This window comes from Varanus komodoensis, unplaced genomic scaffold, assembly GCF_004798865.1.
Source record: "Varanus komodoensis strain SLA01 unplaced genomic scaffold, ASM479886v1 scaffold9, whole genome shotgun sequence".
Taxonomy (NCBI): domain Eukaryota; kingdom Metazoa; phylum Chordata; class Lepidosauria; order Squamata; family Varanidae; genus Varanus; species Varanus komodoensis.
Window position 1 is genome coordinate 5,103,886 of NW_025336598.1, and position 60,948 is coordinate 5,164,833.

Below are 60,948 nucleotides of genomic sequence, written 5' to 3' on the forward strand. Positions count from 1 at the left end.
TCTCCTTTTTCAGCATCTGCTGTTGAAGCATAGACTTGAATGATGGTTATAGTCAGCTTTGCTTTATAGCCCCTTACTGCCTATGCAGGTAACTAATCCTCAGTATTAGAACCAGTCCATTTCTTCTGAGTTTGTCATTTCTAGAGTAGACGTTTCATTTAGACATTTAGTTCATGTACACGGAGTATGTGATTTTTAAAAATTCCATTTCTTGTGTTACAGTTTCTTGATTCTCATGTTCCATGTTCCAATTGCATGCATTGTATGGCATCAACCTACTTTTCATCTCTTTGCATGTCAGCCACTAGACTTCCTTTCACTGTTGATCTAGCTGTATAATTTATTTATTTATTTAAAACATTTTTATGCCGCCCCCATCGCAACAAAGCCTCAGGGCGGCTTACAACAAAAACAAAGTTATACAAAATTATACAATAAAAATATTAAAACCCAGTGCATCTCGGCTTAAAAACTTTTAAAATCCTACACAATAAATTAACACTTAAAATAAGTTTTAAATAAAAAGGTCTTAGCCTGGCGCCAAAAAATAAATAACGATGGCGCTAGGCGGACCTCTCCGGGGAGTGCATTCCATAGGTGGAGCGCCACTGCAGAAAAGGCTCTCCTCCGGGTACTCACCCTCCTAATATCATTCACAGAGGGTTCCCGGAGAAGGGCAACTGTTGCTGATCTCAAGGGGTGGGAGGCCATATATGGACGCAAGCATTCCTTTAGATACCCAGGACCCAAGCCGTTGAGGGCTTTATAGGTCATAACCAACACCTTGAATTGGGCCCGGACTTCAATCAGGAGCCAGTGGAGCTGACAGAGAACTGGGGTTATATGAGAACAACGCCCAGTCCCCGTCAGCAGCCTGGCAACTCTATTCTGCACCGATTGAAGTATTCAGACCGTCTTCAAGGGTAGTCCCACGTAGAGCACATCGCAGAAATCTAATCAGGAAGTTACCAACGCGTGTGTCACTGTCGCCAAGCAATCGTTCTCCAGGAAGGGATGCAGCTGATGGATCAGCCGAAGCTGAAGGAAAGAGCTCCTCGCCACTGCCGTCACCTGGGCTTCTAAAGACAGCTCAGGGTCGAGAAGCACTCTTAAGCTGCGAACCCTGTCCCTCAGAGGGAGTGCAACCCCATTTAGGACAAGGCCCAAGTCCCCCATCCTGAGGTCCGAAACACCTACCAACAGGACCTCCGTCTTGTCTGGATTGAGCTTCAGTTTATTGGCCCTCATCTAGCCCATTACCTCGGCCAGGCACCAGTTCAGCACAGCCACTGCCTCACCTGGATTGGTGGAAAACAAGAGGTAGAGCTGGGTATCATCAGCGTACTGATGATTCCGCAGCCCACACCTCCTGATGACCTCTCCCAGTGGTTTCATGTAGATGTTGAATAGCAAGGGGGACAAAATGGACCCCTGCGGAACTCCATGGCATAACTGCCATGGCGCAGAGCCATAGTCCCCCAACAACACCTTCTGAAATCAGCCATTGAGATAGGAGCGGAACCACCACCACGTGGTGCCTCCAACTCCCAATCCCACTAGCCTATTCAGAAGGATACCATGGTCGATAGTATCGAAAGCCACTGAGAGGTCCAGGAGAACTAACAGGGACGCACTCCCCCTGTCTCTCTCCCTGCACAGGTCATCGTACAGGGCGACCAAGGCAGATTCAGTGCTGTACCCAGGTCTGAAGCCGGACTGAAATGGGTCCAGATAATCAGTTTCATCCAAGAATGCTTGGAGTTGTCCCACCACCACCCTAGCTCTAGCACCTTGGCCAGGAACGGGATGTTGGCCACCGGTCTATAATTGGTGGCCACCTCTGGATCCAGGGATGCCTTCTTTAGGACTGGTTGGACTACTGCCTCTTTTAAAGAGGACGGTACCCGACCGTCTCTTAAAGAGGCGTTGACCACCTCCAGGATCCAGGTGCCAATCCCATCCTTGGCTTTTTAAGTAGCCAGGATGGGCATGGGTCTAGTAAGCAGGTGGTAGGGCGTACTTGTCCAAGCACCTCGTCCACTTCATCCGGCCGCATCAACTGAAATTCATCCATTAATTGTGGACTCGACAGCGTCGTTGGCATCTCCTCAGTAGAATCTGGTTCAATAGTAGAGTCAAGCTCGTGACGAATCTGAGCAATTTTCTCCCTGAAATGCCTGGCAAAGTCGTCACAGCAGACCTTTGAGGGTGGTATGAGATCTTTCTTTGGGCCTGGATGTATCAGCCCTTGCACCACCCCAAAGAGCTCCGCCGGACGGCATTGTGAGGAGGCAATGGAAGCAGAGAAGAATTTCTTCTTCACCGTTCTCATTGCCACAGCATAGGCCCGATAATGGGCTCTTAAGTGTGTTCGGTCGGATTCACCCCATGATCTCCTCCACCTACGCTATAGACATCTCCCAACTTGCTTCATCGCCCGTAATTCAGGTGTATACCAAGGAGATGAACGGGCTCTGCCAGGTGGGAGAGGATGCTTGGGAGCGATCGTGTCAATAGCCCTGGTCATCTCCCCATTCCACAATTCAACCAGGGCATTGACAGGATCACCAGCCTTGTCAACCGGAAAATCCCCCAGAGCTTTCAGGAATCCATCAGGATCCATCCGGCTCCGGGGGCGGACCAATACAATCTGGTCCGCACCCTTACAGAGGGAAAGGCCACTTTCGAGCTCAAACCTTATGAGAAAGTGATCTGACCATGACAAGGGCATCAAACTTAAATTCCTCACCCTCAGATCACCCTCTTCCTGCCCCGTTGAGAAAACCAGGTGCAGAGTGTGTCCACGTTCATGGGTTGGGCCACTGACATGTTGAGACAGCCCCATGGCCGCCGTGGAGGCCATGAAGTCCTGAGCTGTCCCGGTTAGAACCGTCTCGGCATGGAGATTGAAGTCCCCCAGGACCAACATCCTGGGAGTCCTCAACATCCTGGGAGTCCTCAATGTCAGCTCAGGCAGGGAGTCTGTTGGGCAGAAGGGTGCACGGTACACCAACAGAATCCCCAGTCTGTCTCGGTCGCCCAACACCAAGTGGAGATACTCCAGCCCCGGCCTCGAGAGGACAGGAAGCCCCACAAGGGAAATAGAAGCTCGATAAACCAGAGTGACCCCCCTCCCCTCCCCTCCAGGTGTGGTCGGTGCTGGACCAGGTACCCGGGCGGGCACAGTTGTGAGAGGGAGACATCCCCCCCCCCCCCCCCGCCCATGTCTCTGTGATACAAGCCAGGTTGGCCCTCTCATCCATGATCAAATCATGGATGAGTGTTGCCTTATTTTGGACCGACCTGGCATTAAGCAACAGCACCGACAGGCCCAAGGGGCAGCTGACAAGTCTACCTGGAACCCGCTGGTTGGAGGAATAACCAGAAAGAGAGACAGGTGTTGACCATTTGTCCCTCCTTCTTCTATGCAGACCCGTTAGACCCTCAATGCCATAACATCCATTGCCCATCACCACCCCAATGGCAGCGCCCACGCACTCCCCAAGCGACATCATAGTAAAGCATGAGATGCACCAATTAAAAGCAACCTAAAACCGACAATTAAAATTACTAAAAACATCCTACTTAAAACCACTGCTAACCCACAAACGAAACCAAGGCCAACCACCAGAGCCCCTGGCCAGCCTAGCCCCCTGCTTGGCCCCCGCTCAGCCCCCAAACGGCAGCATCACCACCCTTAGGTCGTCTCCCTTTGGCCGCCAGCCCGAGGCCGCCGGCCCCTGGACGCCGCCGGCGCTTCGTAGGCCGCAGGGCCCCTCCCCATGCCCCACCCCGCCCCGGCACGTCTCTCTCACACGCCCTGGGAAGCGGGCCAGAGCAGGGGCCTGGGCTGGTGGTCCTGGCCTCGGTGCGGCAGCGGCAGCAGCAGGCAGCAGCAGTGGCGGAGCAGTGGTGGGGTCCAGGTGGCGGTGGGCTCCGGTCAGCGTGGATGGAGGTGGGGTCGTCCGACGTGCTGGTTCGCTCCTCTAATAGCTAGTGGTAGCAGCACTATTTGTATTTGCCCTTTATTCTTCCCCAGTAGCTGGTTGATTGCCTTCTGATCTGGGATTCTTTCTTCCTGGCACTATCTTTTGTTTCATTCTGGATTTTTTCATCATAAGTTTTCCAAGGTAAGAAAATTCAGAAGTAGATTACCATTGCCTTCTTCTGTGCAGTACTAGCCAGACTTAGCTTAAGTATCACTGCTGATGTCTGTGAAAGATCCTCCACCAGTGTCCCCTTCAACTATCATCGCTACTCAGAAGATGCCCTTCAGGAGTTTCTGCACCCTTCCCCCCCCACATCTCCATTAAAGATATCCATTCTGCTCTAAGGATGTGATCATTGCTCCTGGAGCAGGAAGATTCATCTTAGTCTGGTGTCTCATCTTGGATCATTATTCTTTGGGTGACCCTGTTAGAAGACCAGACTAATGAGAGAGTCAGATCTCCTGGTGGCGCTCAGCTTCTTTGACGCTCTCAAATCCCCTCACCATGTTAATGGGTGCATCTAAGAGGAGGAACCCTGCTTTACTGTATGATAACACTTTAGGTATTTTAAAAGGGCCATCATACCCTATTAGCAGTCTTTCCTTGTTAAGACATTTTTAGTTCTCTGATGATATTGTCTTTCCCTGAACTCATCCCACTTAGCTGAATCCTTTTGAGACAATGTTGTCCAGAATTGAACATAGTGTTCACAAGATGAGGTTGGACCTGCATACAGCAAAGAGAAAGTACTGCATCCTGTAATTCTGAGGCCATTAAAGCTACCAAAAATTACATTTGTCTTCTCAATCAACTTACACTCTTGACTCATATCCAGCTTGTGACCAAATAGAACTCCAAAATTTGTCTATCCATGCATTTGATTTCTTTTTCCTAAATTAAGAATTTTGCTTTTGTGTTAGCTAAATTTCAACCCCTTATGTTTTGCCCATTTTTTGCCTACCAAGTTCATTTTGAATTCTAAGGAATTAGCTATCCCTTTCTATTTTGCGTCATCTGAAACTTTGTTAAGAGTTATTTTATATCAGAAATAAACAAATATGTTGATGTGAACAGGGCTCATAACTGAGCCCTGTAGCACCCCAAGTGATACCTCCATCCAGTTTGATGAGGAACTATTGATAATCTTTGAATATGGTTCCCCAACCAGCTGTGCATGCATCTAGTAGTAGTGCCAACCAATCCAAACTTAACTTTGCTAATTAGTATGTTGTTGTTGTTGTTTCCTTTCTAGACTGTCTCTTAGCTAAAGCTTTCTAGGTGGTTTACAACAATCCAGTTACAGAACATGGAATCACAGGATCATAAAATCACAGAGTTGGAAGGGGTCAATAATGTTCTCAGGTCCAATCACCTGCTTAGTGCAGTACTCCAAATTACAATGACCAGTGCAAAGAAATAAAAGAGGACAACAAAAGGGAAAATGAGACATCTTCAAGAAGAGCCAAGAAATCAAAGGGAAATTCAAATCTAGATTAGGAATGCTAAAAGACAAACAAAGGAACATATTATCAGACCAGGAGAAATTAAAGAGAAGGTGGAAAGAATACACAGAAGAACTATAAAGGGCAAGTGAAATCCTATGAAGAGGATCCTGCAATATTAGAAAACAAAGTGAAAGTTGCTCTGAAAGAACTTGCAAAGAATAAAGCACTTGATGTAGAAAGGATACCAATATGGGGAAGCCCCTCTTAAGGCCAAATTTAGCCTTCTGTACCTGTTCAGGCTGTGGATTCTAGTAATATTTTGAGAAATGGCTTACATTTCAAGATTTTGCTATGGACCATATCTGGAACTGGAAGTTAGACAGAGTTGGTCTTATGTTGTTCCAGCAAAAATCAGAGAAAAACATAAGCTTAAATAGGAAGTTACTGGTCTTTGGGCTGACTAGCTTAACCTCTATGTTTATTGTAGGTTTGGCAGCTCAAGAGCATTAGTTTGTTTTAGAAATCTCAGGCTGCACAGCAATGTCAGAGGGCCATGCTAGTTTTCATGGCCAGAGTCCTCAGAGTCTGAGGGTGATAACAGAGCATGCTCTGGATGGGGGGGGGGGGGTAATTTCCTCTAAAGAATGCAGTCCTTTCTGTGATAGCATTTTCTCCTCTGGAGCATTTTCTGAGGGTGAGGGGTCAGAACCATCTTAGTATGATGGTTTGGGATTCTAGTCCATTATAGTCTCTGGGATACTTCAGGTAGCTATGCCCCTCCTCCTAAGCCTACCCACTTTCCCTCATCTGGTAGATTCTTGAGTATTGTATGTTTATTTTTCACATTCTAAAACTCTGAATTGCTTCTTCTAAGATTTTTCCATTTTTAGGAGAGTTTCGTGTGCATGTGCACATGTGTGTGCTTGTGTTGACAGGAGGCATTCAATACATGCTTTCCTAACTGCAGTTTGAACTGACACTTCGCTTTGGAATTCTGTCTTCTGCTCCAGGCATTTCTATGCCAGACCTTAAATGAGAGGTGGCTGATATTTTTCAGCCCCAGGGCTGTGATTGCCTCTGGAGGAACATGTCAGGGGCCACACACTAGCAATAGCCAGGTTAAGAGCCCAAAATGACCGTGGGCCATCCTACACTCTCCAGTACAAACAAGTCAATCAACTGGGTATCATGCAAAAGAAATTGCAGAGAGAAGAGGTTTAAATACATGAACCTTCTGTACACACTGGACAGCTAGCTGATTCAGTAAGGCAGCAATGCTACTTTCTGGTAATCCAGTAAGATGGAAATTTGTGCTACTTATCTTTACTCAGCGCCCAGAGAGGAATCCCACAGAGCAACCTTCCTTCCGTTTTCCAGCCACAGCAATGGAAGCCTTTGGGAATGAGCCACTGTTTCACACCCAAGAAAATGGCTACCTTCTCCCTTCTCTGATAGTTGGGGCTTGAAGGAGGACAGAGCTGGACCACAAGTTGTCAATTCGCTATCCCTAAGCAAAGGAATGGTGGCAGATACATCCACTGCATGCTAAATTTCCATCTGCCAAAATAAGATACCTCTGAATAGTACCAGATTTGGAGAAAAGCCAGATAATGCTCTTCTTTTCATGCTTTGCCTTTCAGCTTCCCAGAGCTATCTAATGAGCTGCTGTTACCAGCAAGATAGTGAACTTGACAGGCCTTGGTCTAATCCAGAAGGGCAATTCTGAATTTTCTTTTAGTAGATTCTTAGTGACACTGAATAATTGTGTGTTTATTTGTGATTCACTAATGACATAAGCAATAGGATGAGCTGTTTATATTATAGAGTTCCTGAGAAAGACTAGATTTCTGTTGCAGCATGAGCTGTACAATAAAGTGGTAGATGGGTTTTTGATAAATAGATTATCTGATTGAAGCAAACAAGACCAGAAGAATCTGATCATAAAGCAATAATCTTAGAATATTATTCATCCTTTAAGTTCTTGTTCTCCATCTGGGAGATGGAAAATATCTCACCTGCCTTTTTCCCAGTCAAAACCACATACCAATATTTTTTTAAAAAGAAATAACAAAAAATAATCAGACAGGCCAACTACTTGTGCCAATTTTCCATTTGAGTTCAACTTTCCCAGACAAATTAAAGATCTACATGGCAAAGGTCATAAAATAAGAATGCAGTTAGAAACAGCATGTCATAATATCCTGATTCTGTTTACAGTCAAGATAGTGAAAACAGACCAGCACACTCATAAGCTTATTTAAGTTCCTTTGCTTTTCTCAGGTCTTTCACTTGTTTAACAGTGCAATTACTCAATGACCTAGTGGTATTAGTTTTATAATAATAATATTTTTTTCATTTATATAGTTCATTTTGAAATTTCAAAATACTTTATATGGATTATTTCACGGAGTCATATAACAGTAGTGTTGGAAGAGGCCAGAGGGCCATCAGGTCCAACTTTCTGCTCACTGCAGGACTCCCAGTTAAACCTTCCCTCACAGATGGCTGTCCAGTTGTACCTTGAATGCCTCTAGTGTGGGAGAGCCCAGAACCTCCCTTGCTCATTGGTTCCATTGTCATACTGCTCTAACAATCAGGACATTTTTTCCTGATATATAAATGGAATCTGACTTTCTGTAACTTGAACTAATTATTCTGTCTCCTGAGATGATTGAGAAGAGATCTTGTCCTTTCTCTTTGTGACAGCATTTCAAGTACTTGTAGAGTGCTATCATATCTCCTCCCAGTTTTCTCAAGACTAAGCATGCCTAGTTCTTTCGATCTCTACCCATAGGGCTTTCTTTCCAGTTCCCTGACCATCCCTGTTGTCCTGCTCTGAACTCAATTCAACTTGCCTGCATCTTTCTTCAACTGTGATGTCCACTACTGGACACAGGACTCCAGATGAGGCCTAACCAGTGCCAAGTAAAGTGGAACTTCCTGGTATTTGGAAGTGGTACTTCTATCAATGCAGTCTAAAATAGCATTTGCCCTTTTTGCAGGCACATCCCACTGTTGACTCATATTCAAGCTTGTGATCTACAACAATTCCAAGGTCCTTCTCACTTGCAGTATTCTTGAGTCAAGTATTCGTCATCTTGAAAATATGCATTTGATTTTTTTTCCTTAGGTGCAGAATATGTAACTCTGTCTAATTTCATTCTGTGGTTTTTAGCCCAGCATTCCAACCTATCAAGATCTCCCTGAGTCTTCTTTCTGTCTTCCAGGGTTTTAGCTATTCCACCCAATTTCATGTCATCTGCAGATTTAATAAGCATCTCCTGCACTTTGTCATCATTAATCAAACAGTTGAAAAGCACTGAACCCTGAGGTACCCCACTTGTTACCTCTCCCCAGTATGAAAAGGTGTCACTGATTAGCACCCTATGGAGCCACCTTATTGTTGTTCCATCTAGACCACTTTTTGCTAGTTTGCTAATTAGGATACCATGGGGTACCTTGCTGAAGTGAAAATAGATTATGTCCACAGTGTTCCCACAGTCCCCCGATCAAAAAAAAAAAGAGATCAGATTACTCTGGCAGGATTTGTTCTTGATAACTCCATGTTGGCTTCCAGTAATCACTGCATTGTTTTCAAGGTGTTTGCAGACTGACTGCTTTATACCCTTTATAATCCTGGATTTTCCCAGAAATCAATGTCAGACTGGCTGGTCTTGTTCCCAGGTTCTTCATTTTTCCTTTTCTTGATCATAGGGACTATATTTGCCCTTCTCCGGTCCTCTATAATTTCTCAAAGGTAATACATAGTTCTGAGAATTCTGAGAGTTTTTCTTCCAGATCCTTTATGACTCTAGGATAGAGTTCATCAGGCCGTGGAGATAAGAACTCATTCAACCCAAGTAGATGATCCTGTACCATTTGTCTGTCAATCATGAGCTGTCATCCTGTTCTTTCTGCTTGTACTTAGAATCATAGACTAGTAGTAGAGTTGGAAGGGGCCATGAAGGCCATCGAGTCCAACCCCCTGCTGTTGCAGGACACCATGTTACACCATCCCACTCAGATGGCTGTCCAGTTTCTTTTTGAATGTCTCTAGTGTGGGAGAGCCCACCACCTCTCTAGGCAGCTGACACCACTGTTGTATTGCTTTGACTGTGGAGAAGCTTTTCCTGATGTCCAGCCTGAATCTGGGGTGTTGGAACTTGAAATGATTATTCTGTGTCATACGCACTGTCATCAACAGGAAGAGATCTTGACCTTCCCCTTTGTGACAGTCATTGAGGAACTTACAGAGGGATATCATGTCCTGCCTCAGACTAGACGAGTATAGAGGAACTACTACTACTTGTGATTTGGAAGTTATGTAAATGCATCCCAATAGAGCATTTGCCCTTTTTACACCTGCATTGCACTGTTGACTTATAGTTAGACTGTTGCCCACACTTACTGCAAGGTTTCTCTTTTTCAGTTCTGTTGAACCCTGTTTTCCCCATCTTGTATTGATCCTTTTGTTTTCTTTTTCCTAGGTGGAGGACTTGGCACATGTACTTACTGAATCTCATTCTGTTGCTTTAGACCCAGTGTTCAAGTTTATCAGGATCGCCCTAGATCTTCACTCTGTCTTCTAGGGTATTTGCTATTCAGCCCATTTTTTATTATCTGTGAATTTGTTTATCTTTCCTTGTACTGCATCTAAATCATTCAGAAAGATGTTGAAGAGCACTGGGCCCAGGACTGAACCCTGCGGTACCCCACTAGCTACCTCCATCCAATTTGAGAATGTGCCATTGATAAGCACTCTTTGAGTCCAATTTAGCAGCCAATTTTGGATCCACCTAATCATTTTTCCATTTAGTCCAGCTTTTGCTAATTTGCTTATCAGAATGTCATGTAGCACTATGTCAAAAGCTTTGCTAAAGTCCAGGTGGATTATGTCCATAGTGTTCCCTTTGTCCATTTGGGAGGTTACCCAGCCAAAAAATGAGATTAAATTAGTCTGACAGGATTTATTTTTGATAAATCCATGCTAGCTTCTATTAATCACTGCATTTTCTTCAAGATGCTTGCAGTTGGATTTTTTAAATAATTTGCTCCAGGGACTGATGTCAGACTAACTGGTCTGTAGCTCCCAGGTTCATCTTTTTCCCCTGTTTGAAGACAGGGACAACATTAGCCCTTCTCCAGTCATCTGGCACTTCTCCTGTTTTCCAAGATTTATCTAAGATGATAGCCAGTGGCTCTCAGAGTTCCTTCACTAACATTTTTATGACTCTGAGATGGAGTTCATTGGGCCCTGTAGATTTGAAAGTGTTGATTCCACCTAGGAATTCCTTGACCATTTGTCTGTCAATCTTGGGCTGCCGTCTCTCACTTTCACCTTGTACTTCCTCTTGATGGGAGATTTCCTTGTGAGAGAAGATTGAGGGGAAGTAGGAAGTGAGCACCTCTGCCTTTTCTTTGTCATCTGTTATTACTCTTCTGTCCACTTTAATTAGCTAGACACCCTTCTCTTTCTCACATCTTTTGTTCTGGGTGTGTCTGAAGAAGACTTTCTTGGTATGCTTAGCTTCCCTTGCTATTCTCAGTTCATTTCCTGCTTTAGCCTTCCTGATGCTATTCCTGCAGTTCCTTGCTATTTCTTTATATTCAACTTTCATGGCCTGGCCCTGCTTCCACTTCCTGAACATGTTCTTTTTTTCTTTCATGCTGTCATTTAACCTTTTGTGGAGCAATGTGGGCTTCCTCTGCTGTCTTCTACCCTTTTTTTCTGTCCCCCTGTTCCAGCAAGTTTTCATTTTCCCTTCTCTCAGGGCTCTCTTCTGCTGCATTGGTATGCTGTTGCTTTTCTTCCTTCTGGAGTACACCTGTCTGTTGCAGCTCCTCTGCTCTGTCTAGAAACTCTTCATTTTCTTTTATTGTCTGGAGGGTGGACACTCGCTGCTCCAGTGCTCTCACTTTTTCCTGTAATAGGGGTACTAGTGTACAGCAGTTTCAGTTGTTGCAGGCTGCTACCATGAAGTCTTCTTGGTGCATTCTTCTTGGTGGTACTTCAATAGGAGTAGAGCACTTCTGTATTTTCCTTTGGATGTTGGTCTTAGAGGAGAAGAGGGAGCAGCAGCAGCAGAGCCAGGCAGCATGGAGAAGCTGGTGAGGGCATGCATGAGCAACGAGGGAACCAGGAAGGAGGTAAGGGCTGGGCTGTGGGTCAGGGGAGGCTTAGCAAGCCCAGTGCATGTGGAGAGGTGCAAGGGAGCAGGGTGAGAACGTGGCTGGCTCTGAGGCCTATCTGAGGCCCTGTGTCACTGCTGGTGTCACCAACTGCATGATGCCAATGGGAAATACACAAAGAGTGATGCAACAAGGGTGTTATCTCTTAGCTGTGTCCCAGGCTCTCGAGGGACTGAGATCCCTGGGGCAAATTCTCCTGGGGCATTTTTAAACATTGTTTGTTGTTATTATTTTTTCTGGGAGAACTAAGCAAGTAAAGTCAGGGAAGGACAGTTACGGCGGGGGACAGACAAGGCAGGGAAAAAAGGTAGGGCCTACGAGAGGTGTCCTATGTCAAGCCAGGAGGTGGCCACAGTGGAAATCACAGATGTTGCTGTCCATTGTGACACCTGTGGCACGTTTGCCCTTTGCAAGAGAGGCAGGTCTACACTTGCCCCAGGTGCAAGCTGGTGTCCCTCCTAGAGGAGAGGATGAGGAGTCTGAGGGGCAAGAAAGCTCTCCAGGCCACCTGGGAGCAGCCCCGCTCTGGACAAAAGGTTGAGAAAGAGGCTGAGGGCGAAACAGCCAGGGAGACATGGAGGCATGTCACCCACAGGAGGAGAAGGCCAGCAAGGCCTCCTCCATCTTCCAGCACTGACCTGGACCTGGGAAGCCCATTTTCTCCACTTGGGGAGGCTGGGGCTGACAAGGACTTGGGGGACTAACCTGTTCAGGATCTCCAGCCTGGGGCCTGATGCAGCCAGGGGGCCACTGCAAGAAAAGCGAGGGCCAAGACACAGCCATCTACCACCACTGAGAAGAGACAGCAGCAGGAGATTGTCATCAGGGATTCCCCACTAAGGGGCACTGAGGCAGCGGTGTGCCACCCTGATCTTGAAGCAAAGGAAGTCTGTTGCCTGCTGGGCATAAGCTTCTGGCATATGACAGATAGAGTGGAGCATCTTCTTCCCTGGGGGGTGGGGGGGTCACCAGCTTCTTCTGGTGATCCACGTGGGGACAGATGACACAGCCAGCGAGCAGGTGGGAGGGATCACTAGGGACCTCACAAAGATAGGGAAAATGTCCTTCAAAAATGCTCTAGTGAGCTTTGTCTGGAAAGCTTTCAACTGAGCCAGGGGTAGGGGGCTTGGCTCCCCCAGAAACTTGTCCTGATTGGACAAGTGAGGGGAGGGGCCAGGGTTTGGGGATCAGGGTATTAGAGTTACTGCAGGGGCTGGTGGGATTCCTAGGAAGAATGTGCTTGAAAAATCTGTTTATAAGGAAAAAGCAGATATTATATTTTTTTTAAAAGCATCAAAAGAAAGATGGAGTGAATGAATTAAACTTATACTGGGCAGATGTATACGAAAAATCATGTGGCTCATCAAAATCAAGAGGTGTTGTAATTATTGTAACCAAATGATGTGAATTTAAAACAAAAGCTATAGAAAGAGATCATTTGGGGAGATTTCTTATCATACAAGGTCTGATTTATGGACAAGAGGTGACTTTAGCTAATATATATGCACCTGATATAAATCAAAGAGAGTTTACTGATAAGGTGTATAAAGAAATAGAAGAAATAAAAAGAGGATATGTGATAATGGCAGGTGATTATAATATGGTTATAGAAACAGAGCAAGTCAGAAGGGGTCTCCTGGGCCATCTAGTCTGACCCCTGGCTCCAGCCAGCTCCACTTATGACATGTCCACCATATGCATGCCTAGCCTATCTTTGAACACCCTCATCGATGGGGCCTCAACCACCTCCTGTGGAAGCCCATTCCGTACCCTCGGGGTCCTAACTGTCTGGAAGTGCTTCCTGGCATCTAAATGGAACCTTGTTTCCCTGAGCTTCACTCCATTGGAGCCCATCCTGCCTTTCTCTGCAGAGGAGAAAAGGTCTCTACCCACCTCCATGTGACATCCCCTCACATACTTGTATGTTGTCAACAGATCCCCTCTTCTCCAGGCTGAAGAGACCCAGTTCCCTCATTCTCGCCTCATATGACATCCCCTGCAAACTAGCCACCAACCTTGTGGCTCTACGCTGCACTGACTCTAACCTGGCTATATCCTTCCTGTAACGAGGCGCCCAAAACTGAACACAATACTCCAGTTGCAAGAGCACCAGAGTCATGGAGTGGTAGTAATACCTCTCTCAATCTAGAAGCCACACTTCTGCCTATGCAAGCAAGGGTGGCGTTCGCCCTCTTGACCACCACATCACACTGCTGACTCATGTTTAGCCTGCAATCAACCAGTACCCTGAGGTCCCTTTCACAAGTGCTGCTCTTCAGCCACTTGTCCCCTAACCTGTACTTATGACACCTATTCCTATGCCCCAAGTGCAAGACCTTGCACTTACCCACATTGAACACCATCCTGTTGTCTCCTGCCCACTTCCACAGTCTGTCTGCATCCTTCTGGATCTGGAGTACCTGCTCCTCAATCGTGGCCACTATGAATTTGATCAGCAGAGTGTTCACCCCTTCTTCCATCTCATCCAAGTCTAATTTGATTTTACTGAAATTTGGTTGGAATAACACATATAAGAAACATATTGTGCAATAGTACTATAAATTCCACTGTCATATATAAATACCAAAGGAAGAAAGTCAAGATTAGTGTTAACTGTACAGTATAGGCATTATTGTTTTTTGCTTATTTACTTTTCTTAGGATTTCTTATGTTGTTTAGTAAAAACAGATTCTTGACAGTCATATCCACTTGTACAAAGAATGTAGGAAACCTTCTGAGCATGAGTGAGGGTCTTACTTCCCATGTTGCTAAATCAAATGCCTTTAGGAAGGCCACAGGCAGAGCTTTAGGGCAACAGTCTTCTTCACATCATCATCAGCATCTGATATTCAGAGGTGTATTGCCTCTGGATTTGGAGGGCCCATATAGCTATCATGTCTATAGATTTATTTTCCATGAATTTGACTTATCTCTGTTTAAAGCTACCTGAACCAGTGGTTTATATTACATCCTTTGGCAGAACATTCCATAAATTAAAAAAAAAATAAAACATATGTTTTAATTCTTATCATCAGTTATTCACAATTACACCCTCTTTTTTGTCTGTTTAAATCTTCCTTGCATTTGGAGAACTTTCTTCTTTGCGATACCTTATACTGAGTCATGCTGCTGTCCATGTTCAGGGTTTTAGGCATGATTCTTCCCCGGCCCTTACTGCAGACACTGAGCAATGGATCCCTAATTTAAGGTTGTGTGGAGAACTACTTGTATATACCAGTGTATAAGACAATCCTTGAAACTGAAAATAGCAAAGCAAAATCGGGGGTGTGGGGGGAATTGCCTTATACACCAATTGAAAAATTTCCCTTATTGTATGTAGGTTGTCTTCCATGTCATGTTGCAAGCCTCACACATGGCCACAGGCCCACCTACAGGGCGGCACACTCTTCCTGGCTGGCTGTGGTGGCAGCCAGGAAAGGGAGCATTCCCTACTCTGGGGGAACTCATCCTGCCTTGCACACAGCCACATGCCTGATCCCAAGTCCAGAGCCTGCCTGCCCACCCTCACCACCACACACTGCAGTTTTCAGAGGTACTTCCATTAAAAATAGTAACTTTTAAACATCTGCTGCTCAATTCATTGAGATGGCTTTTGATGGCTTACCATATATACTGGCATATAAGATGTCCCATGAAACTGAAAATAGTGCAGCAAAAATTGGGGGTTCTCTTATATGCCTGACATATAATAAGCACCAGAAAAACAGCCCAAAATACCAACCTTATCTTATATGTGAGTCACTGATATGGTGGGATATACAGTATTTTGTTTTTTACTTCCTGAATCATTGGCTGTTTGATTTTATTGGAAGAACCTACCCTCACCATGCATATTTTTTATAAACACCCATCATGTCCCCTTTTTCTTAACTAAAGAATACAATACCTAAAATTAATCTCAGAAATTGCTAAGCATAAGAATGTCACATTGCTCTTCATTTTAGCTCGCTGCCCATCCAAGAGCCTGGCATCAAGGATAGGCAAATCTAAGCAATTGGCAAGGTTTCACAGGCTCAGAAAATCTTCTTCAGTTTCTAAAATTCTCTGTTCACAACCACAACTACCTGTCCCATAGACAGTCATTTTGGCAGCACAAAGTGGCTACCATGGAGACCCAAATGTCTGGCTCTGATGAGCTACCTCCTCAGAAGCAGGCACTGTTAAGACCGGAGATCATTCCAGGGGATCATCTGGGTTGTGGGCAATCTTCCAGGTCGTTGTTCCTTAGTAGCAGCTCCATGTCTTCTGAAGCAGCTGCACATCCTCTGTTTAGCCAGGGTCGACAGGCTCCTCCTCTGGAGAAGAAATGTGCTGGGAATTTGCACATGGCACTGCTACTGTCCTAGCTTACCTCTCCAGTTTCCATAACATGTGGCTTGAAGACTGACCCTAACTGAATCAAGCATTTGGCAACAGAGTAGAATTGATGTGGGAGAGGGACTAGGGGAAGGGAGGAAGAGGGAACAAACAGGATCTATTTATACTTGCTTACACTGAACCTCATTTCCTGCTTTTCACTTTTTTGTATATTCACCCATTTTGAACAGAACCTTCCAGGGCTCTTTGCAGTTGCTTTAATTTTTCAGAAGTCGACTACTTCCCTGATCACCCTTAACTCCAAATAATTTATGAACAAGTTAATTAGAAGTAATCCTAATAATGATCCTTTGAGCACCCCTGTTATTAATTTCATTCATTCCAATTCCTGTTCTTTAACTGGTTACCCATCTTTAAGAGGATCCGTCTTCTTGTCCCAAGGTTGTAACTTTTATTAAAGAGATTATTTTGCAAGACTTTGTCAAAAGCATTTTTGGTAGTCCAACTGCATAGTATCTGCCAGCTTGTTGATACTCCAAGCCCTGCTGATTCTTCCTAAAGACATGCTTTTCTACATGCTTAATAATATGATCTTTAGTCATACTTTCTAATTGATTTACCCTGAATAAACATTATAGAAATTACACTGTGATTTCCTGAAAATCAGCATTATTTTGGCTACTTTCCCATCTGGTACACAGAAAAGAATCATATCTTTTGCCAGAAGATAAGCAACATCACATTTTACTTCCTTAGGGTGTAATCCAATGGGACTGCCTGTAACCCTGAATTCAGAGTATTATGAGCATCCTATGGAGGGCAGGAGGAGACAGAGGTGAAGGTCACCTTTATGTATTTTAATGTGGGAGAAGTAGGCTGAGATACTGCCAGCATACGTCAAAACTTGGAGGTAGTATTCCCCTCCTGTCACTGGTCCCCAGAACACCTCCAAAAGTCCCTCTGTGAGGTCATTTTTAAGACCTTGGAGAAGCAGCCAGTGCACTTCTTCCTGTGCCTGTTGTGAGAGGAAGAGGAGAAGCTTACTGCAGGTAAAAGTTCGAAGTGATTTTCTAAGCTTGTAGGTGGGAATTGAAAAAAATGCTATGGCCATCTACACTTATTTATTTATATCCCACTGTTTCCCTTTTGAAGAGATCAAAGGCTTTGTCTAAAGGATATAACATTGAGGTGTTAAGAACTCTTGCTTGGATACCAAATGTTTACGTCCTCAATAAGCCCTAGAAACGGGAAAAAATCAATTCAGGCATTTTCTGCAGTGAAGACAGATACACACTAAATTTCTTCTCAGCAATGTATGTTGGGTTCTTGTATAATAATGATGAAAAAGCTGCTTCATTACATGGTCCTTATGGATTTTGCTGGCCTACAAATCAAAAAGCTAAATATTCATTAACAACTAATATTTAGAGGTATCCTGCCTCTCGTACTGCAAATATTCATCATCAAGCAGTTATTTATAACCCAATTCTCCATGAATTTGTCTAATAACTTTTAAAGCCAGTCAAGTTCATGACTATCATATTTTGTGGTGAGCAATTCTGCAAATAAATTACACACTAACACAGCTTTTCCCAGCCTGGTATACTACAGATTTTTTTTAAAAAAATAAAAGATACAAATACAAAAATCATCTCATAAACAAACCCTTAGTGCACCCCTCCATGAGGATCATGACTGCCTAGTTTTGGTTTTTTTCCCCTTTCATTTTTCTACTCTTTCTTAAATAACCTCTTCCATCCAAAATTGTAATACGGCCATTGGAGGCTTAGTACCCTCCCCTTTTATTAATACATGTTCAATAAACCTAAAATCATTCTTCTTTAACAATCCTTTTTTCAGCTTTATTTCACACATCAACTTATCATTAACTGCTATATTCCAAACTTTTTTATACCATTCAGTTTATTGGAGTTCCTGTTTCTCCTTCCAGTCTTGCAGATTTTGTGTGTCTATACCACCTGTTATCCCTAGTCAAGAGTTTTTTAACATATATAATTCATCTCAAATATACACATCTATATCTACCACATCGAGAAGTTCATGATGCTTCAGCTGCATCATTCATTGTTATATGCGCAGTATGGCCAGCAACATAAAAATCAGATCATACCCAAGAATAAAAAGCAATTTATCACCCTTTTCAGTCAGAACTTATTCTCTTCAATAAGAAAGCAAAAAATGTTCTCTTTATCCTTTGGTTTCCTTCTTCCCCCAGTTCTTCACAGTGTGTTGAATAATCCACTTTTGACCTGTACAGTTTTGCATAACAAGTCTGTAATATGGGGATTCCTGTTCTTTCACAATTTCAAGACATCTTTTAGTTTTCCTGTTGATTATAGATGATCCCTAGAATAGAAAGCAAACATGTTATTAGTGACTGCAGCAAGTACTATTAAAAATAGGCTAACTTTAAAAGAAAAAAACAAATTACAATATATAATTCTGGAGTAGAACACATGAAACTTATAGGCAATGTAAGCTCAAATCTAGCTTCTCAAATTTAGAAGCTAAAAACCTTCTCAATCTTACTTTCTGCAATTTTTTATTTTGAACAATCTCTCTTCATCTTCAATGTGCGTCAAGCATTTTCCAAATATTCCCAAATATTTGATATCTGGCATCTTATTTTATTTGCCTGAGGCAAAGCAGCAAATGTCATTCCTCCTAATCAAGTTCATTGCATCCCCTGAACAATCACTGTTGTCTCAGGTTACACAGTACACTCCACACCAGATTGCTTCATAGTGTTCTAGTCGTAGTGTTACACTACCCATAGATTCAATGTTCACAGGTAGCAATATTAGTGACGTTGTCTTCATTTGTCTAATTGGCCACTGTGTGAATGGTATGTTGGATAAGATGGACTCCTGGTCTGATGCAGCATCATTCTTCTTACGTCCTTGTGCAATCACCCTCCATGATGCAGCACTTGAAGAATTATTTACAAAAATGCCAACTTATTGCAGCATAGGCTAATACTGGTTAGAGTGCTGGAATGGACCTCTTCAGTCCTGGATTTGAGTCTCCTTCTGGCCATAAAGTTCACTGCATGCCAGTCACAGGCTCTCAGTCTAACCTACCTTACAGGGTTGTTATAAAAGGAAATGAGCTTGAGAGCCAGTCTTTGTGCCACTGCCCCATGGCCTGGATGTCTGTCTTTGTGGCACTTGGCATGGAACCAGTATTGATAATAACTGAATACACATGCTACAGTGCCAATGGTATATCTCAGTGAACTCCAGATGACTTCTCTTGTATAGATACTGAATAGCAAGGGAGGCAAACCAACTCTTGGGAAACACCATGCTGAAGAATCTATGGAGTAATATTCCCCAAGCATCACTTTTTGGAGATGGCTGTTCGAGTAGGAGCAGAACAGCTGCAGTACACTACCCCTCACTCCCAATTTAGATAGCTGTCCCAGGAGGATAACATGGTTGAGGGTACTGAAAGCCTCCAAAAGGTCCAGAAGTATCAACAGGGTCATGTGTTGCTTATCTCTCTCCCAGCATAGGTCATCATAGAAGGCAACCAAAGCTCCTCCTGTGCCAAAACTTGGTCTGAACCCCAACTGGAATGGATCCAGATAATCAGTCTCATCCTAGAATGCCTGGAATTGGTTTGCTACCACCTGCACAAGAACCTTGCCTGGGAAAGGAACATTTGGTAATAGCTTAACATTATTAAGATCCAAGGCAGATTTCTTCAGAAGTGGTCTCACCGCTGCCTCTTTCAAGCAGCATAGGACCACTACCTCTCATAAGGAGGCATTATTCACCTCCCCAGCCCATCTGGATGTTCCCTTTCTGCTGGTATAATAAATCAAGAGGAACAAGAATCCAGTGCTGAGGTAGTTGCATTAATTGGTCCAAGCACCTTTTCAATGACCTTGAGCTCTGCCACCTGAAACTCATGCAATGCAACTAGGCCAGGCTGTGCTCTGAGTAGCTCACTTGGGTCATGTGCAGTAACTCTGGAGTCTAAGTCTCAATAACTATAAGAGATGTTGTCCTGGAAATGCCTGGCATATTAGAATGTCCTTGGGGCTAGTTTTTAATAGGCCCTGGGTGATAAAGAGAAGATTCAACAGAGGCAATGAGACATTGCTTCTTTGCTGTCCTGGGTATGCCTGACTGCAGACTTGACTGCATCCATTAGAGTTTTTCTTCATCTAAATTTTTTTAATGTTTTTTTCTACCTATTGCTGTGGAAATGATCACCCTCAAATATTTTTGTTTTGATCATACTTACACAGGGTGAGTGAAAGAATCTTCAGAGTAAAACCCCAAAATTCTGGGCACTAGAAAAGTCCCTGGAGCCCTGGTGCATATGCCATAACAGCAACAATATTTACCATTTACTGAATGTGACAGCTGACAAGCAATGGTATTGGGTTATACTAATAGTTGATAATGAAAGCTTATGAATTCTTGAATTTAAAGGCCTACCAGCATCTACAACCTTGATGCTAAACATGTTTAACCTGATATAAACACCTCTGAGTTCAATAGGACCTATTCCCAGATAAGTCTATATAAGATTGCAGCACTTTAATTCCTATTTTGAGGGGAAATTTCTCATGTATACATGCAAATTTAGTTTCAAAATCTGAGTGTTGAAATAATTAAATGCATTCAGCTCTAAATCATGGATAGCAAAGTAGATGTTGATCTCTCTCTCTGATGGTATAATATGTTCCAGTCTCTATGATAGCAATACATTGTCATTTTTTTAGAAAATGCACAAGTAAATTATGTACCATTGCTATGATGTCCAGACATCTATGAGCTTCAGAACCTTTGATTCACAAACCATAAGGCAGTTAAGGAAAAATCTAGCAAATATCTTTCAAGGCAAATGTTGTATGTTCTCTTTTTTCTAAGTTGCTTTTTGAATTGCTAAATTAGAAACTTACTTGTTTGAAATCCCAATGCATATTCAGTTCTTTTGCAATGGCTTCATTACACTGCTCTATAATGGGCAGCTCTCTTTCACCAGAGTCAGTCATGCATCTGTCAACTGTATTTCGTCGAGATCGTAAGCCTCCAACATAGAGCTCTCCAGTACTGAGATAGAACATGTGCTAACAATAGAATATTACAATGCTTTAATTAGACATATTGGTATGTTTGATACTATTTACAAATCATCATTGCTGACTTCAGAGGAGCAAAACCCTTGTCACACTTCCTCCTCAGAATAGCTATAAGCCAGCCAGCATAATATCACAACATCCTCTGGGAGGAGGACAGTGGCAATCTATCAGAAGTGCTCTGGAAGCTCAACATTGGCAGAGCAGACATCTTTGAAACTGGGAGAACAGATTGATGGGAAACTGGCACAGTAAGCATCCTCCAAATATTTCATATTCTACAGTAAGAATCCTCCCATATTTGGCAAACTAAATGCTTCCCCAGTTTGGGAGAACCAGCAGTTTTGGAATGTTGATTTTGATCTGCCTGGAGTACTTCATTGCATTCCTTTCCTCCCATTAAGCATGTGATTGCAAGGTAGAAACCAATTTGGTTTTAGCCAGAGAATGAGCAGTTGCAGGGAATTTGTTCCATTCTGGTTTAACAGGAGATTGATGGATAATCAGGGCCAAGTCATCAGTCAGAGGATCAAGGACTTCTGGATTGCCCCTAAACTTTCTCAGCAAAGCACCAGCAATAGAAGATAAACTAAAAACCCTAATCAAGGAAGAATGTGTTTGAAATATATCACAGTTCCCAAATAACAGCTAGTACATTCAACAGATTTGGATTGTTTGCTTGGTCTGCTCTGTTGGGACCACTCTTCTTCATTGATCCTTCCAAGATCAGTCTGCCTCCTGCTTTCCATGGCTATAACTATCTGTTATCATTTCATTTCTTTTTCATGGCATCGTAGAGGAGGAATTTCTGTTTGAAATGTTCCTTCCCTTAATTAATTAATTAATTAATTAATTAATTGTCTTTCTAGTTTCCAAGTCTGAGAGCATTGAGTATTGCTAAATTTTATTTGCTGTTAGATCATTTTTGCTTGAAAAGCTGGTAAAATATAATCAATAGGAACGTGACTACACTGTTTCCTAGATAGCCATGAGAAATCATCAGCCACTGGTTACCTTTAGGGAATATGTGGATGGGCATTATTCAAAGTAATGATCATGCACATTGCTGTGTGCTTAGCACAAAATTTGCCCTGCCCTGGCCTAAAAGGAAAGGCTCCATAATGCTCTATACAGATACCCTCCTGAGTATGAAACACTATGAACTGCTTACATAGGAACTTAATGGATCATGCCCTGAGACCTGCAGCAGAAATAATTTCTAATGTGAGGCATTCCTTCATTCTATTTTTATAGTGTCCCCATCGCCCATGGGCTCTCTGGGCAGTTTGCAATTATTAAATTCATAAATACCATATATAAAATACTCGTGAAAACAGTATAAACTATATGAAAACAGTATAAACTATATAGCCATAAAGTATAATAAAACATCCACTATAACAACCAATAACCATGGGACAATAATCAGGCACAGAAGCAGTTTAATCTTAAACTTTAATCTTTTATCTTTCCCTTACCTGTGGACTGTATCCATGACAGCTGTACATTATGGGAGTGTTTCCAGGAACTGGGCCTTGATCTATGCAGATGTCCTCACTCAGTTCATTTTTTATCTGGGAGGTAGAAGAGACTTGCTTAATGGCTGGGTTTACAACTCTGAACCCATTAGGATAGGGTAGGGTAAGGTAAGGTAAGGTAAGGTGCTGGTCAACTGATTTTCCTTCTGCCCACTCTGCATGCACAAGAGGGAAGCCTCGGGTGAACAGGAGAGGGAAGAATCGCTGGGTTGTAGTACTCAAGTGGTGGCAGCTCTACTCAGCTAATTCCTGCAGAACTGACTGTCTAGCTGCTGCTTGCCAGAGAGCCATCCCCAACATGGCACCCACCAAAGCATCTTTCTGGCAAGTGGCTGCAAGGGGAAGGTAGCACTTGTCCCCTTACTCACTGCCGCTTGCCAAAAAGGTCTGCTCAACCTGGTGCTTGAGAAGCAAATGCTGGGCTAGGGCTACTTCTCTGGCAAGGGGCATCAAGAAAGTAGGGTAGCAAGGGCATCTGTTGAGGTACACAGCCCCAAACAGCCTCCCTCCAACAAATTCTTGCCTCTTTCACTTCAGCATGAGAGGGGTGGCAGGATACTGCTCCTTTTCCAGCAATGGCTAGCTGATCACCTGCTCCTGTGCATGAAAGTGATGGCAGAGAGGGAATTCACTGAGATGTGTAGCCCCTAATGTACGCCGCTGCCCATCCTGCGTGTGTGCAAGAGAATCATAGGGGAAATCAACTGAGTAATGTTGCACCTTTCCCAGTGCAAACCAGTAGATTACCCACTAAAGGTCTTTAGGACAGGGGTCAGGCAAAGTGAGGACACATTCTGACAGTTGTGCTCTTTCCAAGTGTTGTATGGTGCTGACCTTGGTACTATGATGAGTTGTGTTTTCCCATTCAGATGACAAAACAAGCTATCACAGTACTGAGAAACTATAGAACAGACCATTATTTCTGTTTGTGGTTTCTGAAAACCACAAAAACATACTATGCTGAAATACCCCAGTGGGGTTCATATGACATGATAGACCAATTTACCACCACCCTAAAAGCCACTGTTACTTGTCATGCAGATGTGTGCATTATTTAAACAATATGTGTATGGAATGGTATCCTACTCTGTGCTTGGCTCCAGCTTCAACATCATCATGGCTGTCTGTGGCAGAGTAGTCTCAGGTTTGTCTATTCATTGGAATGGTGAAACAGAGTTTATGCAACAGATGCTAGCATGTGACTGAACCCACCGTTCCATGTCACAAGTATCCAAATGGATACCGCTGACCAAATGGAAACCACTTACGTCCATTCTAGGAAAGACAATGGAAAGACTAAGGGAGCTGGGTCTTAGCCTAGAGAAGAGGAGACTCCGAGGGGATCTGTTGGTGACATATGGGTATGTGCGGGGGTGCCACACAGAGGTGGGTAGAGACCTGTTTTCCCCTGCAAAGGAGGGCAGGATGTGTTCCAGTGGAGCAAAGTTCAGGGAACCAAGGTTCAATTTGGATGCCAGGAAGCACTTTCTGACAGTTAGGACCCCTAGGGTATGAAATGGGATTCCATGGGAGGTGGTTGAAGCCCCATCAGTGAGGGTGTTCAAGGATAGGCAGGACATGCATATGGTAGGCATGTCATGAGTGGAGCCAGCTGGAGTTGAGGGTCAGACTAGATGGCCCAGGAGACCCCTTCTGACTCGCTCAGTTTCTATGTTTCTATGACTGCTCTGAAACTGTCCTTCTTGAAAAATGCAGATGATGGATTAACTGGATTGTGTGTTGTTATCATTACTATGCTATGCTAATTGGATCTCAGCTGAATTCAAAGTGTGGGGCTTGATATTTATTTATTTATTTATTTATTAAAACATTTTTATGCCACCCCATTCGCCAAAGCCTCGGGGCGGCTTACAACAATAAGTTAAAAATAATAATGACTTTAAATTTAAAAAATATATACACATTAAAATTAAAAATACAAAAATAACAATATAAAATAAGCTGCCCTGGCCAGATAAAATCCAATAATATTAACAATTAAAATGCCGCTTAAATAAAAAGGTCTTTGCCTGGCGCCGAAAAACAAATAATGACGGCGCCAGGCGGACCTCTCTGGGGAGCGCATTCCATAACTTAGGCGCCACCGCAGAGAAAGCCCTCCTCCAAGTACCCACCCTCCTAATTTCTTTCATGGAGGGTTCCCGGGGAAGGGCCTCTCCCGCAGATCTCAAGGGGTGGCCGGGCATATATGGATGTAAGCGCTCCTTCAGGTATTTAAAGCTCTTCACAGCATATGACCAGGGTACTTGTCTCTACTTGTGCTCCCCCATACATTAAGATCTCCCTTCCTACCATTAGAGGTGAGGCATATTGTTATCTGAGTATTCCCAGTTGTGAAATACTCCCTACAGAGACGTTTGCTTAATGTCTACTTTTATTTTGCTCCAGTGGACTCTTCCATATGGATTATGATTCTGTGAATGTTGACTTAATGGTGCTCTAGAAATAAAACTGAAAAACTTACTTCCACCTGGCAAATGTTACTTAAAAAGTTTGTACCTGCTGTTTGTCTACACATGCATAAGCTAGTTATGGCATGATATAGTCTAATAAAACATTGACAGCCCAAGTGCAGAAACTGGAGAGGCAGTGTGGTGTAGTGGTGAAGAGCACAGAACTGGAACTCAGGTGATCTGCATTCTAGTCCCCACTCAACCATAGAGTCAACTGGGTGACTCTGGGCCAGTCACAGACTTTCAGCCCAACCTACTTTACAGAGTTGTTACTGTGAGCATAAGATTGAATGCAGGAGGAGGATAATGATGTAACCCACTATGAGTTCTTTAAAGAAGAAAAAATATGGGATAGAAATCAAATAAATAAATATTTGGCATTTATAAATCCTGCACAATGGAGACAGCAAGAGATGTAAGAAAAAAATCAGACTGAGAAGTTACTCAAAGGCCACATGGTACAACCCTTTACTGATCAGTTTATCAACCCTGGCAGTACATCCAGCAGTATTTGCTTCTGAAATACAAATGTATTATCTTACTAGTTAATACTTACTGTTCCATAGCCAACAATGGCGGTCTGAAGTACTAAATTAGGATATACATTTTTTATATACCAATCAAAGCTTTTACAGTTCAATTTCTCTCTTAGTTTTTTCCTAGAAGAAACATCTCCATAGTTTATTCCAGGATTCTGAAAAAAGAAAATTATTGCTTTCATACACAGCTCAAACATGAAAAACTGCATTTGAACATGTTTGAAAAGTACTATTTAATTTATTGTTTATGCTCCTTCACAGAAAACTTCATAGTAGCTTCTATGGGATTTCCCTCCTGTCGCATTCAAATTGCTGAAGAGATTAATGCTTGCTTAGTTTCAACAGTGCTACAGGGATGGATATTCCCAGACACTAAAAACTGTTTATCATAACTTTGCTAAAATTCCACAGTTTGAAATCCCTGAAATTTTAACAGAAAAACTGTTTTTATAGAAATTCAGTTGAATTCTGAAAGCTGCACTGGTCATCTTAAGTTGTTAAATTCGAGATTCACACAAGAAGCTAATGAAATCTTCAGATTCTGGCAAGAAATAATTCTTATGTTATGTTGAATAAGGCCATCTATTCCTCCTGGCTGTTTCCAGAAGTGACCAACCCAAAGGTTACAAGAAGACAAGACAGTAATAGCCATCCATGATGTCAGTCCCTAGCATCATCTGCTATTCAGAGTTCTATGCTTCTGAGCATGTGGGTTTCATTAATGGCTGGCCATGATTAATAAAGTTAACCACACATTTGTTTGCTCCTTTTAAAAAGCCATATAGGCTAGTAACTATCACTACCTCTTGTGACATAAAGCTACATGTCAATACCTTCCTTTTGTTGTTCTGAAATCAGTGCCATTTTAATGGGGTGACTCAATATTTCAAAGTGTTATAATTCACAGTTAATGCTCCAGCTTGGAGTCACCCAAATAAATTATTTGGCACTAGATTCCAAACAAGAGGGCGGTATTTCTTTATCCTGTAAATAATTAACTTGTAGAACTCACTATTATAGTTCTTCATCATACTGTATATACATAGACTGGAAACGGATTTTTTTCAGTTGGTGGTTTGATAAAGCAATCTTTGGTCATAATGTATACACTTGCATGGCTTTCCTCTCAGGAAAGTTTAATAGCTGTTTTCACTGTTTAAAACATAGAAACAGAGCGAGTCAGAAGGGAACTCCTGGGCCATCTAGTCTGACCCCCAGCTCTAGCCAGCTCCACTCACGACATGTGGAGCTGGCTAGTGTTAAAAGTGTTGTTTGCTCTGTCAAATATGTTTTACAATGGGAATATGAAGCAATGCTTCTCTCTAATTCAGCTAAGGCCTCTCTTCAAAATTAGTGGTTAGTTTAGTTTTCTAAATCAAAAGTGTCCAAATGCTTTAACCTTTCCCTATAGAAAAGGTACTCCAACCTTTCACCTTTTAGTTGCAATTTGCTTAGCTTTCCCATCTCTGCCATATACTTTTGAGGTGGAATTCCAAGAACATTATTTTGTTTAGCATCTCTACATATTTTATTATTTTCTTCCAACATGTTCAATAAATATGGTAGAAAAATAAATGCATATAATGATATTATATAACTATAATGTCACAGGGTTAAATTGTTAAAACTGCAATGAGCTGGGAACTGTTTATACATATCAGCTGGACAGCAAAACTAGGGAGCTGGTGAGATGCATTAGCCAAGTTAGAACACAGCTTCAGCATCTTGGAATATAAAATACAGCATGAATCAAGTCAATCCGTATTCCACAGCTAAAACAGCCATACAAATCTTTCATTGTTCATTTCTCCATACTGGCTAATATCTAAAATACTGTCTGCCAATAACCTCAATAGGAACATTCCATGCATAGTAGACCATGTATTTATACTCATCCATCCACACTTCTGCAACACGTAATGCATTTTGTTTCATAGCAAGGGACAAATCCAATAAGTATGGTTTGTGAGCTCTCTCCAGATGGGCAACCCTTGAACAGGGTAAGACTTCAACTTTCCCTCCACATTGCCAAGCCTGCAATCATAAAACAAACACCTTATAAAATCAGAATACATATATAGTTTTCACCACTTCTGTAAATGCAACCATGAAAATATACATCAACTAAGGTTCAGAAAATATCAATATGTATGTTTTTTTTCCAAATTTAATGCATGTCTGTGTACTGCATACATTTCTTTGATCCCATTTGCTCCCATCTAAGAGGTGAATAATAGTAGAGTTGAAAGCCACTGTGCATGGTTCTTTTGGCTGGGAGGCATCTGTGTTGAAGTCCAGCATATGATTGTGAAATTCCAAGGTTAAGTTCCTCCCCACTTCCAGGCAAAGGATCTCAAGCAGCAGGGTTGCTGTAAAGTCACACATATCATTGAAATATCAGTGTATCCCTTATGTTGGCAAGGGGGAGAGGTCCATTTGAAATAGCCATGCAGAAGTAGGACTTTCTCTCTGCACAGAAAATGAGTAGTTAACATTCCCCACACCAAGCTGTTTTCCTGACAAAAATTATCTCCTACACACACATACACACCCAACACCCAACTGTTATTCAAGATGTTATCAAAGACAAATAGTAACCTAAGAAAAAAACAGCAGCAAAGAATAAATTTCTTCCAGTACTGAAAACAATATTTAAACAACATTAAAATAAAGTACTCAAAGCACTTTAAAAACCTGTTTTTTATAATTCCTGGGAGAAGAACATGTTATCTGAAAGAATATCTCTTCTTAGATTCACCTGCCCAGATATTAAGATTATCATCTGAGGCCCTCCTCCAGATGCGCCCACCAATTGAGGAAAGGCTAGTGCCTTTGAGAGACAGAGACTTTTTAGTGATAGCACCTCATTTGTGGAATGCTTTCCCTTGAGATAGTTGCCAAGTGAGCCCCTCAGGGGAGGGCTTTCCACAAATGGGATCCCACCACTATATTCATCTTGTAGCCATTTGTTTTATTGGCAAGAGCACCTGAAAGAAGGCCTCAGATTCTAATCTAATGTCTGGGCAGAAAAACATGGAAGGAGACATTTCTTCAGATAACCTGGCCTGCAGCCATTCAGAACTTTAAAAATCAAAGGCAGAATTTTGGATTAGGCAAACCTGGAAATAGAATGGTAGCCAGTGCAGATGGTGAAGTATTGCATAATATGGCCACATCAGCCAGTTCCAGATAGCAGTCTAGCCACTCTGTTGTAGACAGACTGAAGTTTCCATACTATTTTCAAAGACAGTCACATGTATAACATGTTGCAGCAACTTTTAAAAGTCTAACTGTCCAGATAGGGTTATAGGTGATGCATCAGCTCTAAGCAGATTGAACGAAATTCCCAATCACCAAAGTGAAATTAAGTGAACCCCTTAACCACATGCTCCTTTAGGGGGAGTAAAACACCCAGCAGAACAGGTTGACTGTTGGTGCCATTTAGCCAGATTGGCAGACCACCTACTAACAGTACTTTGGTCTTCTCTGGACTGAGCCTCCATTTATAAAGCCTCACTCAGTCCATTACTTTGCTTAAACACTGCCTGTGAGTATTGAGTGCTTCACTTGCGTTACATAAAAGAGAAAGGTAAACCTTGGTATCAACCATATAATGGTAACAACTGAACCCCCATTCCTAGATGATCTCGCCTGAGAACTTCATGTAGATGTTGAAAAGCATGGAAGATAAAATAAAGCCCTGAGGAGCCCCATAGCAGAATTTCAGTGGGGCAATAATCCTGCAGCACAACCTTCTGGGACTGGCCATCTAAGTAGGAATGAAAGTTCTACAGTACCCTCCACACGCAGTACTCAGACAGCTTATCCAAAGATAACATAATTCTTTTGAAAACTACTGAGAGCTCCAAGATGACCAACATGGTCATATTTCCTGTGATCCTATCCTATCACAGTCATCTTACAGGATGACTGAAGCAATTTCCATTACAAACTTTGGCCTGAAGCTAGACAAAACTTGATCATTGTGCAATTATTCAATTTCTTTAGGCTTACCAGATTTTTTTCCTGGTGTAGTAAGATAGAAGAAGTAGTAAGAAAAAAATGATATTTGCAAATGAAGCACAACAAGGTCGTGCATGACATCTGGATAACATGCAATGTTTGAAGCAGGGCATTTGCAAGGTAAAGGCTTCATTGAGAAGCACTGAAGACCCTAAAAGCAGAACTCCAAATTTCTCAAGTGAACCATTCCCCACTTTGATGCAATAAAGTGTTCCTGTAAAACCACTGTTAGCCCTTCACTGGCCTTTAAATAAGCATGCATGACAGCATCCAGAGATATTAGAAACTATGCAAACTCATTTTCTCAGGTTTCCTGGAATACCTGACCAGTGTGCATTGCCCCTCATGTTCTCAATGAAGTAAATGCTTGAAGACCTAACAGAGCGCTTATTGCGCCTTTCACTGTGAGCCCATCATCAGGACATAAGAAGAGCCATGAGGGATCAAATCACACCAAAACTGGTTCCCATCTAATCCAGAATTGTATTCACATAGAGGCCAGCCAGTTGCCAATAGGTTTTGACAAGCAGAAACATAGAATAGCAGAGTTGGAAGAGGCCATGAAGTCCATCAGGTCCAAACCCCTGCTGTTTCAGGACACCAAGTTACACCATCCCACTCAGATGGCAGTCCATCTTGACCTTCCTCTTTGTGACACCCTTTGAGGTACTTATAGAGGGATATCATGTCCCCCCCCCCCGCAGTCTTTTCTTCTTAAGGCTGAACATGCACAGTTCTCTCAGTCTCTACTCATAGGGCAGTGTTTCCAAACCCTGGATCAATTTCTGCTGCCCCTTTCTAATTTTGTCCACAGTGTTCCCTCTGTCCATCTGAGGTTACCCAGTCAAAAACTGAGATTGAATTAGTCTGACAGGATTTATTTTTGATAAATCCATGCTGGCTTCTATTAATCACTACATTTTCTTCAAGATGCTTGCAGATGGATTTTTTATAATTTGCTCCAGAATGTTTCCAGGGATTGATGTCATACTAACTGATCTATAGACTATAGACTAACTGGTCTATAGTTCCCAGGTTCATCTTTTTCCCCCTTTCTGAAGATAGGGACAAAATTAGCTCTTCTCCAGTCATCTGACACTTCTCCTGTTTCCCAAGATTTTTCAAAGATGATAGCCAGTGGTTCTGAGATTTCTCTACTAGCTTTGACAGTGGGATGGAGTTTATCAGGCTCTGGAGATTTGAGAGTATTTATTCCACCTAGGTATTCCTTGATCATTTGTCTGTCAGTCTTGGGCTGCCATCTCTCACTTCCCGCTTGTACTCCCTCTTCGTTGTAGATTTTCTTCTGGGAGAAGACTGAGCCGAAGTAGGAACTGAGTGCCTCTGCCTTTTCCTTGTCATCTGTTATCACTCTGCCATCTGCTTGAAGTAGCTGGACACCCTTCTCTTTCTCATGTCTTTTGTTCTGGATGTATCTGAATAAGGCTTTCTTGTTGTTCTTAGCATCCTTTTCTATTCTCAGTTCATTTCCTGCTTTAGCCTTCCTGACCCTGTCCCTGCAATCTCTTGCTATTTGTTTATATTCTTCCTTCATGACCTGGTCCTGCTTCCGCTTCCTGTACATGTTCATTTTTTCTTTCAGGCTGTCACTTAACTTTTTGTGGAGCCACTTGGGCTTCCTCTGCTGTCTTCTACACTTTTGTCTGTCGCCCTGTTCCAGTGAGTTTCCTCATTTTCCCTTCCCTCTGGGCTCTCTTCTGCCACCTTGATTTGCTTCTGGCTGTGCTAGTTCAGGCTTGTCTCTGCTTTGCCTCACTTTGCCTCTGCCTATCTCTGCTTTGCCTCTGCCTGCCCTTGTCTCTTCTTCCACTACAAGCTCTCCTCCACCAAATTCCTGTTTGCCCCCATGTTCACTTGCTCCCTGGAAGCTTGGTGGCTTGTATCCCAGAGGCCCCAGACCAGCTGTGGCAGCTTGCTCTGCTCTGCTCTGCTAGGACCCAGGAACAAGAATCATGAGTAAAACAGCACCTCCTGCCCAAGTTCCCCAGCAACTGGGGTCCATAGTCATACTGCCTTGGATGGGGGAGGTAGCATATAGCCAGTCCATAGTATTAGCCATTGATAGCCTTCTCCTCCATGAATTTCTCTAATGTCCTTTTAAAACTATTGAAATTGGTAGCTGTCACTGCATTTCATGGTTCCATAATTTAAGTATGTACTAGATTGAGAAGTGCATCTTTTTTTTCTTTTTATCTTCATTTCCCATCAATCAGTTGCATGGGACAAACCCAGGTTCTACTGTTACTGGAGATTAAAGAAAAATATCTCCCAATCTACTTTTTCCACATCATGAATAATTATGCACACCACTATCATCTCTTCTCTTACTCATCTGTTTTGTAAGCTAAATAAACTAGGTTGTTATGACCATCGCCCATAGAAATGTTGATCCACCCCCTTGATCACTGTAGTTGTGTCAGGATCTGGGCAGCTCCAGGGCTCCATCTGCCTGGTCTAGCAGCAGAATGATGACCCTGGTAGTTGCAGGAGTGGTCCCAGACTCTATTGCAGCTTCCAGGGCCTTCACGAGCAGCACCTGGGGGCCCTGAGGAAAGAAATATTTAAGAGCTGGCTCTTCCTTCCAGGAGCTGCCTTAGTAACAGTGCTTTCTAGTGTGTTGGAGCTTGTCACTGTGGGTGCCCTATTCCATATTTTGGCAATCATAAATATTTTTCATCTTTGTTGCCTAAACATGGGGCTCTCCTGCAAAGCAATACACTGACCTGATTAACCACCTGTGCTGATTTTTCTCATTTTTTAAAAAAATATATTTTCACAAACTAACAATAAGAAAGAAATGGGGATATAGGAAAAGAAGGTGCCAAGGGTCAATTCACAGGTACAGCATATGACATCAACATTTAAATACATTCATAAAAAAGCAAAAATCTCATTGGCTATAATCCCATCAAAACAATTCAATTTTCAGCCCAACAAAATTTGTCCACTCTATTGCTTTAAGGTTAAAATAATAATTTATAAGATGCCCCTCCATTTTTAGGTAAATATTTTAAAGAAAAAGTATCCTCTTATACATGGAAAAATATGGTAATCTTCTCTTCTCTGTGTCAAGTAAATCTTTCCTAAGGTTGATTTTATCCCTGTCCAGAAGATGGCACCAATTTTGCAATTACCAGTTTAAAGAAATCTAAGTATGTCACTTTGATTTTCATGAAAAATTGGAAAAACATGGAATTCTCTATTTTTCCTTTGTCTGGGAATGGAGTCATCCACAAGTCCACCTTTAAAATATATTCTACAGGATAATTCTTCCTAGTTCAACTCAGCAAAGAAGGGAGAAATGGCACATAATCATTCTTTTCCCCCACCAGCCAGTGCCAATCCTCGCAGATTACTCAGGCACGCAAGAATCAACACCTAATCAGTCATTGTAACCTCTTGGTGCAATTAACAGATAACTTTAGGGCTTTATTGCTATATAGTTAAATAAAATTGGCTGTTTATGCATAAGCTTCATTAGGGTAAGCAAAAGATTGTTTCTCTTGTTGTCCTTGTTGTCAAAGATTGCAAATTATAGTTCCTTGACTTTTGGCAGTGGGGGAGAAAAGAGGAAAAACTTGAGAAGAATGAAAGAAGGGGAGAATGTGTCTGGTAGGTGATTTTAAAACAGTTCCTTGTTTACTTTAACTTGTTGTCTTGATGGTACCAGAACAAATCAAACATTCCTGATAAACCTGATTGGTTACCTGTCTCTGGATCTTTGTCATAAAGGTGAAGAGAAGGACTAGCTTTCACCTGGCAGCAAATAAAATGTCAATTGGCAAGACAAAGTAGAGAGCACTCAGAGGTTGCTCCTCTCAAGTGGCCATCTTCCCAAGAATTCATCAGCTGTGCTGGTTTATGACCAACTAGCTGACTGGTGCAGACAACAATATTTCAGCTCTGTGCTTTGTCCTGCCATAAATTTCTTAGACCCTCAGCTACCAACCTGGACCATTCTCTCAGACACCCCTGACTGATCCAGATGCTAGATACAATCACCCCTGTTGATTGATCCCTGGTTTGACTTATTTTCACTGATATCAACATGGACCATGAACACTGACCCCACCCCAGTATGATATACAAACTCATTTGAGATTCACAACTCACATGGGACAGAAATTTAACATACTATCTCCACACCCATCACAAACCCTGCTCTCCATCTGTCTAATCATTGAATCTCCCATTTACCACAAGTAGGGTTGGGACTAACCCTTTAGAAATCCATCTCTCCAAGATCGAGAGAATTTCTCTCACACTTGGTCTAATCCTGCAAAGCAGGCCAAGCCAAGAGGGACTCCACACAAGCTTGTGTATCTCCATTTGCACAATCAGCAACTCTGCCTGCTACTGTAGGCAGGTTGCCAGAAATGGAAAGGGTGTTCATGCTCAGGGAAGGTTGGTCACTATGAAGGTGGTTGTGAGCACATGCACTAGCCATCATTCACAGCTGGTGACTTTCCCCTGCCACTACTGCTGGTGACAGTGGCAGCAATATGAAGGAGTGGTCCTGTGAATGCATGCATCATTTGCAGTGACTGGCCTATTTCCCCACCTGCTACTGCCAGCAGTGACAGTGGTGCAAAAGAGCAGCACTGTGAGTGTGTGTGTCAAGCACCAATTGCAGTGACCAATTTCTACTCCACTCACTGAAGCCATCAGTGGCATGGGATTCGATTCATGGCAAGTGCCCCACAACTGCTACTAGTTTTCTAATTTCATAACTGCACTATTGTTGTTGCTTTTTTAGTTGATATTATTGGGCTTGTTTATCTAGAAAACTAAGTCATTTACTAAGCAAAGGTGAGAATTTACTTACAGTTGTTAACTTACAGTTACTTATTATGAGAAGAAAAGAAAGAGTTCATTGCCATGGATAACATCACCACTTGGTCTAAGATATATGAAAAAGGGATGGTAAGTAAGTTTCATACTGCTATGATGAAGTAAGGGCCTGATTTTTACAAGTCAACTCTCACATAAGCTTGAGCAAGGTTAAAATAGATCTATTTTGGCCACCTCATATTCCAAACAGGACCTGAAAGTTTGCAGTACTGTCTTTCACATGAGAAAGTGGAAAAACTAAAGTAGCTTGCTCATCCAACCATCTGAGCTGATGCAATGTTATTAATATAAAGATATTAGGAGGGTTTGTACCTGGAGGAAGGCCTTCTCTGCGGTGGCACCCCACCTATGGAATGCGCTCCCCAGAGAGGTCCGCCTGGCACCATCGTTATTTTTTTTTCGGCGCCAGGCCAAGACCTTTTTATTTATAAGTTATTTTAATTGTTAATTGATTATTTATTAGCTTTTATATTGGGTTTTATATTATGCCGAAATGTCTCCAAAATTTTTAAGGTTATGTTGTGTATGGTATTTGTTTTGTAAGCTGCCCTGAGGCTTTTTGCGAATGGGGCGGCATAGAAATGTTTTAAATAAATAAATAAATAAATAAATTATGGTTAAAAAAAAACTAAAAAGCAGAGACATCACCCTGCCAACAAAAGTTCATATAGTCAAGACTATGGTTTTCCCAGTTGCAAAATATGGCTGTGAAAAGCTGGACCATAAGGAAGGTTGAGCGCCGAAGAATTGAGGCTTTGAATTGTGGTGCTGGAGAAGACTCCTGCGAGTCCCTTGAACTGCAAGGCGATCAAACCGGTCAGTCCTAGAAGAGATCAACCCTGACTGCTCTTTAGATGGCCAGATACTGAAGACGAAACTCAAATACTTCGGCCACCCAATGAGAAGGAAGGACTCCCTGGAGAAGAGCCTAATGCTGGGAGCAATATATGGCAAAAGAAGAAGGGGACAGCAGAGAATGAGGTGGTTGGATGGAGTCACTGAAGCAGTTGGTGTGAGCTTAGGTGGACTCTGGGATATGGTGGAGGACAGGAAGGCCTGGAGGAATGTTGTCCATGGGGTTGTGATGGGTCAGGCACGACTTTGCAACTAACATAATATATAGGCCATAGGAGTTATGCATAGCCCATGGGGGAAGGGAATTCTATATTCACACTGGAATGTGTGTGTAGATCTGGACCAGGGCATTTGTAAGCAATATTATCTTAACTTAGAGGAGAAATAAAGCTCTTACCCTGATGCCCAGCTCCACATTTTCTCCCCCGTATATATGCATTCCACCATCCAGGACACCAATCTCTCCAAGGAATTTTCTGTTTGCCGCAAGTATTCCCATTACAGAAGGGCTCCTAGTATAAAAAAAGGCAAAGAGAGGTTTCCAGGTTTTGAGTGTAAACTTTTATTCTATGCCTAATTCAGAAAGAGCTGGAAGTTATCAAGACTAAGTTCATATAGTGTAGCAGTTCAGATAGTATGAATTTATTTACTTCATTGCAGATTAAATTAAGATATCATTTTGGGATGCTTGCATGTAGATTTGGGAGAATAAAACAACTTGAGGTGTAAAGGATGCACACTCTTATCTGTTGTAAGGAAGCTTTTATAGCAAAGCATTTAATTGGGCAGGACCCCTCCCATACCTGTTCCACTCTCCCACCCATTCTATCAGTTCTATAGGTCCCCAGACCGTGCGAGGAGTGAAGTACTACCTGGTCCAACCCCTGTTTGCCCCTGACAAGCAAGGAAGGAATTGTCATAGAAATAACACCAAGTAGGGCTGATGGATAGGTTATGTTAATTACTCAAAGAACAACATTTACAGGTAAGCAACCTGACTTTCTTCTTCGTGGTCTCTGTACATCAAACAAATGGGCTACTAGCAAGCTCACCTCAAGAAGGATGGAGGGGATGGTGTTATAACTGGAGGGCTGAGAAAAAAATCTGCTCTGACAAAGGAGAAGTCAGTCCTTGTACAGGCCCTGTAGTGCTTGATGAACATCGAGGGCATGGACCATGTGGCAGCTCTGCAGTCATCTTGCAGGGGGATTCCTGCAAGGAGGGCTGTGGATATGGCCATTGCTTTGAGCCTTTGGGGAAGCTGCAAGTAGAAGACTGGCTAGGCTCATAGGCCAGGGAAATGGTGTTCATGATCAAGTTTGTCAATCTCTGAGCAGAAAGTGGGTCCCTCTTGTTCAGTTTGCCATAGCAGAAATGTTTTGGTTAAGGCCAGAAAGATTCAGTCCTCCCATTCAGTTGAAAAGGAAAGGGCCCTTCAAACACCCAGCAAGTACAGGGTAGGCTCCATCAAGCTGATAGAAGCTATGAAAAAGGCTGGAAGGACAAAGCTCTGGTTGAAGTGGAACACCAATATGACCTTAGGGAGGAAGGATGGGTCTGGTCTGAGCACTGCCTTATTTCTGTGGAAGGTGAGGTAAGGAGGGTCTACCAAAGCATGCACAGCTTGCTGGCATGTCTGGCTGAAAGGTTGACAGGAAGGCAACCTTTCAGAAGAGGGGGCAGAGGTTGACTGTGGCCAATGTTTCAAAGGGTTTCTTGGTCAGTGCCTGCAGCCTGACTGAGAGGTTTCATGCCAGCATGTAGGGATGGATGGGAGAGGCAAGTTTTCAAAGCCCCTGAGACATTGACAGGATAGGAATGCAAAGACTGGGCATCACTTTAGTAGTGGGTGGAATGAGGAAATTGTCGCCTGGGTCCCTATGTTGAGGTGGAGCACTTGGCCCTGGTCCTGTGAGATCAGGTCTGAAATGTGTGGTAGATGGAGGAAGGTTCCACAGCAGAGAGATGAGCTGGGCAAGCCATGGTTGTCTTGGTCACCGTGGAGTGATGAAGATGTGTGTCTTGTCCATTCTGATCTTTGTTAGCACCCTTATGATCAGAGGTAAAGGGGGAAAGATGTAGAATAGGGCCCCCCACCATTTGAGGAAGAAGACATCCGCCAGAGAGCTGGACCCTTGCTCTGCCCAGGAGCATCAGTTCATGCATGTCATGTTGTCAGCTGTGGTGAACAGGTTGACTAAGGGTGGGTCCCATGTGTTGAAGCTGTTGTTGATGCTTCCAGTGTTCAGCTGCCACTCGAGCACATTGAGACTTATGCAACTGAGGATGCCTGCCAGGGTGCTGCTCAAACCTACCACATGGATGGCAATCCTGGTTGATGCACAGGTCCCAAGTCCAGACTGCCAGCTTTGTCAATAGAATGGACTGTGTGCCACCCTGCTTGTTGATATAAAATGCCATGATTGTGTTGTCCTTTGTTACCTGGCTGTGATGCCTTTGCAGGAAAAACTAGAGGTCAATCAGGGACTTGTGGACAGATAGCATCTCCAAGATGCTTGCAGAATTCCTGGTGGTTCCAGGTCCTCTGGGTTTGGAGGTCATTACAGTAGGCTTCTCATCCTGATAGGGATGCATCTATGGTGATGGTGACTGATGGGTCTCGCGGGGAGAAGGTAGTGCCCTTTGTCAGGTTGTGAGGGGCAGTAGTTCACCAGTGAAGGCTATTCCAGACAGATGGGGGATGTCAAGATGTGTCCTGCATGGGTTGTCTGGTGCATGGAATATATGGGCAAACCAGAGATGCAGGTAATTGTTTCAAAGTCTCGCAAAGGGGACCGATGGTACTGTCACAGTCATGAGGCTGTGTATTTGGTGTACTGTGGTGGTGTGATGAGTTGGGTTAGCATGGTTGCACTGAAAGTCAGGGAGAGAGCCATCGCTGAGGGTGAGTCAAGGCAAGTCCGTATGAAGAGGATGAACTGGGAGGGAGAGAGAACAGATTTCTTGTGATCTGCAGACCTTTGGGCTATGTATGAGGGAGCAGGTGGTGTGGGTGGAGTGTATCAGTTCTGCCTTAAATCGTGTGACTAGCAGCCAGTCATCAAGGTAGGGAAAGACCTGTACTCCCTTAAGGCAAAGGTGTGAGCAGACATCAACCATGCACTTGATGAAGACCCTGGGGGTGGCTGAGAGGCCAAATGGAAGTTCTGAGAATTGGAATATCTTGTCCCCAATTTGGAAGCATAAAAAGTGCTTGTAATAGTTGTGGTCTGTGATGACCTGGAAGTAGGCATTGTTCAGATTGATCAAGGTGAACCAGGAGAGGGAGGACGTTCTGTAGGCTGATAAACCAATGGATGCTTCTGAGGTCCAGGATTGGTTTGGATCTCACTTCAGTACCATGAAGTATCGAGAGTGGAAACCTTGAGCAAGGTTGAAATGATGGGTTCTCTCTATGTCCGCCTTGGAAAATAGCATGTCAACCTTTGACACCAGCTTTGGAGAGAGGGTTAGAGATGATATTGGAAGAACTGGAGCATGTTTAGCCTTGAAAGGGGAAGAGAAGACTGATGAGAGATATTAGAGCACTCTTCAAGTACATGAAAGATTTAGGGTTAGAATTCCAAAGAGGACGGCCAGGATCTGTTCTTAATCATTCAAGAGTGCAAAACATGAAATAACAGGATCAAATTACAGGAAGTCAGATTCTGGCTAGATAGCAGGAAGAATGTCCTGTAAGAGCAGTACAGCAATGGAACCAATTACCTATGGAGATTGTGGGCTCTCCCACACTGAAAGCATTCAAGAGGCAGCTGCATAACCATCTGAGAGGAATGGTTTAACTGGGAGTCTTACAGTGAGCAAGGGGTTTAACCAATGGCCTTCTGGCCCCTTTCTTCTATTTTATGGTTCTCATGGTAGTGAGCAGCAGATAAGTATCCAACTTGATCCAGTAGCCTTTCTCCACAGTGGATAGGACCCATGAATTGGATGTTATATGATGGGTGAGATGCCCATCAAAGGTGGGGGCTTAGGAGGGTGCTGTAGGAGCAATCAGTGGTGATGTTTACTCCCCTCTGGGTGCTTGCATGCCTATCTAAGGCGGATGCCTTCTGGGCTGAGGGGCTGGATGGAGTCTAGGGAGGTGTTCAGTGAAGGCCCTCCTCTCATACTGAGAGTAAGGGGCCCTGAACCACTTACATGGCTTGGTTGCTGGATGCTGGAAGCCCATGAGTTGCGCTTTTGATGTGGTCTTTTGGAGGATGTCTATCCTCTCATCCATACAAACTTTGAAGATACCCTCCCAATCAATGGGGAGATACTTGATGTAGCATCAGGTCTTCTGTGGGAGTCCTGCATATTGCAGCCAGGCACATCAGCAGATGGGTACAGTGCAGCCTCTATGCCATCCCATCCAAGTGGTTGTTCTCCTCTTCTACTGGTATCACATGGTCCCACTGTGATCTTCCCTGCATGGACTCATCTATGACTGAGTTTGGTTTGGGATGCTGGAAAAGAAATGGAATGTCCTCCTCCAGCATTCAGTACATAGTGTCTGGTCTCTTCAATGTGGAGTGTGCTGCAGAAACAGCCTTCTGTGTGTGTCTTATCATCTAGGAGCTAAAAGGATGAGTAATAAGCAGGAAGAGCATGGGATAGTATGCAATGAGATAGAATGTGGCACAGATGGGGATCTGGTAGAGGCGGTCTGGGTGAAACTTGGATGAAACTGATTATCTGGACCCATTTCAGTCCGGCTTCAGACCCAGGTTATGGTACTGAATCTGCCTTGGTCGCCCTGTACGATGACTTGTGCAGGGAGAGAGACAGGGGGAGTGCATCCCTGTTGGTCCTCCTGGACCTCTCAGTGGCTTTCGGTACCATCAACCATGGTATCCTTCTGGATAGGCTAGCAGGATTGGGGGTAGGAGGCACTGCTTTGCAGTGGTTCCGCTCCTATCTCAATGGCCGATTCCAGAAGGTAGTGCTGGGGGACTTTACCTCTGTGCCATGACAGCTATGCCATGGAGTTCCACAGGGATCCATTTTGTCCCCCCTGCTATTTAACATCTACATGAAACCACTGGGAGAGGTCATTAGGAGGTGTGAGCTGCAGAATCATCAGTACGCTGATGATACCCAGCTCTACCTCTCTTTTTCAACCAATCCAGGTGAGGCAGTGGCTGTGCTGAACCGGTGCCTGGCCGAGGTAATGCGCTGGATGAGGGCCAATAAACTGAAGCTCAATCCAGACAAGATGGAGGTCCTGTTGATAGGTGGGTCGGGCTTCGGGGTGGGGGACTTGGACCTTGTCCTGAATGGGGTTGCACTCCCTCTTAAGGACAGGTCCGCAGCTTGGGAGTGCTCCTCGACCCAGAGCTATTGTTGGAAGCTCAAGTAACAGTGGTGGCGAGACGCGCTTTCCTTCAGCTTCGGCTGATTCATCAGCTGCGTCCCTACCTGGAGGACGATTGCCTGGCAACAGTGACACACGCATTGGTTACTTCCCGATTAGACTTCTGTAACGCGCTCTATGTGGGGCTGCCCTCAAAGACAGTCCGGATACTTCAGATGGTGCAAAATAGAGCTGCCAGGTTGCTGACGGGGACTTGGCATTGTGCTCACATGACTGCAGTCCTCTGTCAGCTTCACTGGCTCCCCATTGAAGTCCAGGCCCAATTCAAGGTGCTGGTTATCACCTACAAAGACCTTAACGGCTTGAGACCTGGTTACCTAAAGAAGCACTTGTTTCCATATGTGCCCTCCCGCCCCTTGAGATCAGTGGCAGAGGCCCTTCTCCAGGAGCCCTCCATGAAAGATAATAGGAGGGTGTGTACCCGGAGGAGGGCTTTCTCTGCAGTGGCACCCAACTTATGGAACGTGCTCCCCAGAGAGGTCCGCCTGGCGCCGTCATTATTCGCTTTTTGGCGCCAGGCCAAGACCTTTTTATTTAAATGTTATTTCAATTGTTGATTTTATTTATTGATTTTAAAATTTTTTGCCAGGATGTCTCCAGTATTTTATGTATTTCTATTGATTGTATTTATTTATGGATTGGAAGCCGCCCTGAGGCTTATGCAAATGAGGTGGCATATAAGTTTTCTAAATAAATAAATAAATAAATAAATAATAAACTAAAGGGATTCGACAGGGGGAGGGACCTAACAGTGGGAATATGTTATCTCCCTCCAAGTCATCTTAAGACACTGCCAGACCAGATTTGAAGGATAACTCAGGGGAGGGACATGGTAATTATGGGAAATTTAGGATCGACCTAATAGTTTTTCCATCTAGTCCAGTTTTTGCTATCTTGTTTATCAGAATGCCATGGGCACTATCTCAAAAGCTTGGCTAAAGTCTAGGTAGCAAATATGGCCTATTGTCTAATATGGGCCATATTACATTCTGGCCCTAAAAAGGATCTTATTGCACCATCTGTAGCTCTCTGTGACGACTTTGCCCAGCACTTTAAGGATAAAATCACTCAACCCACCATCTGTCATCTTGACCCTTACCCCTTTGGCTGCTCATCAAAGCCAAAAATGGGATAATTACCTGTGTCCAGGAGGTCATCAATGTCTCTCTGAAGGAGAGCTGGGTCCCCGCCCCTTTGAAGGAGGTGGTGATCAGGCTTGTCCTGAAGAGGATGCCTCTGGACCCAGAGATGGCCACCTACTATAGGTCAGTGGCCAATAACCTATTTTTGGGCAAGGTGCTCGAGTAGGTGGTGATGGAACAACTCCAGGCACTCTTGGAGGAAACTGACCATCTAGACCCATTTCATTCTGACTTCAGACAGGGGAGTGCATCCCTGTTGGTTCTGCTGGACCTCTCAGCAGCTTTCAATACCATCAGCCATGGTATTCTTCTGGAAAGATTGGCTAAGTTGCAAGTTGAAGGCACTGTTTTGTGGTGGTTTCACTCCTACCTGTCCAACTGACTCCAGAAGGTGGTGTTGGGGGATTATGGCTCTGTGCCATGGCAGCTTTGCCATAGAGTTCCACAGGGATCCATTTTATCTCCTATGCTTTTTAACATCTACATGAAACTGCTGGGAGAGGTCATCTAAGGGTTTGGGCTGCAGAGTAATCAGTACACTGATGACATCCAGCTCTACCTTTCTTTACATCTAGTCCAGGAGAGGAAGTGACAGTCCTTAACTGGTGCCTGACTGGGGTAATGGGCTGGATGAGGGCCAATAAATTGAGGTTCATTCCAGACAAGATGGAGGTCCTGTTGGTGGGTGCTTCAGCCTTCCAGGTATGAGATTTCAGCCCTAACCCTAAAGGATAGGGTTTGCAGTTTAGGAGCGCTTCTTGACCCAGAGCCATCCCTGAAGTCTCAGGTGGCAGTGGTGGCGAGGAGTGCTTTCCTTCAGCTTTGGCTGATCCACCAACTGTGTCCTTACCTAGATGAACATTGCCTTGCAACAGTGACCTACACTCTAGTAACTTCCCAACTGGATTATTTTAATGCACTCTACATGGGGCTGCCCTTGAAGATGGTCCAGATACTTCAGTTGGTCCAGAATAGAGCTGCCAGGATATGAACGGGGACCAGCAGGTACTCACATATAACGCTGGTCCTCTATCAGTTACACTGGCTGCCAATTGAAGTCTGGGCCCAATTTAAGGTGCTGATGATGACCTATAAAGCCCTAAACGGCTTGGGTCTGAAGGAACACTTTCTTCTCTAAGTGCCCTCCCACCTCTTGAGAACTGAGGCAGAGGTCCTGTTCCAGGAGCCCTCCTTGAAGGAGATTAGAAGGGTGACTACCCAGAGGAGGACCTTCTCTGCAGTGGTGACCAAACTATGGAATACACTCCCCAGAGAGGTTTTCCTGGTGCCAACACTATATTCTTTTTGGTGTCAGGCAAAAACCTTTGTATTTTCCCATCATTTTAATGTTTAATTGATTTTAACTGGGATTTTATTTTCAAATTGTTGGACACTGTGGTGTTTGTTTTATTCTACTCATTTTTTTATTGTAAGCCATCCCAAGGTGCTAGTGGTGGATGAGTTAGAAAAGCTTTAATAAATAACCAGAACTGATCTTTGGGCTGGCATGGCCGCATATTGATGATGAGCATTTCTTGCTCCTGAGCACTGCAACGGCACCCCTAAATACTTAAAACACATTAGAACACACATGCTCTATCCTATGCCTATTACCTGCTCCATACCCTGATTTTAGTTTTTTTTTCCCCCAAAAGCCATAATCCTATTTTTTTGATAATTAATCTCCAACTGGTTTTCATTACAAAAGAGACTAAATGCTTGCAAAGCAATCCTTAGGCCCACAAGATTTCTGAAGAGTTACATTGTGTCATCAGAATATAGGGCTTGTATCAAATATAAAAGCCTTCAGTCAATAGATGTAGTCTTAAGTTTCCCCCATAATTTTTCTCTAGAGATAGAGTGAAATGCAGTCTTTAGGTCAATAATTGCTGCATATAATGAGACTATGGTTTTAGTCACACACTTTTCAATTAGATGCTGCATAATTAAAATATGACCCAAAGTAGATCTACCCTCCCTGAATCCTACCTGCTCATCAGCCAGTAAATTTTCTTGTTCCATAATAGTTTTAATTTATCTAACATATGGCTGGCATAAAGTTTACCATTTATGCTGGGCACACTAATTGGTCTGTAATTAACTGGATCATTCCCCTTCCCTTTCTTGAAAACTGGTATTATTATCACTTATCTCTATTCCTTTGGAATATGCCCTGAATGGTTAATGTAAATAAGCAACAAAGCCAAAAGGGGTGCCAACTAGTCAATGTTGTTTTTCAAGAGTTTGGTGCAGGGGTCCTCAAACTTTTTCACCAGGGGGCCAATTGAAAGGTGCCAGTGCTGGGTGCGGGCCGAAAAGGTGGTGCTGGCAGTGTGTGCAGGCCAGCGAGGGGAGGCGAGGCAAGGCGGGGGCGGGCATGCATCGTGATGCGGCAGCAGGCACGCAATGCAGCAGCTTGCTTGGAGATGGTTTTCTCTGAGCAAGTCCAAAACAATCTCCTCGCGAGCAAGCAGCTACCTCCTCGTGCGGGGGGCGAGGCAGGTGGCGGTGGGCGCACGTACATGTGGCACATTGAAAACCTCTGAGGTGGGCCAGATAAATGGCCATGACGGGCCGGATCCGGTCCCCAGGCCGTAGTTTGAGGACCCATGCATTATGGGGTCACTGATATCAATCAATGCCATTTCTCCTTTTCACAAGGAGTAACTCCACTCCACTGACACCACTGGCCCACCTTTGAATCTGGCATCTTTTACTCTCCACTTTCTTCCCCTTGAAAGTTTATTATTTATTTATTTATTAAATTTGTATACCATCCAATTACTTGCGTCTCTGGATGGCTTACAACATAGATAAATTGACAATCCACTCTGGTTCCAAATTAATAAAATACAACAATAAAATTCAGTAATAAAACATATTAAAATATTGATTAAATAAAAAGGTCTTGACCTGGCACTGAAAAACATATAATGACAGTGCCAGGTGGACCTCTCTGGGGAGAGCATTCCATAGTCAATTTCATTCCATTATGCAAAGTTGTTGAATAATGCTATTTCACCATTTCTTAGTAAAACTTTATTTATTGTTGCTACACGTAATTCATCTAGCCAAGTCTCTGAACATGCACAAAGTGACCTGTTTAATCCAGTATCGATTTAGAAACTATATTTCCATTGATATAATCTAAAATTGCATTTGCTTCTCTCTTTTTTTTTTTTTTTTTCTTTGCAGCCATGCCACATTCTTGCCTTTGTGATTTACTACAAGATCTTTTCCACATGCAGTATTGTCAGGCTGGGTATCCTCCACCTTATAACTGTTCTTCTGTTCTCTAAATGAAAAGTTGTGCTTATTCCTGTGCAATTATTTCATTTTCTGCCCAGTTTTCTAACCTATCAAGACACTTTTGAATTTTCTTTCTGTCTTCCAAGGTATTAATTACCCTCCCAATATTGTCATCTGGACATGTGATAATCATTTCAAATTTTCTTCCTCCAAGTTGTTTATAAACTGAAAGGACTGAACACTGTTGTACCTTATTTGATACCTCCTTTCTGTTTGATGAAGAATCATGGATGACCACTCTTGGCTATGGTCAAACAACATGACAAGCAACACTGTATCGTTTTTACCATTATATATCTGACAGACTATCAAATGGTCTCTACTTTATCATAGTTTCATCCTCCCTTTTCAGTCCTTCTGCTGCTGACAAGTATCCCACTAGCCATTGTGCCTGAAGTTTCATCCCAGGGTGCATTGTTTGCTGCCTGTGCCTTTTACTCACAGGTCCACACATAGGCAATAGATGGCTAAAGCAACTTCTGCAGTTGCTTCTCTTTCCAGTGAACTCTGTGGGAGTTATATTCTATGACCATAGAAATAATGATTCTGGGTTCAAACAACACTATAAGTCATGGTAGTACAGAGAAACCATAGAACAAGCCATTGTTTCTTATCATGGTTTTAAAAGACCAAATTTACCATGATGAAATGGCACAACTGGGTTTGGACAACACAATAGAACAAGAATGGTAACTCTGCACTTTCCTTTCTGGGGCAGACATGTCTTGTCGTGCTATCTGAACTAGCCTTTGAATCAGGCCCGTTAATGAAGAATGTAATCAAATAGCAAGGAATTGCAGGGACAGCATCAGGAAGGCTAAAGCAGGAAATGAACTGAGAATTGCAAGGAAAGCTAAGCACAACAAGAAAGCCTTCTTCAGATACATCCAGAACAAAAGACATGGGAAAGAGAAGTGTGTCCAGCTACTTAAAGTGGATGGCAGAGTGATAACAAGCAACAAGGAAAAGACATAGGAACATAGAAACAGAAATAGAGCGAGTCAGAAGGGGTCTTCCAGGCCATCTAGTCTGACCCCTGGCTCCAGCCGGCTCCACTCATGACATGCCCACAATGGGCATGTCTAGCCTATCTTTGTACACCATCACTGAGGGGGCCTCAAGCACCTCCCGTAGAAGCCCATTCCATACCCTCAGGGCCCTAACTGGCATCTAAATGGAACCTTGGTTCGCTGAGCTTTGCTCCATTGGCGCGTTTCCTGCCCCCCTCTGCAGGGGGGAACAGATCTCTACCGGCCTCCATGTGACACTCCCTCACATACCTGTATGTCACCAACAGATCCCCTCTGAGTCTCCTGTTCTCCAGGCTGAAGAGACCCAGTTCCCTCAGTCTCACATCCTCTGCAAAACGGCCACCAACCATGTGGCCCTATGCTGCACTGACTCTAATCTGGCTATATCCTTCCTGTAATGAGGGGCCCAAAACTGAACACAATACTCCAGTTGTGGGCACACCAGAGTCGTATAGAGTGGTAGCAATACCTCTTTTGATCTAGAAGCCACACTTCTGGCTATGCAAGCAACTGTGGCATTCACCCTCTTAACCACTGCATCACCCTGCCAACTCATGTTTAGCCTGAACTCAACCACACCTCAAGGTCCCTTTCACAAGTGCTGCTCTCCAGCCACTTGTCCCCTAACCTGTACTTATGAAACCCATTCTTGTTCCCCAAGTGCAAGACCTTGCACTTATCCACATTGAACGCCATCCTGTTGTCTCCTGCCCACTTCCACAGTCTATCCAGATCCTTTTGAATCTGGAGTACCTGCTCCTCAGTTGTGGCCACTGCTTCAGTTTTAGTATCGTCTGTGAATTTGATCAGCAGACTGTTCTCCCCTTCTTCCATGTCATTGATGAAAAGATTAAACAGGATTGGTCCCAGGACAGAGCCCTGGGGGACCCCACTTGTCACTGGCCACCATCCCAATGATTCCCTGCTAATGGTTACCCGCTGCTTTTGGTCAGTCAGCCATGCCCTAATCCATCGGACAGTGCTTTGGTCTATCCCAAAACTCCTCAGTTTCTCAACCAGGATATCATGGGCCACCTTGTCAAAGATCTTGCTGAAATCCAGGTAAACCACATCCACTGCGTCCCGTCCATTTAGCCACCTTGAAACCTTGTCATAGAATTCCACAAGGTTTGTCTGGCAGGACCTGTTTTTGTGGAACTTCACCCGTTCTCCTCAAGGCCTCAAAAATGGAGACCAGCAGGTGTGAGAGAACCCCTGCCAACTCTTGAAGTACTCTCGGGTGTAACCCTCCAGGGCCTGGTGCCTTTGTAACAACCAATGCACTGAGGAGCGCCTTGACTTGCCCTGAGGAACCCCTTGGCAAAATAGTTATTTAGCATCTGTGTCTGTTCCCTCGTATCAGTCACTGGATCTCCTTCCTCCTTATTTATCGGTCCTACTACTTGTCTCCCCTTCCTCTTGCTATTTACATGCTGATAGAAGCCACCCCCTTTTTTTTTGCTCTTGATGTTCTTTGCAAGTTTCAGCTCATAATCAGCCTTAGTCTTAGTCAGCCTTGCGAAGAATCCTTCTGCAACAGGCCTCGTCCTCCCGGTATACCCTTTTCCCCCAGTAGACATTTCCTATGGAGGTTCCTCTTGCATCTAATCCCTGTAACCACCTCCTTTCGCATCCATGGTGGCACTCTCCTCTACACCTTACTAACTAGAGGTATCGTCAAGGCTTGTGCCTCCAAAACCTCAAGACCAGCAAGATAGATGAGAAGGCCACTTGGGCCTTAAGGTCCCTCTTTCCTGGTGATCCCGCCCACACCCTGCTTGGCTACGTCATTTGTGCCCACATGGATCACCAGAAGTGGCTGGTGACCCCTGGAGCAAACAAGTTGCTCCACTCTATCCTTCACATGCCAGATGCATGTGCCCAGCAGGCAGCAAACCTCCCTTGCCTCAAGGTTGGGGTGGCACACCGCTGCCTCAGTGCCCCTCAACAGGGAGTCCCCAACGATGATCACCCACTGCCTTCTCTCCCTGGTGGTGGTAAGCAACTGTGCCCTGGCACTTGCCTTTCCTGCAGCAGCCCCTTTGCCACTTGTGGTCCCAGGCTGGGGGTCCTGCTGGTTCCCCAAGGCCTCATCAGCCCCAGCCTCCCCAAGTGGAGAGAACCTGTTTCCCAGGTCCAGGTTGGCACCAGGAGAAGGAGGCTGGGCCTCCTCCTCCTGTGGGTGACATACCTCCATGTCTCCCTGGCTGCTCCTCCTGTGGCCTCTCCCTCAACCCTCTGTCTGGAGGGGGACTGCTCCCGGGGGGGCCTGGAGAGCTCTCTCAGCCCTCAGGCACCTCACCTTCTCTTCTAGGAGGGTCACCAGGTTGCACTGAGGGCAAGTGTATCCCTGTCTCTCCTGGGGAAGAAGGGTGGGCCTGTCACAGTGGACAGCAACACACGTGATTCCCTCCAAGGCCATCTCCTGGCCTGCCATTGGGAACCCCTCAGAGACCCTACCTTGGTCCCCCACCTTGTCTGTCCTGCAGTACCCATCACTCGCCTAGTTCTTCCAGACAACCCCTCCCCCCCACACACACACAAGGATAAAATAAAAATTTAAATTGGGGGAAAGACAAAACAAAAGCAAACAAAAGAAACCCTGCCCCCAGGGAAGGGAGTCCCCGGGCAGCCCAGGCAGCAGCTAAGGGACGCAGACAAGGGACGACACCTTATAAGCCTCTCAGGCCATTGGCCCCACCCCTGTGCTTCCTCCTGGCCCCTCTGGCCCCTCTGGCCTCTCTGGCCCCACCTCCCTTCTTCTCCACTGCTCCTGCCCCCCTGCTTCTCTGCCCAGCTCCTACCTTGTCTTTTTCAGTCCCCTGGCCACCCTCAGCACTCTCTCCCAGCCTCTGCCTCTGCTGTTCCACTGCTCTGCCAAGAGGAGCTCAATTCCTACTTTGCCTCAGTCTTCTCTCTCCCACCAGAAAATCTACAATCAAAAGGAAGTATAGGCTGGAAGTGAGAGATTGTGACCCAAGATTAAGAGACATATGATCAAGGAATACCTAGGTAGAATGAACACTTTCAAATCTCCACAGCCCAATGAACTCCATCCCAGAGTCATAAAAGAGCTAGTGGAGGAACTCTCAGAACCACTAGCTATTATCTTTGATAAATGTTGGAAAACAGGACAAGTGCCAGATGACTGGACAAAGGCTCCTCTTGTACCTATCTTCAAAAGGAGGAAAAAGATGAACCTGGAAACTACAGAGCAGTTAGTCTGACATCAATCCCTGGAAATATTCTGAGCAAATTATTTAAACAATCCATCTGCAAGCATCTCAGAGAAAATGCAGTGATTAACATAAGCCAGCATGGATTTATCAAAAATAAATTCCGTCAGACTAATTTAATCTCAGTTTTTGGCTGGGTAACCTCCCAAATGGACAAAGGGAACACTGTGGACATAATCTACCTAGACTTTAGCAAAGCTTTTGACATAGTGCCACACGACATTCTGATAAGCAAGACAGCAAAAGCTGAACTAGATGGAAAAACTATTAGGTCGATCCTAAATTGGCTGATAAATTGGACCCAAAGAGTGCTCATCAATGGCACCTTCTCAAATTAGATGGAGGTATCTAGTGGGGTGCAGCAGGGTTCAGTCCTGAGCTCAGTGCTCTTCAACATCTTTATTAAAGTTTTGGATGAGGAAGTACAAGGAAGGATAATCACAATGTATGCTAAACAACATGCCAAGATTTTAATCAATGGTGTATTAGCTTTCAAATGGAGAAGGGAATGTGTTGGGGATGTCCTCCATCACCTCTTTTATTTCTCCTTATACTTGAAATTTTAACAAAGAGATAAGACAGGACCCCAAAATTAAATGCCTTAAAACAGGTGGAGAAGAATATAAAATAAAATCTTACTTCGATGATATAGTTTTGAGTCTTTTGGATCCACATCAATCTATACAGTATATAATGGAGCAAATTGAAAAATTTGGACTTTATTCAGGATATGGAATCAATAAGATTCTAACCAACAGGACTTGATTCTAACCAACAGGAAAAACCAATGGACAAAGTGACAATTATGGGAACTCTGGGGAAAAGTGCCCGTGCCATATGTGAATTTTTGATCCAAAAGGAAGCCCAAAAGCCAAGTAAAGCCAAATGCTTGCCCTGGAATTTAGGAAATCTGATTTTACTGAACTCAGAACAATGATAAGTAAATTCCCATGAGGTTGGGAATGAGAAAGATGGCTGCTTTGGGTGCACATTCTCAAGGGTTGCTGGCTGGTCTCCAGAAGAATCAGAAGAAAAGGGGGGAGAGGTGCAGAAGAGGGACTGAGAATGTCGGCCACCCTAAGACCCTGAGATGAGAAAAGTGGAGAAACTTATATCAAGACCAGACTCCCCAGGTATGTAGTCAGTCTCTGAAAATTACCAAGATATACATTCTAAAGGAGGGGACTTGGAGCAGTGGAGAATCTCAGGCCCAGATTTGGTACCATTGGCTCTTGACGCTATGGCAATCAGAGGATGGCTCAATTAGAGGATTGGTGTGCAGGGAGGAGGCATGATCATTTTCAGAAGGCCCCTCCCAAAGGGATGGAAAAACATACTCATAAGGAGGGTTTCTGGAGGTGGATACTATATTGGGTTCAACAAACCTCTCTGTGCATGCTTAGGGATGAATTCTGGGTTTTTGTGTGCTTTGGTCAATCAAGAACAGTTTTCAAAAAATGGTATTTGGCTTCAAAGGTGCAAAGGAGGCTCCTGACACATGGCACATGACTCTAATGAGAAAAGTAGTTCATGATGCACTTCCTAATAATCAGAGTAATTAGATAATAGAAGCAACTGCCTAAGAAGGAAGTTGTCATGATCTGTGTTTCACCTTCCAAGCAATATCCATCTCAACATTTCCATGGTCAGGTTGTTTGGTTCCATGATCTGCCTTTGAGCTGATCTCCCCTACTGCTGCATTCTGTTGGGTCTCAGGACTTTGAACCGCAGCTGGAGGCTGTACCATTTCAAAAACAGTCTTGTCCTCAAAATCGGAATCTTCAGTACAACTGCCACAGGGGGTCTCCCATGAGCACGTCTGATGTTTGACAGGATGTGTGCACATGACAAAAGTGGACATTCCATTACTGGAGTAATCAAGTAGATACTGGATGACCATCCCTCAGATATCCAAATAAACTGGACTCCTGCGCTGAGCAGGGAGTTGGACTTTTTGACCTTTCTATAATTGCTTTCTCTTGAGCTATACATGTTATGAGCTATACAGCATTGAACTTAGAAGAGCTGAGTGGGCCTATCATACACAGGACATTTTGAAGGAATTTCATTCATGGGGTCATCATAAGTCAGATTTGACTTATGTAACCACAAAATGCATCTTTTTTTCCATGACTTCCTGTGCTTCTTCAAAATATTTCACCTTTTCCTCCTAACTCCTACTATCTACTTAAAAACTCACTTCCAGCTTTCTTTTCCCTACATTCAGTGTGTCTTCCCCTTTTCACTGCTTGTGATCCAAAACCTTATAGAGCAGGCATTATTACAATCCTGCTGTTTCAGTGCTGGAAAAGCAGGCAGCAATCACAGGTGGAAAAAGAGGAAGCCTCTGGGTATATTTAAGCACAAAGAAGGACCTAAATTAGCCTTGTCCCATTTATTCAGACCTTTCTTTACCATTTTGTTAGAGCAGCCTGAAAATGTGAACTACCAGTCCCAGATTCCTGACCATTGGTTACGCTGGCTAGAAGGAAATTAGAGTCCAAAATATCTTGAGGGCACAAGGTTGAGGAAGGTTATCATAAATAAATCTTTTACTGAGCCCCTCAAGGTTTCTTCCCCACCTCATTCCCACCTGTCTTTTTTCATTTGTATCAGGAGTCTTTTTAGTTTATTGTTACTTTGTCAGTAATATAGTATCATCTGCATGTTATTGATGTTTTCTGTCAATTTTCACTCCTTTTTCTGATCCTAATTCAGCATTCTTTACGATATGTTCTGCGTACAGACTCAGCAAGGCAGGAGGTAAAATAACCCTTGTCTGACACCTATGCTTATAGGAAACCATTTGTTCTCCATATTCTTGTCCTAACAATAGGTTCTTGCCCACAATACAAGTTATGCATTATGAAAATCAAGTGCTGAAGCACAGTCATTTCTTTCAAGACTATCCTGATCCACACAGGCAATTGTTGGTCACTGGGGATAGTTTCTGGTGTAGCTGCTCTCAGCACTGCTTTTCTATGTCCTGCAGTCATGCAGCTTGCTTTGCAGGTCCTGGCTCTGTGGATCCCAAAGTAAAAAATCCCAAAAGGGTTCATCCCAACCCTAACTGTGGTTTCTTCATCATATAAGGGAAGTTTCTTCCTCCTCTTCAAAGGAGCCTATCTTTTTATCTCTTCTATATAGTTTTTCTCCATATTGTTTCCACCTTCTGTTTATTTTCTCCTGCTCAAATAGTATGTTCCCCTGTTGCTCTTTCAAAATCCTTAATCTGGGTTTGAATTTCCCTTTGATTTCTTGGATCTTCTGGAAAAGGTTTCTTGTTTTGTTAATTTTGTTGTTCACATTTATTTATACTGACAATAGATCCTTTTGTCTCTATGTGATAGTCACTGAAAACATGCATTTAAAACTCTGACCCTATTCATGTCACCTTTTACTTTTGGCTTGCCATTAACTTCTTCTGTCATCCATCTAGGATTTTTCTTCTGTTTTGCTACAGGAATTATCTTTTGTGAATAAACAGATGTTGCACAAACATTAGTTTTCTTTCCTTAAAAGGGAACTGGCCCTGTAACAGCTTTAAGTGTTAAACATTATTATTTCAGCTTACCGAATTGGTGCTGTTTCATCTTTTAATGCATACCAGTCTTCTGGTATTGCTTCATAGAGACACCAAAGGGCCCAGTCAAATCCATCTGCAGCCTCAGTATAGCGAACAAGTTCGAAATCATCAAAGCGGATGTTATCAAACACTGGTGAAATGATAACAGTGCGGTCTTCCTTTATTCTGGAGAGGATGGGTTCAGCCCTGCAATGTAGCAGATGAATTAGTTTACTCTATACTAGCAATTTAAAACTTGTGACTTTGGGCAAAGTCTAGCCTCTGAGGTGTTTCCATGGTCCTTCAATTGCCATCCATGTGGTAAAAAGTTAAAATGGTAATAAGAAGCAACAGTAGCAGCAGGAGTTCCTGGTGAGCCCATTCAATGAACAGAAAGAATCTTAGGTTCCTACATTCCTTTCTCAAAGTAGCTCTCTTACACAACTAGCTGTACTTAGTAGTTTATGGAAATAGTACTTAAACCTAGTACTTGTGAGGGCATTCAGATATTAAATTAGGCTGCTAATTAAGCTGCTTTCTCAGACCTGGACACATGACTTGGAAACTAATTCACTTTGCAATCTAAGCAAGATATGATCTGGCTACCCATAAATACACTAGAAAGGGTTTCAAAAGCCTTTGTTGTAAATGGATTGTCTCCCTGGCTACAGAGATGACAGGTCATGTGAGCTGAGCTTATTCCTACTTCACAGATAAGTCATCTAAGTGCAAGAGTAAGCCTAGGCCACAAGCTGCTCAAATACGAAATCTACAGGGGTGTTGCTTATGGAGAGTAGCCTGCTTACCAAGGGGACCTTCAATGGTGTCCTGGTGAGAAGGAGCAGGGGAACTCTTCTTGCCCCTGGGTGTGTGCTGCTGACATTCTCTATTTGGCTCCTGATTTCTTTTACCTGCAGAAGATTCACAACCTTCCCTTGAACCCCATTGCCACAGGATAAAACATGATTCATATTTTCAGAAATCATGGAAACATAGAACCTAAGAGAGTCAGAAGGGGCCTTCCGGGCCATCTAGTCTGACACCTGGCTCTAGCTGGCTCCACTCATGAAATGTCTACCATGTGCATATCCAGCCATTTCTTGAACACCCTCAATGAAGGGCTTCAACCACATCCTGTGGAAGCCCATTCCATGCCCTTGGGGTCCTAACTGTCAGGAAGTACTTTCTGGCATCCAAATTGAACCTTGGTTCCTTGAGCTTGTCTCCGTTGGAGTGTGTCCTGTGCTCCTCTGCAGGGAAGAACAGATCTCTACACACCTCCACGTGACACCCCCTCATGTACCTATATGTCGCTACCAGACCCCCTCAGAAACTCCTCTTCTCCAGGCTGAAAAGACCCAGTTCCCTCACCTCATATGACTTTCCCTGCAATCTGGCCACCAAAGGGTAACCATTAGTGGGGAATCATCAGGATGGCAGCCAGGGACAAGCGGGGTCCCCCAGGGCTCTGTCCTGGAACCAATCCTGTTCAATCTTTTCATCAACGACATGGAAGAAGGGGTGACCAGTCTGCTGATCAAATATGCAGACAATACTAAAACGGGGGCAGTGGCCACAACTAAGGAGCAGAAGGATCTGGACAGACTATGGAAGTGGGCAGGGGACAACAGGATGGCGTTCAATGTGCATAAGTGCAAGGTCTTGCACTTGGGGCATAGGAATGGTCATAAGTACAGGTTAGGGTACAAGTGCCTGGAAAGCAGCACTTGTGAAAGGGACCTCGGGGTGCTGGTTGACTGCAGGCTAAACATGAGTCAGCAGTGTGATGTGGCAGTCAAGAGGGTGAACGCCACCCTTGGTTGTATAGCCAGAAGTGTGGCTTCCAGATTGAGAGAGGTATTACTACCACTCTATACGACTCTGGTGCACCCTCAACTGGAGTACTGTGTTCGGTTCTGGGCTGCACATTACAAGAAGGATATAGCCAGGTTAGACTCAGTGCAGTGAAGGGCCACAAAGATGGTGGCCGGATTGCAGGGAAAGCCATATGAGGTGAGACTGAGGGAACCTGGTCTTTTCAGCCTGGAGAAGAGGAGACTCTGAGGGGATCTGTTAGCAACATAAGTACATGAGCGGGTGTCACATGGAGATGGGTAGAGACTTGATTTCCACTCCAGAGCAGTGCAGGACGCATTATAATGGAGCAAAGCTCAGGGAACCAAGGTTGAATTTGGTGTTCAAGAATAGGTTGGACATGCACATGGTAGGCATGTCATGAGCAGAGCTGGCTGGAGCCAGGCTCAGACTAGATGGCCCAGGGGTCCCCTTCTGCCTCGCTTTGTTTCTGTGTTTCTAAGTCGGTAACCATGAATGGTACTTGGCATACATGCTTGCAGTGTTGCTCTTCCATAATGCCGCTGTTACTGCCACCAACAGCAGGAAAGGAAGAAGGTTGGTCATTGCAAATCCTTGCAGAAACCTTTTTCTCTGCTCACTATGGCAATGATGCAGGGCAGCAGTGCAAGCATTTACCTTCTTCCCTATTGCTGGGTGTAGCTGGTGGGGAATGCTTCCAAGGGTTACACAACGCTTGGTCAACAAGCATTGACAGACTTCCTCTGGACCTGACTCACTTTGCAGGATAGGGCCGTCACAAAAGGAATTCGGCAAATCTTGGAGGAATGGATTTTGAAAAGGTTCATCCCAACCCTACTAGTCAGTAGAACTACCTATGTGTAAATTGCAGTATAGAATGTGAGCTGGGTGATTCCATTTATTCAAGGTTATTGAATGAGGGCTATGACACACACGAGTGCCTTATATATGTGAATATCAATACTTATGGGTGAGACTTGCACTATGATATATAAATGCATACATACATTTGGGTTTTGCATTTTAAAATTTTTGAACGTTGGTTTTTGCATTTTACAATTTTTGAACTTAGCATAACCCAAACTATGTAAGCATAGACAGGAAACAAGCAGATGTATTTAATGGGCTTTTTAAAGTCAAATGTTCTACATGCACAATATAAGACAATCATAAGGGCTAATGAAAATATCAATAGAATAAATTTTATATCATATTGCATTTCCACCAATAGTGCCAAATTACAAAATAGAGAATGTATTTTTGTTTGTGATGCGGCCCTAAGCATTCTTTGCCTTACCATTCAAGATTAACTTCAATATGTGCATCCAAGATAACCACCACATCTGCACTGGATGCGTTCCAGCCAGAAATCCGAGCTGTTGTGAGACCTTTTCTTTTCTGATGTCTTACAATTTTCAGCAGTCCAGGATGCAAAACATTGTAGTTTTTTATATGCTCATCCAATGGTTCTTTTAGCTCTTCTGAAAATAGTGTATATGGTGCATTTAGTTTCTTGAAATATCATTTCCAGTTATTGATGCAAAAAGGAAGGGGAAGTAAAACACAAATTATATTTCCATTTCCATTCTCTCTTCAACAAGAAACTACAACTTGTTCAAACTTGGGACCTTTTTGATCAAACTTGGGACCTTTTTTATGACTGGCTGGAGAAACGGGACTTGGCTTAGATTTAAAGATGTTTTTAAATTTTTATAAATTGATTTGAATATGATTATAGAATGTTAAAAAGATATGTTGTAGGGGGCTGACCCAGTACGCCAGATGTATTTGATGACTGATGTTTTTAGTTTTAGTTTAAAATCTTAATAAAAATCTTTATAAAAAAGAAAAAAGAAACTACAACTTGTGGCCAGAAGTACCTGTCAAAACAAGGTACATTAGAACTGACAATATGTAACAGCAAACTTAATGACTCCCACATGGCTCCCAAGGAATATATGCAAACTTTATGGTAGGGTGAGTAACACCTTCCCCTCCACATCGCCAAAAGTTCATGGTGGCTGCTGTTCAAAACATCTACAGGAACTAAGATACCTATAATCTCAGGTAATAAAGTGGTGAATTTTGCATTTGAAAGACTCATTGTAAACAATCTTACAATATGATCTTTCCATCTGTTTTTCATTCATCCCAAACAACCCACACCCTTTTCAATTTGGTCTATCAAATGAGGGAGAAGGGATGGACAGGCAATAAGGTGGTTGCCCTGCATCTTTCCTGGACACCTTTGTGTGAGTTCCTCCTTACTTGAGCAAGTGGCTTGGAAACAGCCATGTCCACTTTGATTAGAAACCCCAGCCTTCCCCATGAGAGAGAAGTGGTGCAGGACAAGGTGGATTGCTGAGTGTCATAGACCCTGGGTGTGCTGTTCTGGAAGATTGACCCCTTACTGAAGCCAGAGGCCACTGACAGAGGAAATGGTATCTGACACTTGAGGAGGAAACATGTTTATTGAATAGGGTGCCCTTTGCCTCAGCCTCAGGCCTCATTTGAGAAGTGGTTTAAATGAGTTAGGTTGCAGCAAAGCCGGTATTTTCCATTCTTCTACTTATGGTAATTATTGACCAGCTTGTGTTCACCAGCTTACCCTTTGAACCTCATTAAAGCCATTTAAAATTTATGTTTAAGCTCCCTATCTGCCACATTGTTGGCATGACAAAACTAGTGGATAAAAGGCAGTACTTTTTCCTGAAGAAAGGAGAGGGAAAACAGGTGGCAGTAGCAATGCCACTCCTCTGGGTAGCATGGCCAGGAGGGAGAAGGACAGTAGCTTTCATTGTATGGGGAGTTGCAAGATTGCATGCAGAGTTCTCTTGGCTTGATCATGCACTTTGAAAATGTCCTAACTGGCAAATCACAATTTGTCTCGTGGTACATTTGTCTCCTATGGTGCATTTCATGGCCATTCTTCTTAGACTTGCAACGTGCAACTGCTGAGAGCAGGTTGTTCACCAGTCCAAAGAGCAGGCCATGAGAACAGATAACACAAGATGAGGTGCAGGAGGACTTCCTTGGAAAGTGAATGATTGGGTCATATTTTACTGTGGACAATAGCAGTGCATCCAGTGCAGAAGGCAATGTTGGGCTTTCTTGAGAATTGTCTCCATGTAACACTTTTCACTATTCGCAGAGGGAGCAGGGTTGTAGTGGCCATAGGCAACAGCAGAAAAACCTTGTTGCATGGTTAAACTATTCTGGCCTGTTATTTTCGCAAACCATGTAACTTACCATTTGTGCTGAAATCATCAACCAGGATAATTTCTTTCAGGAGATGTGAAGGTGTTCGATTAATTATGCTTGTGATTGCACGTAAGATGATGGATGTAGCCTCATTAAAAAATATAAGAATGACACTAAGTGTTGGGAGATCATGTGGATATCTTTTCTCTAGACATCTACAGGAAAACAAAGAAAAGCAGAAGCTATTGGAATGTTATCTTTGAGCTAAAAATGTCTCTTTTCACTCAAGCCACAGACAATGGAGAAAATATTTTGCTAATAACTTTGTGATTCTTAACTAATTAACAGCTGCTTTACCATGGCCAAACTCCTGAATACACATATAGGGCCCATTATTAAAATATAAAACTCAGTATTTGCAAATACTGAAACCAGAGGGCAATCTCCTATCTTCAATCTAATTTCCTGTCTCGAAAGTATTTATCATTAATTATCAAAGATGTAAACATCTACATTAGTCCAGTTCCATGCCTAAACTTCTTGAGCATGAACCTCAGCTAATAAATTTACCATGTCTAATTACCATGTCCCACCAGGTCTAGTGGGAAAAGAACTGGACTAAATTTCTTTTTTCATTTTATCCCAAGTTTTCAAAAGTGGCTGTGGGATCATCAAACCCTCTACTTGATGACCTAGATCTTTCTCACCTATAAATGGTAATATATTCAAACAATTATCTGTTAATTGTTGCAGTTGAATGACTGTGCTATGAATGTCCAAACATATCCAGATCACAAAGCTAATGGCTGGTGCTGAAAATGAGTCCTTGTCATTTTCTGTTCCATACGTCAAATATAACTTGCCAGCTATAGATGAAGGATAATACCTGCACTTGCAGTATTTGTTCATATTTTTTGATATTGTGGTATTTGTACATTTGGAAGCTCAGGAGGAGTGGCAATGTATATATATCATTATTAGTGAATGAATATGATATATAGGGTTTTAAACTGAAACTAATTTGGGAATTGGATTTAATCAGTGAATGATTGCTGCTTTGCCATATATACCTTTTGTGTCTATGGATCTCAGACTGAATCCTATTCAGCAAAACCTTTTGTTTCATGTATGTTGGAAAACAGAACCTCTTTAATAAGGGATTGCTTAATTTGGCTTGCTGCTGACAATATAATAAAGCTAAGTATTCGTTTAACAAAAGGTTTTGCCAATGTCCACTAGGTGCTTCTTTTTAGGTAGAGATTAAAAAAATGATAATTTTGTACTGGAACAGATATTAATATCCATTTTTGTATACACCCTTTCAAATTATTTATGTGCTTCATGGAAATTAATGAATGATCAGAATAAAGAGATTCACAGTGCCTTTTTGACCTCTGAAAGACTAATATTACAGTATTTGGGAGGGGATGAAGCACTAGCATTTGGGACCAAAAACAAGGTGAAATGAACTTCAAGAATTTAGAGACTCTTCAAAACATCCAAATCTCAAAAAAGAAAAAGAAAGAAAAAATCCCAGGCTAGGAACCCAGTCTTCCAAGAAAACTGCTACTTTATCCAGAATGGATGGAATCCCTGTTCTGAACAGAACTGTACTTCTCCTAAAACTCTGGCAGCCTGTTACGTCCTCTCCATCCAGTCCTCTTGCCTTCCAAGCCTGCTCCTCCGTGTACATAAATCAGATTTCAGAAAGGCTCAATTCCTGCTTATGGAGGGTTCAAAAAGTCTAATTGCTGTGCTGGGGCAGCTCCTGGGGACACCACAATTAGACTTTTTAAAAGCAACCAGTAGTGTTAATGGGGGCTTTTTAAAAGTTGCTGAATGGGGGTTTCAGCTGAGGATAGAGAGCCAATATGGTGCAATGGTTGGAATGTTAGACTGGGACTCATGAGATCTTGGTTCTAATTCAGCCATGAAACTCATTGGCTAACTTAGGGCAAGTCCATAACTCTCAGCATGACCTACTTAACAGTGTTGTTGTAAGGAGAAATGAAAAGGAGAATAACCTTGTAAGCACGTTATGTTCCTTACAGGTAGGAAAAAAGTGAAATACAACAATAAAATTCTAAAAAAACAATAGTAGTAGTAACAACAATAGGAGAGCCTGGAGGAATGTTGTCCATGGGGTCGCAAAGAGTCAGACACAACTTTGCAACTAAACAACAACATAGTTGACTAGGGTAACTGTTAGGTTCTGCCAGTTTCCCTGACCTGACAGCTTCTGCGCAAGTGCATCCAAATAGCTTACCCAGAGAGCCAGTGTTCTCTCCCTACCCCACCTGAAAACATTAGCAACCCCATTTACATTAGCTCACAGACATACTTGAGATTTTCATACTTTACCTGGGCACTCTAGTGTCTTTTAGAGATCTTTCCAGAGGCAAGCGGTCACTAAGGTAGACATTGTATCCATATTTAAGAAATAGCTCTTGAGCTGCAATTTGTTGCTCTTTCTTTAGATCTTTACCCCATACACGAAACAAAGGGGAATCTGGGAATTCTATCTTTTGTTCCTTCTTGGCTTCAATGTTTGAGTTTTCTGACAATGGTATGTCATCTGCCAACTTCATTCTAGAAATACTATTTGATGATTTTATGAAATTTGCTAAAAGAGAGAGAGAGAGAGAGATGCACAGGTGTGAAGGAAAAAGAAAAACATAAAGCAGACTTTAGAATACAGGTAAGCAACCTGGTCCTTTGTAGATATTTTGGACTACAGCTTCCAGAATGATGGGCTTATTGATCATGCTAGCTGGGGCTAATGGAAACCATAGCCAAAAACATTTGGAAGCACCATACTCCTGCTTTTGAAAAGGGACTAAGATGCAACTGGATGCAAGAAAGTCTTTTCACAAGAT

The 60,948-nt window shown here is 43.3% G+C and overlaps 1 protein-coding gene across 1 annotated transcript; it reads right to left on the reverse strand.

The window, feature by feature from the left end:
* Positions 1-18,169: 18,169 nt before the first annotated feature.
* On the reverse strand, positions 18,170-60,660 carry GALNT8 (polypeptide N-acetylgalactosaminyltransferase 8). The gene is made up of 10 exons (XM_044418242.1): positions 60,434-60,660; positions 58,121-58,287; positions 56,169-56,352; positions 53,045-53,242; positions 35,773-35,887; positions 27,474-27,659; positions 25,643-25,780; positions 22,553-22,648; positions 20,898-21,065; positions 18,170-18,328 (listed from the first exon to the last, which is right to left on the reverse strand). The coding sequence occupies exons 1-10, from the start codon at positions 60,658-60,660 to the stop codon at positions 18,170-18,172; spliced, it is 1,638 nt and encodes a 545-aa protein (XP_044274177.1).
* Between the last annotated feature and the right edge of the window lie 288 nt (positions 60,661-60,948).

What these genes read in the sequence shown, in the direction of transcription:
- GALNT8 (XM_044418242.1), bottom strand. Translation starts at nt 60,660, where the DNA reads ATGAAGTTGGCAGATGACATACCATTGTCAGAAAACTCAAACATTGAA. An exon ending in AAAGACACTAGAGTGCCCAG is followed by an intron (nt 58,288 to 60,433) that starts GTAAAGTATGAA and finishes GTTTTCCTGTAG; the next exon opens with ATGTCTAGAGAAAAGATATC. An exon ending in CCATTGTTGGCTATGGAACA is followed by an intron (nt 22,649 to 25,642) that starts GTAAGTATTAAC and finishes TCTACCTCCCAG; the next exon opens with ATAAAAAATGAACTGAGTGA.